A 72,089-nucleotide genomic window follows, 5' to 3' on the forward strand; every position below is an offset into this window, starting at 1 on the left:
CAGAGCCAGTCATGTTTAAAGTAAGACAACACATTAAGAGACATAACATTACAACTTCCTTCAGTTCATCTAGTCCCATGTTGCTAATTCTGGTTTAGTCCGAATGCAGCTTTTACTTCTGGAAATTCTTACCCATTTCAGTTCCAGTATTTTAACATATCCAAGACCTGTATTTGTCCTGAAAGTCTCCCACATGAATTTCCTTTAGGGCAGAATCCATCTTTTTTTTTTTTTTTTAAGATTTTATTTATCGGGGCGCCTGGGTGGCTCAGTGGTTTAAGCCGCTGCCTTCAGCTCAGGTCATGATCTCAGGGTCCTGGGATCGAGTCCCACGTCGGGCTCTCTGCACTGAAGGGAGCCTGCTTCCCTCTCACTCTCTCTGCCTGCCTCTCTGCCTACTTGTGATCTCTCTCTGTCAAAATTAATAAATAAAAATCTTTAAAAAAAAAATAAAAAAAGATTTTATTTATTTAACACAGAGAGATCACTAGTAGATAGAGAGGCAGGCAGAGAGAGAGAGAGGGAAGCAGGCTCCCTGCTGAGCAGAGAGCCCGATGCGGGACTCGATCCCAGGACTCCGAGATTATGACCCGAGCCGAAGGCAGCGGCTTAACCCACTGAGCCACCCAGGCGCCCCATAGGGCAGAATCCATCTTACAAGAGAATTAAAACAATTACAAATGACAAAAACTTAGAATAGATATGGTTAAATATCAAGTGATGACCCTTATTAAAACTTTAGGAAATGTACAGAACCTCTAGAGTAGTTACAGCATTTACCCAAGGTTTAGCATTGGTTTAGCAGTACTCCCTGAGTAACATAGCATCTTAAGGAAAAACCTTATGAGTCAAAGAGATCTTATTTACAACTCTGGGCAGGCAAAGAGAAAACCATTTACATTTTCTTAGAAACACCTCAATCTCTAGTGAAGACTAAATATTAACCAATCATGAGCTGTTACAACAGAATTCAGTTAAGGACAAAAGATGTTTACCAACAGATTTCAAAAGCATAAACCTAGTTCCAGCAACCAGCGCTCTAGCATTTTATCCCATTTAGTTTAAAGTTTCAGGTTACCAAAGACTTTGAAAGCTACTTTAACAATTACCCATTAAAACCCTGAGACAGACAATTAACCATCAGTTTTAGTCATCTCTTTGTTAACAGATTTTAACCCAACAAACTTAACTTAGTTCAAATACTGATTTACGTTCCACCTGGGCCCTCTCCGCTTCGAATGTTTACCTGAGACCCCGGTGGGAAGATCCGGAGTGGGGGGTGTTAGGTCCAGGGGGCATTCTTCTTGTTTCCCAATAGTGAAGAACAGAACAAAGAGCCACCAGAAGGCAGAGAAAGGGTTCCCAGTTCTAGAGCTCATCAGCTCCATGAGAGGAATAGACGCCATGCTTTCCCACCAGCAAGGGGGAGGGGCAAGGCAATCCATGTCAGACCAGAGAAGGCAAGAAATGTCCCTGAAACAAAGGTAGTTTCAGCAGCTGCTTGGGAATATTCCTTAAAGTCTCTGTCTCAAGTTAGACTAACCCCAGTTGGCTCCAGTTATAGTCCTTAACACACGAAATGAGTGAGGGAGAAGCCCCACATGTATTAGGAGGAATGGAGAGATGAAAGTCAGAGTCCCCTTACTCTCTGCTTGCCCCATTCCTTCAAACACAACAAACACCACAACAGACTACAAAAAGACAAGACAAGGACAACTGCAAACCCAGTGGCCCTCACCCAGAGCCTGCTGCTGGCGGGGTTTTCCCGGCTCCCTGACTGCCTAGGGGAACTTGGACCCATAAACAATCTACCAGAAGAGGGATGGGGGCATCCCTGCATCCACTCCAGCCCTGGGGAGCATGGCTGCATCGAGCTTCTCCCCTGTGGGCCATACCTGGAGTTCTGCAAGCAGACAGAACCACACTCAGAAATTCTGATGCTGGCTCAGTTCTTGTTGTTTAATCCCAGATGAACCCCCAATGTTGGGTCCCCCAATAATGGGTCCATGATTAAAGGAGCGAGACTGATACAAAGTGAAAGTCAAGCAAAGCTTTATTTCGTGCCAAGCATCAAGAATCAAACCGACAAAGATCAGTTGGGGCTGCCCCTTACAGAGAGGACAACTCCTCTCTGTTTCACAGACTAACGTTTATAGAGCAAAGGCCATGTGGTTGGACCTGGCCACACACAGGTGGCCAATGAAACTGTAACACAGAGAAAGCTGCACAGTCATGCTAGGTGACCAATTGAATTACAATTTACCCTAGTAGACATTTGAACCAGCCTATAACCTTGGTCAGAATTGGTGCCCAAAGGTGCCCAAAGGGTGGGGCCCATACTCCTTGCTACCTAGGAGACAGTACGTGCCCCCACTGATTGAATACCTCCACCTGGCCTGACCCAACCTTGTATTTGGGCTTTTTTACCTGGGACTGATTTCCAGGACTTGTTTTTAAGTAAGTTCCCCTGGGGGGGGGGGGGGGGCAGGGTCAATTTAAGTTTTACAACAAAATGGCAGTTCAAATGGGGTGGGGCTGCTCTGGCTGAATAGGCCTTATACTTCAAGCATGAGAGACAAGACCATGTTGGTAGAGCTCAAGGAATGTTATGCAGAAATAATGAGGAAGGCCTTGCAGTGCTAAGTGGAACAGGAAAGACGAATTTAAAGACTGTGCTGCTGGGAGGAGTCTGAGGAGAGATAAGGGACAATTGTACAGGGCTCAGAAGATGGTGGAGAACTGGCAAGACCCAGAAGGGAAGGAGGATGCCCAGAAGAAGGGGAAACAGCCTCTAAGAGAGACAACCTGTGGTTATAAAGCATAAACCATCATTAAGGGAAAGCAAAGGGTTTTGCATCTTTGTTTCCTTTGTAGTCTCAGCCTCAGGAGCCCTGTCTTGGACATGATAGCTTTAGCTGAAGTTGGCCCCGAGTGTTCTAGTTAGGGTGTAAGCAGAGCCCCCTTCCAGATTCTTCAGCAGGCATTTGTCTCCTCCTTCCATTTGGCTGGAGCCTTGCTGGGATTGATGTAGACATGTGACATCACTTTCAAATGCTGCCCTAGTTTTTCTTATCCAGGTCAATCTTTAAAGGACCTTCAGTCACAAATCCAGCCAGACAGGGAACTTATTCACCCTCATGATTTATATTCATCTGCTGCGTGCCCATTGGAGAGAAATATCACTTTGCCCCCTCCCCGGTCCTCTGCGTTCTAGTCTGACTAGCCAAAGGGCTGGACTTTTTCCCTTCACTATTCTGTGTTTATTTCTACCTGCACGAGTTGGTGGGGAGAATGAGCTTGCAGATGATGCCAGACAGGAATAGACAAGATTTCTTATCCTCTTAAGACATTACATCAAAACAATTTTGTTGGAACATGACAGGGCAGAAATGCTGAATCCCCGCCCCCATCCTATTTTGTCTGCAAAGAGGTACATTACTATCATATACAGGATCTGTTTCTTGACTTGATTTGTCCTTCCTTCTTTCTAAAAAATCAGTTTTGATGTACAATTTATATACGCCAATTTATATATGTCAATTTTAATTATTTGCCAAGTTGCTGAATTTTGACCAATGTCAGGGAACAATAATAATATTCAATATTTCCATCACCCCAGATGTTGCCTCAAGTTTTCTTGCCATCAACCCCCTCCTTCTAGCCCTGACCCTGGCACACTTTGTCCCTTTCTACATGAGGAGGGATGTGAGCAGCCTAAAAAGAGCATGGTCACACAAACATCCCCTGAGTCATCTTGTTCTTAGTTTATAGAAATTCCATTTTGCTGGTCATTTCCTAATTGGCATCTCGAAGAATCAGGAATTACTAAGAACTATCCATCTTTTGCCACTTGCTAAGAGCTGGACTCATTGTATATGTTGACCTGCTCCATGAATATCATAGATAAATTTGGTCCATGTTTCCAAAGAGATAGCCCTAAAATTGACATCTGTCTGGGGCTGAAAGAGAGCCATCTGAGCTTAAAGACAAAGGCATGCACAGTTGAAATTCAATGTAGTAAACTCTCCCTCCTACTGCTCTTCTTATTGTCTTTTGGTTAGATTTTAGTAAGATTTTGTGTCTGAGAGATTGTTCCTTTATTCTATTGCCCTATGGGAATAGGAAGAGATAAGAAGTAATGAACAAAGCTAAGCAAGGAATACTGGAAGGGATAAATAATGGTGGTGTAAATGTGTTGGGTGGAAAAATGCATTATAAAGCACTTGCTGGGCATGGTTCAAGTATTCCAAGTGCTGGGATACCGACCCAGAAAAAGGTATGGGTCTTGTCCACCAGGAGCTCACAGTTCTGTACAGGAAGCCACCGGAAATTGGGCAGTGAAGAGATGATGGGATCAGGCAATGACAGGCAATGCTGTTGGCTACTGGAGCACACACAAAGAGTATGGCATCCATTCTTCTACCAGGGAAGCCTCCTGGAGAATGTGGTATCCAGGCTTGAAGATCATGAAGAGCACAAAACCTGAGAATTTGTTTTGTTTTTTGTGGTAATAAGCAATTCACAAAGTAGAAACTGGAGACTATTTAAAATTAAGTGGTATCATGCAGAAGCATGCAAGAAGGAGAAAAATTAAAAATGCAATCCGAATCACATTATATGCAAATCTAAAGTGAGTCAACTGAATTTGAAAAGAGAGGGAGGGAGGGACTGAGAGGGAAAGAGAGAGAGAAAAAGACAAAGACAGAATATGCCACTCCATGGAGCAGTCCTTGTGGCAGAGCCTGGAAACAAGGGCTCTGCATTTGAGGGGCCAATGCACTTGCTGTCTTCCAAAGAAGGGATATGTCACCCATATGTGGGCACTGTGTGGAAATCGCATTGAATAGGAAGTGGAAAACCAGGGTTCCCATCCAGATTAGCTTTGGGGAAACTCAGTTTACTCACTTACATAAACAAGAGATGGAGCAAGCTGATCACTCCAGTATTTTAATCTCTAGACTTTCCTGATTCGATGTTTACCTAGCAGGTGTTTGTAACTTTGTAGTGAGGCGTAAGGATGTTAAGATGTTACTTGAGGCACTAAGAGATGGCCAATGATGACTATATCCGCCCATGGCCCTCTGCCAAGGAAAGCAACATTAAGCTATTCTTCAAGTTGCAATGGCTTTTGCTATATGTGTGGATATGCAACGAAAGTAACCCTGCTTATCTTGGTTTTTTTTTTTTAAAGATTTTATTTATTTATTTGACAGACAGAGATCACAAGCAGGCAGAGAGGCAGGCAGAGAGAGTGGAGGAAGCAGGCTCCCCGCTGAGCAGAGAGCCCGATGCGGGGCTCCATCCCAGGACCCTGAGATCATGACCTGAGCCAAAGGCAGAGGCCTAACCCACTGAGCCACCCAGGTGACCCCAACCCTGCTTATCTTGGATGAAATGATTGGTCCAGAGCCAAAGGCATCCAGCAAGATATATGTGGGAAATACCACATGACAAGTAACTTGATGTGGAACACTGCCAGTATGAGTGACCTAATCTGAGATTTTCTTGCTGGTATAAACATGATGCATGGAAGAAACATGGGTTACTAGAGCTGTTTTGTATTCTTCATGACTATGAGTCAACCTTGAAGCACTTCATGATCTGTGGAATATTATGGTTGTAGAAGCAATGAGACACAGAATGAATCTTAAGTTGTTGAGAATGTTCCTGGGGTTCCTTGTTACTACAGATAGTCTTACAGGAATGCTTCTCATCTAGAGCAATCTGGGTGTGTCTCATCTCTGCTAACTATGGAAATCCCAAGGATTAGCAGGAAGCTCTAAGTGAGGCTCCTGGGTGAATAGAGAGGAGTAAGAGATTTCATTCTGCTAAAAGAGGAGGTGCTTCTGGGAGATACTTTGTAGCATAATTCAGTATTAGTAAGTTGATGCTGCATTTTCTATTTTCTTTGGGACTAAGGTGTAGAGATAAATTGGCAAAATTGGCCTTATGGCAAAATTGATAATGTGGGAACATTGTTTGAGACTTTACCCTACCTGCAGCTAACTTGTTAGCATACAAGTTTCATGGATGCTGGAAGAAGACATGAGACTCCTGGCTCAGAGACAAGGCAATTGTGGCATTCAGAGTCAGCACTGGCCCCTATTTCTCAGGCCTCACTTCTCACTGAGTGACACTAAGAGGGTCCAGAGGAGCAGAACTCTGAGCTTAGGAACCTTGAAACAGTAAGCCTGCCTCCCATTATCTTTATTTCAATGTGCAGGAAACAAACTTGTCTTTTTCTCTGGAGGAAGACACTATCACGTTCTTTCAAGGCTGTTTGTACAACAAACAGCCTTGAAAAGATAGCATTCTTCAAAAGGGAGTCAGTGCCTGTGCTGGAAAGACAAAGAGAAATAGAGACTCACAGAAAACTGTCTCCAAACAGTGAGTCATTAATAGAACCATGAAATAAATTCAGAGGGCTTAAACACACAGAAGGATATTTCATGTAGTAGGGCAAACAGTGTAAGTGCAACTTTCCTTTAAAAATATTTTTTTCACCTTTTCTCATTGACAGTACATTTGAGATACATTGGCTAAAGTATTATTAAATACACTGAATTCTTACATTCTGGGTGACATGACTTGGCTTGCATTTTACCCAGGATTGTGCAATAGCAACATGTATTATATTGGGGTTCTTCTGTAATATAAATCATAAACACAATGCCATAAATGACATATTCTGATAGTGATTAATAAACATACTCAATTGCTATTTTTGGAGACTAGGAAATTTTAGATACTATATTGTGGGCTTTTTTTTTTTAACTAAATGGAGTTTTAAGAAGATAAATTTTATCTCTGGTTACAGGTAGATAGCAGAGAAATTATGTCGTATGAGTTTGGACTACTCAGAGAATAAAACATAGTGTGGGAAAGTTTACATTACTAACTAAATTGATGCTTTGCCAGGCATTGGATTTAATAAGGAGCACACACAAAAATTAACAAATATTTGACATCTTAACAGCTCCAAAGCAAATATTTTGTCTGACTTGTATGCCTATGAAATGAAAGTTCTGGACAGACAAAAGGAATGCTGGATCCTTAATGTATTTGTTAAATTCAAGATTTTTAAAAATATTTTACACAATAGACAAAATTTCATTAAAACTAGTTTTTAAAAGTCCACTTTCATAAATATCTACTGAGTTCATATATGCAAAAAGTCAGAGGATAGAAAGATATGTAAAATACCTACCTGACTTCATGGGGATCATCTGGATTAGAGTGATTACAATTTCGAAGGGTAGAAATTATATGCAATTTTCTATTTTACATACCTACCACATTGCCTCTATTTAAAATAAGTATTTGCTGTTATTATTGCTAAGATCAGAGCCATAGTAGAAGGTTACAGTGGTAACACATTATTTTATATCAATTGAAAAAGTTACCCATTTAAGTGGAGTATTTCTAAATCTTTGGGAAAATCCATTTTAAGAATGGATGTAGATCATGTTTTAGAAATAGGCATATGAAATCTTAACAAAGGAAAGCCATTATCCCAAGAATTATATGACCTGCTAAAGAGAGAACTTTAATGGCAGAACCAAGCACCATATCACTGGGTCTATTACAAAATAGAATTATTGCTTTTATAGGCTCAACTCACTTAAAGCAAGAATACGCAAATAATATTCTTCTTGGAATATTTTAAACATGAAGAAATGCCATCAGTTCTTGCTTTCTCAGAAAAGTAGTTAAACCACTTTTCCATAAGGTTCATCTAGTTTGAACACTTAATTAATTTCATTGTCCCCATTAAATGCTCTTTCCAAAGAAAAACCAAGAAGAAAACTAGCTGGCAGAGATTTCACACACACATACCCGTTTCTCCAAGATAAATTCTGGGGTCTGGAGTCATTCGGACAAATCAAAATATCCTCATCATTTAAGATCTCAATAATGTTCTATACATGGGTATTATTTATTTCATACATAATGGAGAGCATAAAGAAAGGTGGTATTTGTAGGAAGGTAGCAATATCCAGACTTTAAGGGGCGGTTCTTCGTCTAATATAGTCAAGATAGAAGTGGGTTGTAGATGTAAATATCTGAATATATAATCATTTGTCTATCTTTTTATACAAGACAAAGGGTTTTCTTTCAGTATAATTGTTAGTTGCTCTTTCAACCTCATGCGTAATGCATTACCTAAGATGACCAGCCTGGTTTCCTTAAAGTCAAGCAATCTGACTTCAGCATTGTTTTGAGCTTTTATGATTCTTTTTCTTTACAATCGGATACAGTTTTTGCTCCAATGCTTAATTTGATAGTAATTTTTGTTTTTAATGACTCACCCATATCAAGTCATTCAAAGCTTTCAGCTTTAGATTTATACTCATATTTTACTGTTTTAATAACATTTAACTTGTATGTATTTGTGATAGTAACCACAATGGAAAAATGAGGTTGAAATAAACAAAATTAACCCTTAAGAAGTATTTAAAGTTCTAATAGTGGGGGTAGGAGGGGGCAGTGCTCCAAAAGGTGGCATTTACTATGTATAGACACGCAGATGGCAGCAAGCAGGGTCTGCCAAGCCAGTGAAGGGGCAAGTTGTTAAGGAAGTTTCTATTGTGTGTCAATTCTTGCTGCTATTGGTATTTATACAGAATATAGGCAGTCCTCGTATTCTTCAACACTTAGAAAAAAAGTTATTTTTGAAAGTCCAGTTTGCCTCAGTTCACAAACCTTTTAGTTTACATTTACTTGCATATAATTTTCATTGGTATGTAGCATTTTGTTTGTTTGTTTGTTTGTTTTTTGAAACAGAGTGAGCAGGAGGGGCAGAGGGAGAGAGAATCTCAAGCTGACTCAGTACTAAGCAGAGAGTGGACACAGGGCTGGGCTTGATATCACGACCCTGAGGGCATGGCCTGAGCCAAAACCAATAGTCAGATGCTTAACCAACTGCACCACCCAGGCTACCCAGTTAAGCATTCTTTAGAGCCTCTGACCACTTGCTACTGAGAAAGCAAGTTTCTTGCAATCAGATTCCTGTGAAGTTTCTAAGACATTACTGTCCCACATGTAATTAATTGCATTTTCTCATCACTCAGTTTCTCTTAATGATCACATGCTATATTTTATCAGTATCTATTACCTATTCCTTCTGGTCACCTGGGTACTAGAGCCCCTTTTGGAACCACGATATTTATTTATTTATCAGAACTATGATCTTTAAACTCACTCTTTGTTTCAGGGCATTTTCTCCTTTGATTCTTTAATCCCTTCCCTGCAGCATAAATTGCCAGAGCTTTCAGTATCCCTCTGGGTGTCTCACTGGTGCTTTGTATAATGCCACAGTGAATGGGGCCAACAATTCTTTTTAATATCCTTGGAAATATTATTCAGTTTATTTTTACAAATCTCATCCAAAAAAGCATCATCTAATGATACTTTGAATATTTTCACAACTACTCCCCAACACATATCTTTTGCTGATCTCATAGTATAGTTTGAGGTGGTTCTGTTGAACTTTTAAGTCTACTTCAACCCTGATCTTTATCTCTGGATTTGGTGGCCATAATTACCCTGTGACCTTCCCTTTCAAATTTCTTTTGAGAGCAGCTTTGCTTAATTGTGAATTTGTTCCCAAAAGCTGACAAAAACACTGCCAGTTCCTTAAGATCTGGTGCTGTCAACACTCCAGAGACTGTTCTTTCATTGATTTGTATTTGTGCTTGATTCTGTGCTGTGATTATTTTTAAGCTAGTTACAGATTGCTGCCAGGGAAACCAAGCAATCAAAAGTCTTTGTTTATTTTATCTATATAGCCATATGCAAATTCTACAGATGTTCTGAACTCTGAGAAGTGGTGAAGGTCAGCCTGTCTCTAAGGACTTGCTTAACAAAGGATGTTCAGAATCCATTTCGTATATTTCCAGTTTTTAAGGTCATTAATGTTTATTAAAGCCCACTTAAAACCAATGACTTTTGCCTATGCACTGTAAAATAGGCTGCATTTTAGGTTGATTTTATATAAGTGTTCCAATACCCGAGAGTGATACTGCACATCCTAATATTATGAGATGGAAGAGGAATTTATTAATGCTTATTATAATACTTATTAAAATTTAGTAAGTATTAACTATGACTGCTAAGGTAAGTGGCATACAAGGCAGTTACATCTGTTAAAGGGTTCTCCAAATACATTTGGAGGGCCTATATTGACTCAAAGATTACATATTCTAGATTGACTGACCATCCTTAATAATCTTTATATCAAGTGGGCTTTCTCAGACCTTTCCTCTTCCATCTGGACCTCTGGAAAAAAGGTACGTATAAAGTATCCTTGGAAAGGAGAGAAGCCCCAGGCATTTTCTTTCATACGTAAGTCCAGAATCAAGCCATGTTTTTCAGCCGCATAAAGGATGGTTTATTCTGGCAGATGGAGGTATAGGGAAAAATCTATATAAACATACAGTTGTAAATGCACACACGTTTAGATAACCACAGAGAGACCAATACACTAAAAAGCCAAGTAAAATCCTCCAGTACTGGTCACTGCCCACCTCACCCAGGGCAGAGAAGCGATTTAAAAAGTTACAGGCTCTGTCTCCATGAGCACCAGAGAAAAAAGTATACCGATCTCTCTGAAAATGGCTTGTCATTTCCTCCGTTTGCCAATAATCTGAGAGCGATGGGAACTCTAAAACTAAAAACTAGACCTCATGTCACCCATACATCTTCGTTCGAAGAGAGATTTAATTTAAATTTGCGCAAGGCACTCAGCACCTTCCCTCCACGGAAAATTGTCCCGTCACAAGCAAGAGTGATTCGAAAACCCAAACATTGCTCCCTCCGGACTTAAGAACGAGGAGCAATCTGGCGGCTCGCTGAGCTGGTAGACCGCTGTCCCGCCCCCAGGGTCACCCCCGCCCCGAGGGCGGAGCCTATATTGCTCCGCCCCTCCCCGCCCCCTCGCGTAACCCGGATACACACCCACGCTCCCCTTTCACCTCGCAGCCGTTGGCTAACGTGGAAGTAGGACCCGCTGCCCGGCTGAGGACTGGGGACCGCGCTGCCCGGGACAGTTGGGCGCGCGGCACGTCAAGGGTGGGCTTCTCGGCGCGACTCGGCCTTTCCCGGAAGGGAGCGATGGGGCGCGCGGGCGCCGGCGAGCGGACGCCGGTGTAGTTCGCGCGGCGCCCGGCCCGGGAGCGCGGCGGCGGCGGCGGCGGGCGCGGGGAGGCCTGTGAGGGCCGCCGCCCCGAGCGCCGGCCTCCCGCGCCATGGCCCCTATGGGCATCCGCCTGTCCCCGCTGGGGGTGGCCGTGTTCTGCCTGCTGGGGCTTGGCGTACTCTACCATCTGTACTCGGGTTTTCTGGCCGGCCGCTTCAGCCTCTTCGGCCTGGGCGGCGAGCCGGGCGGCGGCGGGGCGGCGGGGCCCGCGGCCGCGGCCGATGGGGGCACGGTGGACCTCCGCGAGATGCTGGCCGTGTCGGTGTTGGCCGCTGTTCGCGGCGGCGACGAGGTGAGGCGCGTCCGCGAGAGCAACGTCCTCCACGAGAAATCCAAGGGGAAGACGCGCGAGGGAGCCGAGGACAAGATGACCAGCGGGGACGTGCTGTCCAACCGCAAGATGTTCTACCTACTTAAGACTGCTTTCCCTAATGTGCAGGTGGGTGCCACGAGTGCCTGGCGCGCTGGGAGCGGATGGGCGGCGGCGCCCGCCCAGGTCAGGGAGCCAGGGAGCCTAGAAGCCTTGGAGCGCGTCCTGACGCCTTGACTCCTCCGATGGCCCCAGGGCGTGGGGTCCTGACTCTCATTTTGCAGTCGTGGAAATTGAGACGCGAAGTATAGGTGCTCAATGTCGTACAAACAGTTGGCAGGTGAGATGGGTGAAGTTGCAGGTAGTCTGACTCAGAGGCCTTACCTTTCTTGGCCCCTCCCGGGGTATGTGTACGTGCTTTGTACTTGGAAGCTGGAGCTCTCAGTTCTGGGTGGGCCTTGATATCAAAAGGCTGTGAAAGTTAACTTCATTCCTCACTGCAGGCCCTTTTCTAAAATGAAGGAGGTTGGACTAGAACCCCCATGGCCGTGTAGCCTGCCTTGGTAATTGTTGAAAGGGTTGTAACTATAGAATACATGTATTTGCCGGACCTACGAGGAGCTAATTGAGGGCTAAAAACCGTAGAAGTCTTGTTGCAGAGCTGTTAATGTGCAGGGCATTTGTTGGGGGTATGCTCATGATATACTTTAGCCGTGGAGTGATCTCTTAATGGCATGTACTCTGGGGGCTCTTTAAAGGAGTGTTTGGAAGTATGTTTCCCAGAAACTTCATTTCAGCTGTCTACCCGGTTATTACCTCCAGATAAAGAGAATTGAACAACCTTTGCCTTTTATTTGGATAGATTTCTGGGGGAAGGAATTGACATTTTTTTAGGTAAATTCAGAATTTTGAATTTTGTTACTAATACTTCTAAAATTCATTTTAGTGGATCTGCTGTTGAATGAATAAAATTTTCAAAAACATAGTTCTGGAGGAAGAACTTAGCATAGCATAGCAATGTTTCGTAAGTGTATGTCTTAATTCACCTAATAGTAGATTTTGGCTATTGGGAAGAAAAATTGTTTCCAGTGGTATTCTATTAATTAGAGAAACAGTGAAATCTAAACCCCAGCTTCTTTGGAAGGCACCTGACCTTTTACTGTTGTTCTTGGAAGAGTTAGGAGAATATTGTCATTGTAGAATTTACTTATCTTGTGTAACTCTTCCTCTGGTCTGTCATATTATTGCTTTGTTTCTCCTTTGTCCTCTTTCTGTCATTTTTTTTTCTTTTTTTTTTTTTTTCCTTAAAAAATTTTTTGCAGGGGAAGGAACATTGGCTTCATATCATGAGTTGCTGGCAGTCAGGTGTATTTGACCGGAGAATTCTCAACAAAACACCAAACATTTATTTTTCTTTGCCCTAGCCTACTTTATCATCACAAATCTTTATCAACCCAAATACTTACTTTGTGTTTTCATAGATGTAAGATGTATCATGAGATGTAAGAAAGAAATATATTCTTTCTCCAAAAAACTTTCCCCTCAGAGTTTGTGGAAGAAACAGGAGTTTCCGAGAAGTTGATGTAGAATAGTTACAACAGTAGAAATGGTAACCATTTCTTGAGTGTATTTTAGGCCCCCAGATAGTGGCCACATAGGACTTCATTTGATTGCCACAGCAACTTTTTAATTTTGTTTTATTATTTAAGATTTTACTTATTTATTTGACACAGGGAGAACAAGGGAGAGAGAGAGTAAGCACAAGCATGGGGAACGGCAGGCCTCCCACATAGCAGGAAGCCCCATGTGGAACTCTATCTCAGGATCCTGGGATCATGACCTGGGCTGAAGGCAGCTGCTTAACAGCCACCAAGGTGCCCTTGCCACAGAAACTTTTAAGAAGTAAATTTTATTTACGCCAGTTTACAGATGGGAAATCTGAGGCTCATGACACTGTAGTTTATGTGAATTCTCTAATTCTTCATTTTAGCTAGATCTTTAGGAGGCTACTTAAAATTTATGGTAAATTTCCTGGGAAAACATCAAATTGTGGAAAATTAAAAGCAATAATAATAAAATATACGAAGTAGAGTTGAATTTCTTTTTTTACGGATAAAGACAAAATAGTCTTAAATACCAAAAACATGGAAGAATGTGCGTGTGTGTTCACAAGTGAACTCCACCCCACCCCTACCAAACCTTTTGCTTTGGTTAACTTCCACAGGATTCTGCTTTGTTTTCTCACTTATTAGTAAATGCTATGGGAATAGCTGCCAAGGTAGTGAGCAGCATTTTATTAAACATAAAAGCTAGGCTTTCAGAATTGCAGATGTTGAAGGCTCTCCCTTTATGTAAAATAACTTTGTTCTCTTGTGACTGAATATTCACATGTATATTTTTAGTGTTGGCCTTTTGCTGGGGTAAAGGAGGTTATGTTCATTTACACAGTATCAGAGTAGGGTAGTGTCATGTTGAGCTGCTTCCTTTTATCACTATGTTGTTAAACTAGAGACCAAATACTGTCATCTAAGTAGAAACTCAGCCCTGGATTCTTTTCTTTCCTCTCCTGCAGCACCCAGAATACAGTCTTAAATGTCTCGTTTTTGAAGCCTCACCTGGATTTTTTTGATAAGGAATTTAAGTCAAATCCCACTCAGTTTACTTCCTTATGACAAATTAGCATTGAGAAGCCACAAATACTTTCTTCTTTTATCCTGGTGTCCTGTGCAAATAGGGAGAGGTCTCTTATTTTCTCTCAAGATTTTCCTGTCTAGAATCAAGAATCAGAGTCTTGAATTCTCCTGATGTTTACTTCTCAGAACAAGGTTATACCAGGTGTATATCTGAGTACACTCAAGAGGCATTGGACAGTCTAGAGATTTTTGTTTGTCACAAATTGGGGTGGAATACTATTGGCATCTAGTAGGTAGACGGCAACTGGCCCACAATGCACGTGACAGCTCTCCATAGCAAAGAATGATCTGGCCTAAGTTTTCAGTTGGTGCCCTGGTTGAGAAGCCCTACTCTGCAGAAGTGTGTTATCCTAAGAAAACTCAGGTTTGGCCTAGGATCCCTGGATTTCTTTTTGTCTTCAGCCTTTCTTACATTAGGGATCTTGGGAGAGTCCTCAGGGCAGTCTTTCTCCTCTTCCTAAACACTCTGGCCATACTTGATTTTATTTTAAGAAAGTATTAGTAACTGCAGCCATTTGTATCATACTGTCTTTAATTACATTCTTCTGAATAGTGATGAAAATGAAGGCTGACGATAGGTTTGTGGAGTGAATTTACAGCCACAGAACAGACAAACTTGGATTTGTAATTTCAGTTTAACACACAGGGAGCTCTAACTGTGAGAGCCTCTATATCCTCAACTTATTTAAAGTTTTTGACTTAGAAAATAATTCATTTTGCTTTTTAGAGTCTTGGGTGTAGGCCTTCCTTGACCTCTAGGATGGGAGTCAAACTCTTCTCTCAGCAAGAGTGCTCATTGGAAAAGTCTGAGAAGTGCTAATATCATGCTGTAACACTTGCCTTGAGGGGTACCCAGGTGGCTCAGTCAGTTAAATGGCTTCCTTCAGCTCAGGTCATCATCCCAGGGTCCTGAGATGGAGCACCACCCTGAGCTCTGTATAGGGCTCCCTGCTCAGTGGGGAGTCTGCTGCTCTCTCTCCCTCTGCCTGCCACTCCCCCTGCTTGTGTGCGTTGGTGCTCTCTCTCTCTCTGTCTCTCAAATGAATAAATAAATTTCTAAAAAAAAAGGGAACCACTTGCCTTGATGTCTTGTCTAGTCACCCACCTATGTGATCCTGGCCAGTCATCTCACTTCTTTGAGCTGCAGTTTTCCTCTTCTGTAAATTCCAGATAACTAGTAATTTGATAATTAGTGCAGACATAAGCATTGTGGACAGGAAAAAAACCTAAGTTGAAAGGAGCTGGCCCAGTAGAGGTGGTAGTATAGTAAATTCAAGTATGCTGATATGTCTGAATCTGATGCATTGAATCCGATGAATCCGAAATGACTGGAAGAAATTAGGAAGGTAAACGGGCTGGATCATATGCCAAACTCAAAGAAGTTTGAACATGATCTTTAGTTTAATCCTAAAGTACTAAAGAAGACCAGATTTACCTGACTTTTCTTAAAGCCTACAATATGCTTTGGGCTGTGGGTATTTGGAGGTGGTTGAGACCAGTTGGGGTATGTTAAAATAGGCTGTGCAAGAGATAAGGACCAGAACTCAGGCAGTGGGAACATTACACTCAGCTTGTTTTACTAGCTAACATTTATTTAGTTCTCAGTAGCAAGTACTGAATTAAGCTTTTAAGCTTTTTATTCCCATTATTAAGGTACTCTTGACAACAGTATAGGAAGTCAAGTACTATTGCTTCCATTCTGCAGCTATAGAAATTGAGGCTTGGAAAGGCTAAATAATTTACCAAACTTTAGATAGCTAGAAAATAATTTTAGGCCTGTAGAGAGATTCATTTAATGGTCTGAGAATCATCTCAGGTGTGTTTAATTCTATATATAAGTCAGTATAGGAGGTATAACTACAGTGTACTTTTAACTAACCCACAGTATTTTGAATGACTAGAAGGCCTCAAGAGTTGATGCTTGGAGAATCCTTTGGAGGGAGTAAACCAGTTAGGAGGTTTTTCAGGAGAGACATTCTATATTTTAAATTGGGGCTATGTTTGTAGAGAAGATAGAATTGGAAAGAGATGAGAGAATTTCTAAGGATGTTACAGAGTGTATCCTATATCTGGCTTTCACAATTGGTGTTTTGCTGGAGATGAAGACTGAGGGATGACACGTCCAAGGGGGCAGATTATGAGTGCCATCTTAGACTTAAGAAGTTAAGAGTTGTCTTTGATATGGCCAAGGGGACATGTTAAGGAGGTATTTGAATATGTGGCTCTGAAGTACTGAAGAGACATCTGAATTTGAAATACAAATTTGTGAGTCATCGTTGTGATATTAATTGGAAAAGGATTGCTTATGGAAAGAATATTGTGTGAAAGGGGAAGATCAAGGGCCTAAGGCCAAAGGTAACAAAGATGGAAAATAATCATTTAATGCAGCCAGCATTTACTAAATGCTTACTTCTTGTTAAGCACAATGTTAAGCTTGTTTGTTTTACCTATTCTGTTTCATTAATTCAGCCATAGAACCCAGTAGGAAGATAGATTTATCATCCACTTTAGCAGCTCAGGAAGATTAGTCACATTCCCAATAAATTGAAGAGCTGGCAATGACAGAACATACTCTTAGTGATAGTTCTGCATGGTGAATGGTCATTGGTGAACTTTTTAAGAGCTTGCTTGGTGGCTTGATGGAAAGGGAGCAAAATTGAAAAAAAATGGGATGAGGAAAAATGGAGATAGTAAAAGACAAGGCTTTTAAGAAATTGGACTTCTACAGAGCTTGGCTGGGGTCTTATATGAAACTAAGAGAAGTTTCTATGAAATTTTTTGGTGGTGTTTTTAAGATGTGAGAAACTAGAACATGTTTATTTAGAGGTATGTGTGTGAAAGATGGTGTTGATAGTAAAAAGCTTCTAAAAAGGTGGAAGAAGATATCCATTTAGAAAATAGTTATTGAGGGCGCCTGGGTGGCTTAGTGGGTTAAAGCCTCTGCCTTCAGCTCAGGTCATGATCCCAGAGTCCTGCGATGGAGTCCCACATCCCGCTCTCTGCTCAGCGGGGAGCCTGCTTTCCTTCCTCTCTCTCTGCCTGCCTCTCTGTCTACTTGTGATCTCTGTCTGTCAAATAAATAAATAAAATCTTTAAAAAAAAAAAAGAAAACAGTTATTGAATGCCTGCTGTGTGATAGGCACAGTGCGAGGTACCATATCTGAGAACTTTTTGAGAGTTTGGATTTTATTTCTGTGTAATGAAAAACCATTGGCAAGTTTTAAGCAGGGAGTGACAATACTCTTATTTAGGAAGATGACAGGTTGCTGGGTTGCAAAGGGAAGCTCCGTTAAGGCAATGATTTTGTCCATTTTGTTCATTATTTTATCCTAGTGCCCAAAACAGTTTAGAATATATGGTCATTGGGACACCTGGGTGGCTCAGTGGGTTAAGCCGCTGCCTTCAGCTCAGGTCATGGTCCCAGGGTCCTGGGATCGAACCCCACATCGGGATTTCTGCTCAGCAGAGAGCCTGCTTTCCTTCCTCTCTCTGCCTGCCTCTCTGCCTATTTGTGATCTCTGTCTGTCAAATAAATAAAATCTTTTAAAAAAAAAAAAAGAATATATGGTCATTAATAGTTGTTGAAGGAATGAACACATCAGTGAATGCATTGTAGGAGACCAGAGCAATCGGAGGCTATTTGAGAAATCCAAGTGAGAGCTAGATAGTGGTTTAAATTGAGATTTGTTTGGAATACATAATTTCATTTATTTGAAATTGGGAGGTAGAATTTCCAGGACTTGTTGGCTAGTGAAATGTGGAAAGGAATTAGGATAGATTTACTGCTTGTGATCTTACCAGCTGTGTGTAAGGCTCTTTACAGTGGCGGAAAGTGGATTTATTCAATTTGTAGGTGTGTGATGGTAGTGGCAGGTTACCAGTAGCAGTTATTCAAAAGCAGATGAGGACATTGTGCTGATGTTTTTGTTCTCTTGCTTCATTCGTTTCTCAGGAAAGATGTTTTCAAATACACTTCTATAATTTGTCAGGTCAAGCTACATTGAAAGGATATGGAGAGGCTGACTTGAACTTTAGGCAAAAATCTTAAATCATAAGGCACAGTAGTTGCTTCCTAGACTTGGCATTGCCGTTTTTGTAAACTACAGGGGTTTGTAGTTGGTGAACTACTTTGTTGTTTCTGTGAGTCACATTTGTTGTTTAAGTTTATTCTGTGGTGTTTGCATGGTGTTACTCTTAGATTCATTCATCTGACATGGCCTAGCATTGTAGTATTATTAAGTGTATGGGCTCTAAATCCAAAATACTTTAACTTGATGTCTGCAAGATGGTACAAAAGGAGTTCTCTACTGTCATTCCCTCACAGGACATTGATTTTGGTGGTCATTCACAGACAAGAGTTCCGTTGTAGGAGTCTGGAGGTCCAGCAGAGAAGTTCCAGCACATCATTGGGGCCAAAAAAAAAAAAAAAAAAAAAAAAAAAAAAAACAAAACTTAAGAATAGATGCATTGATGCAAATAAGAGGAACATTTTCACTTAGCTCCCATCACCTCTCCATCAAGGTCAGTGCCAGGAGAGACCCCTACAGCCTGCAGTTGTACCACAGTAGTCTGAGTGAGTACCTGGCTTTTCCAGCCAAGCAGGACACTGCCCAAGAAGCCCACTTCTGTCTCTTGTCACCTACATTGCTAGAGTGATCTGTAAGGCTGTGGGGTTGGGAGAGGCTGTGGGAGCACATAAACCAGGGCTCAAACTCCAAAGTGTTGTTACGAATCTCTTCATAGATACCCAACAGGAAGGCTGCCCATAAGCCACTATGGACTCCTCACCCTCAGATCCTCACAGCTGGCTCACAGTCAGCCTCAACACTTTATATACCTTGTGCAGACCTACCCCACTCACCCACATTGGCCTGATTTTAGCGTGTGCTCCTATAGATGGTGAGATTGAGCCTTTGCAAATGGCTAGCAAACAAGTACAAAAAACTGGCATAACTGGGTAAACTGGTAAACTGGGTAAAGGCTTACAAACTTGAGTATTGCAGGGTACCACCCTAGAGAAAACAAATGGGTGACTCTCAGCACCTGGTCTGGCTTTGTGGAATTGAGACAAAAAGCATATAATCTTAAGAATGCCCTCCAGGAGGGAACAGAAAGTGTGGAGAAGGCACATCTACAGAAGAGGTCAGAGAAAGCCTCCGAATTCCACATCAGATTCAAGGTGAGATAGCTGTCTCCCAAAGCCAGTCAGGAAAGAGTGGAGAAGATAACTCCTTCAGAAGTGAAGACAGCAATGCAAAACAAAAAAATTAAGGAAATAAAACATTGCCAAAGGAACATAATTTCTTAATAACTGCTCCCCCCAAAATAGAGATCTACAAATTGTCTGTCAAAGAATTCAAAATAATTGTTTTAGGGAAGTTCAGTGAGCTTAAGAAAACACAGACAACTCAAAGAAATCAGGAAAACAATACATGAATGAAAAGAGATAAAACAGAGAAGTTTAAAAAGCTGCTAGAAATTTAGAGCTGAAGAATACAAGAAATGAAAATTCAGGAATAAGCAGAAGACTTGATCAAGCAGAAGAAAGAATCCATGAACTCAGAAACAGATCATTTGAAATCATGCCGTCAACAGAGAAAAAAGAAAATAAAACAAGTAAAGAAAGCCTGTGTGCATTATGGGGCACCATCAAGTGTAATTATTTACATTTCAGCAGCCCCAGAGAAGGAGAGAGAAAAGGCAGAAGGTTTATTTAAAAGAATAGTGGCTGAAAACTTCCCAAATCAGGGGCGATATAGGCACATCTAGCTGCGTGAAACTCAAAAGTCCACAAATTCAACTCAGAGAGGACTTACTGTACATAGTAACAAAACTGTCAAAAACCAAAGAATTTTGAAAGCAGTAGAAAAGAAACTCATCTGATAGAAGGGAACTGCCCCATAAAACTATCAGCAAATATTTCATCAGAAACCCTATAGGCCAAAAGAGAGTAGGATATATTTGGAGTGGTGATAGAAAAACAAAAACAAAAAACCTGCCAACTGAGAATACTTTACCTTGTAGCACTCTGTCTTTAGAAATGCAGAAAAGATAAAGACTTTCCCAGATAAATAAATGCATCACCACTAGATCTGCCTTACAAGAAATGTTAAAGGGAGTCCTTCAAGTTGAAATGAAAGGATGCTAAATAGTAATAAAAAAATGAGTATATAATGAAATTCAAAATTTTCTAATGTAATAGTGGTATGTAAATCATTTAACTTTAATGTAAAAGTTAAAAGATGAGTATTTTTTTAAAACTATAGCTATAAAAATTTGTTAACAGATATAGAATATAAAAAGATGTAACCTTAAAAACATGTTGTAGAAGGAGTGAAAGAGGGAAGAGTTCATATGCAATCAAAGTTGTTATCAACTTAAAATAGACTGTTATAACTATAAGATATTTTTTGTAAGTCTCATGATAACCACAAGACAAAAATCTCTGATAGACAAACAAAGGATACGACCATGGAAAATAATCATATCAGAAAGGAAGACATGTAGAGAGTAAGAAAGGAACAAAGAAGCCACAAAAAACCAGGAAGCAATTAACAGGATGGCATTAGTAAGTCCACACTTACTAATTATTTGAAATATAGATGAACTAAATTCTCCAGTCAAAAAACAGACCAGATGAATGGATTAAAAAAAAAGAGAAAAGACCCAAATGTATGCCACCAATAAGAGAAACACTTCAGCTTTAAAGGCACACATAGGATCAGAGTGAAGGGATAGAAAAAAAATATTCCATGCAAATGGAAACCCAAAGAGAATGGGATAGCTATACTGGTATCAGACAGAATAGACTTCAAGTAAAAAAACTCTAACAAGGGACAAAGAAAAATTTATGTAATGATAAAAGGGTCAGTTTATCAAGAAGATATAATAATTGTAAATACATATGCACCCAACATCAGGGCACTGAATATATCGAGCACATATTATAGATCTGGGTACAGAAACAGATAGCAGTACAATAATAATAGAGATGTCAGTACCTCACTTTCACCAATGGATAGATCATCTGGACAGGTCATCAATAAGGAAATAATAAACTTGCACTACTTTTCACACTGGTACAGACACTGTCAGAAATGTATAGCCCATTTCATCCAACAGTAGCAGAATACACATTCTTCTCAAGCTCATATGGACTACTCTCTGGGGTAGATAGCATGTAAGGCAGAAAATGAGTCCTAACAAATTGAAGATTAAAATTATAATCATAGGTCTTTTTTGACCACGGTGGTGTCATTGACAGGACAAAAGCTGGAAGATGCACAGACCTATGAAAATTAAAGAGTGTACTCTTGAACAATCAGTAGGTTCAAGAAGAAATCAAAAGGGTAATAAAAAAAAAATAAATCTTGAAATTAACAAAAAAGGGGGGGCACCTGGGTGGCTCAGTTGGTTAAGTGTCCAGCTCTTGATTTTGGCTCACATCATGATCTCAGGGTCGTGAGATTGAGTTCTGCACTCAGCTCAGAGCCTGCTTATGATTCTCTTCCTTTACTACCCTCCTTCTCTTTCTCTCTCTCTAAAAATAAAATTCATAAATGAAAGCATAAACATTTATACCTGATATGCAAATACAAATGATCATGAGAGACTACTATTAACAATGATAGGCCAACAGATTTGATAATCTAGAAGAAATGGATCAATTCTTAGAAACATGTAACCTACTAAGACTGATTCATGAAGAAATAGAATACCTGAACTGACCTGTAAGGAGATTGAATCATTAATGAAACTTCCGGGTAAAGAAAATCCCAGAATGAGATGTCTTCACTGGTCTACCAAATATTTAAAGGAAAATTAATACCTATCCTTTTCAAATTCTTCCCCCAGATTGAAGAGGATGGAACACTTCTAAACTCACTTTTGAAGCCAACATTACCCTGATACAAAAGCCATGCAGGATACTATAAGAAAAGAAAATCACAGGCTATTATTCCTCATGCACATATCATGCAAAAATCCTCAACAAAGTGCTAGCAAAATAATTCAACGGACATTAAAAGAATCAAACACCTTGATCAAGTGGGATTTATCCCTGGGATGAAGGATGGTTTCCATATATGCAAATCAGTCAATGTGATATACCACCTTAGCAGAATGAAAGATAAAGATCACATGATTATCTCACTATAAAAATAAAAAGATAAATATAAAAAGCACTTGACAATATTCAACATTTTTTTCATGATAAAAACTCAACAAATTAGGTATAGAAGAAATATACCTCAATAAAGGCAATATATGACAAGCTTACAGCTAACATGAGACCCATTCATGAAAATCTGAAAGCTTTTCTTCTAACATTAGGAAGACAAGGATGCCCACTCTTAGTACTTTTTAATTCAACATAATATTGGAAGTCCTAGCCGGAGCTAGGTAAGTAAAAGAAATAAAATTCATCCAAATCAGAAAAGAAGAAATAAAATTATCTGTGTGCATATGACATGATTTTACATATAGAAAACTAAAATTTTTAGCAAAATACTATTAGAACTAATAATAATAACTGTAAAGTTATAGGATACAAAATCAACAAACAAAAACCATTTTTTTTTTTTTTTTTAAGATTTTACTGATTTAGAGAGAGAGCACAAGAGGGTGAAGGTCAGAGGGAGAAGCAGGGACTCGATCCCGGGACTCCAGGATCATGACCTGAACTGAACGCAGTTGCCCAACCAACTGAGCCACCTAGGCACCCAAACAAAAAACATTTTATTTCTGTAAATTAACAACAATGAACTATTTGAGAGAGGAATTAAGAAAACAATTTTAGGGGCGCCTGGATGGCTCAGTGGTTTAAGCCTCTGCCTTCGGCTCAGGTCATGATCTCAGGGTCCTGGGATCAAGTCCCGCATCGGGCTCTCTGCTCAGCAGGGAGCCTGCTTCCCTCTCACTCTGCCTGACTGCCTCTCTGCCTACTTGTGATCTCTCTCTGTCAAAAAAATAAATAAAAAATCTTTAAAAAAAAGAAAAAGAAAAGAAAACAATTCCATTTACAATAAGATCAAAAACAATAAAATTCTTAAGAATAAATTTAACCAGGGAGGTGAAAGATCTGAAAACTCTGTCATTGGTAAAAATAGTTGAAGAAGACACACAAAAAATGGGAAGGTATTGCATGTCTTGGATTAGAAAAATTAGTATTGTTAAATTGTCCATGTTGCTCAAAGCAATTGACACATTTAGTGCAATCCCTATCAAAATTCCAATGTCAGTTTTCAGTGAAATAGAGTAAATAATACAAAATTCACATGGAACCAGAAAAGACCCAAGTAGCTGAAGCAATTTTAGGCAGGAAAGACAAAGCTGGAAGCATCACATTTCCTGATTTAAAATTATATTACAAAGCTACTTTAATCAAAACAGTATGATAGTGGGGCGCCTGGGTGGCTCAGTGGGTTAAGCCACTGCCTTCGGCTCAGGTCATGATCTCAGGGTCCTGGGATCGAGTCCCGCATCGGGCTCTCTGCTCAGCAGGGAGCCTGCTTCCCTCTCTCTCTCTCTCTGCCTGCCTCTCTGTCTACTTGTGATCTCTCTCTGTCAAATAAATAAATAAAATAAAATAAAATAAAATAAAATAAACAAAACAAAAAAAAAAGTATGATAGTGGCATAAAACAAAGACTTAGACCAAAGGAATATAGACATAAATCCACACATACACATTTAACTAATATTTGACAAGGCATCAAGAACATACCACAGGGAAAAGATAGTTTTCTCAATAAAGGTGCTGGGAAAACTGGTTATATCCAAAAGAATAAAACTAGATCCCTGTCTTACACCACTCAACAGAAACTAACTCAGAATGCACAAGAGGAGTGCCTGAGTGGCTCAAGTCCTTAAGCTTCTGCCTTTGGCTCAGGTCGCTTAGGTTCCCTGCTTAGCAGGCAGTGTGCTTCTCCCGCTCCCACTCCCCCTGCTTGTATTCTCTCTCTCGTTCTGTCAAATAAATAAAATCTTTAAAAAAAAAATGCGTACAAGATTTAAATATACCACCTGAAACCGTAAGCCACACAGAGAAAGTATTGCGTGGTATCACTAGTATGTGGAATCCAAAAAAAAATGTTGAGCTCATAGAAACAGTGATTAGAGTGGTGATTACCAGAGTTTAGGGAATGGAGGGGTTGTTGGTCTAAGGGTATAACTTTCAGTTATAAATAAGGTAAGTTCTGAGCATCGGATAGTCAGATTGCTATGGTTAATGCTGTATCATGTACTTGAAATTTGCTTCAAGAGTAGATCTTAACCATTCTCATCACAAAAGAAAAAAGTAAATGATAGATGCATTAATTAACTTGATTGTGGTAATCATTTTATAGTATATACATACATCAAATCATCACGCTGTATACTTAACGTGTGTGTGAATATATCAAATCATCACACTTTACACTTAATGTGCGTGTGTTTGTGAATATATATACACACATATATATGCACACACGGTAGGTGTACAGTGTGATGATTTGATATATATATGATATATGATGTGTTTTATATATGTGTGTGTGTGTGTGTGTGTGTGTGTGCGCGCGCGCGTGTAGCTTTCTCAGTGAAGCTTTGGGGAAAAGCCAAATATATCACCAGTGCCACAGTCTTAATTATTCTAACATTAAAGTAAGTCTTGATATTTGGTCAGGAAAGTCATCCCACCATATTAATTCTTTGTTTTTTTTCTTCCTTCCTTTCACCAAAATGGCTTGCTCTTTTTCCAAGAAGGGGTTTACCAAAAAAAAAAAAAAAAAAAAAAAAAGACAACTTATGGGGATTTTGATTGGAGTTTTCATTAAATTTATAGATTTACTGATGGGAGAATTGACATCCTTACCATTTGTAACTCCTCAGCTTAATTTTCTCCATAGTGCTTTTGCACATCTTAGTAGTTGTTTTAAGTCTGGATAATTTACTTTTTTTGTTAGTTTTAAAAGCTTCCATTTTTATGTTAAGTACTTTTAATATTTGTCGCTGGTATATAAAAAATGCAATTGATTGTTAAGTATTGATCTTGTATGTAGAGGCTTTGCTACATTCTCTTATTCTGTAGTTTATCTACAGATTCTTTTGGGTTTTCTCAGTTATCAGTTACATGTTATGATTTCACTTCTTTCTATCTCTGTACCTCCCTACACAGGCCACCCTCCTTTAACTTTCTGCAGTGGCTAGGATGCTCTGTGCATTTTTAACAGAGGTTACAATGGGGGGCAGCTTACTCTGTGTCATGCCTGCATGGTCTTACACCATCCAGTTTCCATTATTGTCAAATCTCATCTCCATCCAGTTCCTTTCTTCTTGGCTTACTCTGCTTTAGGCATATCTTTTTTTTTTTTTTTTTAAAGATATTATTTATTTGAGAGAGAAAGCACAAGCAGGAAGAGAGGCAGAGGGAAAAGCAGATTCCCTGCTGAGCTGGGAGCCCAGCTTGGGGCTGGATCCCAGGACCTGGAGATTATCTGAGCTGAAGGCAGACACTTACCTGTCTGAGCCACCCAAGTGCCCCTGCTCTAGCCATACTTTATTCCTTGCTTGCTCCTGAATATACCAGGCACACTCCCACCTCAGGGCCTTTGCGTTTTTACTCCATGGGCTGGAAGGTGAGATGCCTGCTAGACTCACTTCCTTTAAATTGTCATTCTAATACCACCTTTTCCTTAGTAATACCACCTTTTCCTTAGCTACCCTATCTTTGAAAACAAACAGCAGCTTTATTGCTGCATATTTTGCATATGTAATTTGCCCCTGGCAGTTGTCCATTTCAGTAGTTTTTTGATTTGCCAAAGTGTACAACTTTTGTCATTAATAAGTTTTAGAACATTTTTATCACCGTAATAATTAACCTGTGCTCATTTAGTGTTAATCTCTGTTCCTACCCTTACCCCAGGCAACCGCTGATCTCTTGACTCTGTAGATACGTCTTTTACAGACATTTCATGTAAATGGAATCATCCAGTATGTGATCTCTTGTTTCTTGCTTATTTCACTTAGCATAATGTTTTGGGGGTTCCTCAGCCCTATAGTTTGAATAGTACTTCATTTCTTTTTTTGGCTGAATAACATTTCATTGTATGGATGTACCACATTTTGTCTATCCATTCATCAGCTGATGGGCATTAGGTAGTTTCTAATTTTTGACTAGTTAGTGTGAATAATACCAGGCACCCTATCTTAAAGAATAGCCATTCTTCTACTGTCCTACCACATACTTCTTCCCTGCTACATTTTATGTCTTCTTGTTGTCACTATTCAGCATATCACATTTTATTTATGTATCTTGTTTATTGTTTATCTCCCTCTCTAGAATTTCTACGAGGCTCCACAGGGGCAGAGATTTTTGTCTCAAACCGATCACTTTTATACATCAGGCCCTACTACAGCATGTAGTAGGCAATCAGTAAACATTTGCAGAATCAGTGAAGAAATAAGTAAATGGATGGATTGGATGCTTATTGTACACCGTATTAAAAATATTTTTTTATTTAAGTGGCTTGATGTTTCTGGGATTTACTGTTTTTGTCCTTTTGGATTACCCAGCTTAGCTTTGTTTACATTTTATAATATACTAACTTATGATCTATTTTATTATTTCCATGTTTCTTTTTTTCTTTTGATCAAAGGTATATTTTAGATGATTACTTTTCTAGGACATTGTGTCTCTTAGTATTCATCATTTCTCTGTTTTAAGGCATATTTCTTTTAAGTCCATTGTCACTTTTCTCTTCCTCTTATAGTTGATCGTGTTCAGTGTTCCATAATATTGTCAGTCTATTTTTACACTTTAGATCTACTGTTTTTTTTGTAAATATCATTAAGCTTTAAATAGTTTGTTTCTTAGTTTCTTTATATTTCTCTGTATTTGGATTCTCTATCTTAGGCAATAAACAGCTTAAATATTAGATTAGAAAGTATCTGAAGACAGGATGTTGCTGGAATTTCTTTTATATAATATATTTCCATTTTACAGTGAAATGCTTCAAAGTAAAAATACTGTTTTACCTACTTTCAGTTTGTGTGATTTGGTCTGAAATGTTTTTCTGTCTTATATTTTCTCAGGTGGCGTTTTTTTGTTTCTAAATTTTTCATCTGTCTTCTGTTTTTGGTGTAGATAAATACTGAGGAACATGTGGATGCAGCTGATCAGGAGGTTATCTTATGGGATCGTAAGATTCCTGAGGACATCCTGAAGGAAATAGCCACCCCTAAAGAGGTACCAGCAGAGAGTGTTACTGTCTGGATCGATCCACTTGATGCTACACAGGAATATACAGGTGACTCTACATTAAGATTGATCTCAGACTTTAGATTGCCATTATATATTGGAAAACCAGAACAAAGGCAGGTAATATATACTTGGTGGTAAATACTTTACTGATTTTACACAACTTTTCCAGTTAGATTTTAAGGATTAATGCAGTGTAATATGAAACCTTTGGACTGGATCAGTTATTCTCAATGTTTCCCCCCGACCCCAAAACCAATATATTGTGGCATACTCCTGTTGGTGGTAGTGATTCACTGTATCACTGATCCTTCAGTGAAGGGACATTTTTAGCAGTCACAAAAAAAATGGTTCCTATTGGACACCTGTTTATTAAAGTGTTTGTTTATTAAAGTATATATTGAGGTGTGAGTTCAGATATTTACTTATATAGCCAGAATACAATATTTACTTGTGATTTGGGGAATTTAGGTTTTATTGCATATGCATCTATCTTTGGAATTCAGAATACTAGGCACCCAGGGTAATTAAGTAGCAAAAGAGAGAATTACTCACCTCATTTCCATTTTCTTTTCTTTTCTTTCTTTTTTTTTTTAACCTAGTCATAGCTTAGATTTCATTTCCATAGGTCCTCTCATGCCTTGTTTCTCACCTGGAGATACCCAATTCCTATTTTTTCTCTGTTCTGTTGGTGTATATGGTAAAATTAATTGCTTATCTATGTGCCCTCCTTCTAGATGGTAAGTTCAGAGTGTGGGGCCTTCTTTTTCATCTTTGTATTCTAATCATTAGGTACTGAACTTGACCATAATAGACACTCAGTAGGTAGCTTTTTGGAGAACAGGAGGAAGATATACAAGGTGTAACTGATACTAGAAAATATTTTGTAGAAATAGGTAATGGAAATGGGGAATGTTGAGGGGATTTTTTAATAAAAATGTTTCCTAAACCAAAATTGGCCTGATCATATAATAGTGATGATATTTAGTGAGTTCATTCCTTGTACAGAGACTAATTAAGTATTTGAGTTGATTTTCAAATTTAAAACTAAAATTTTGAATTATTTTAATAATTTTTGTTACTTTTTTTTTTTTGTTTTCTTTTTCTTCACAGAGGATCTTCGAAAGTATGTCACCACTATGGTATGTGTGGCTGTGAATGGTAAACCTGTACTAGGAGTGATACATAAACCATTTTCTGAATATACAGGTAAGAAATGCACTAGAGCTTTCCAGAGTTAATCTTATTAAGTCATACATCTGTAATACTTAACCACCCTATCAGAATCTCAGCGGTAGCTCAGCAATTATTAAAGTCAGTCCCCTACTGTACCTCACCCTTTTGTTGGATACAGTGAGGATTTTGTCATTGGTAATGATAATACACGATGAAGCAGAGCTTTCTAAACTTCTTTAGAGGATAGAAACTGACAATGAGAGATAGTCAGTGTTAAGGAGTATAGCTGGGCACAGACTTCCCAGCAGCTGAATTCTTTCTCTTGTGCTGTTGTAGAGGATGGTCCAGGGCTCTTAACACATTCATTCCATGTGGGTTCTGAGATCCACCATCAGGGACCTTAGCCAAATCTGTTGTCACATTAGAAAATGAGCTTGATATTGTGGTGGTTAAGGGGAATGGCAACTTGGCAGCCTCAGCATCAAAATTAGATGGTGTTAACAGTGGAAGTCTTACTGATCAGGCTAATCCTACTATAGCCCTGGACACTTTTTCTTAGTTCAGAGTTTCAGAGTTCATTTGACCCTTGCCTACCCCACCTTCTTGATGTAATCATGTTTGTTAGCTTTGTACAGATGGCAGGTGAGATCTTTGATCGTCATGTTGGGAGTTGGGAGTATAGAATACCATGTCAAAGAGCTTCCCCTGCAGCTCAGGATGACCTTACCCAAAGCCTTTCCAGTGCTAGTGAATACTGGCATGACATTTTGGTATCAGCTCAACCATTATGCTGTAGTTTGCTGGAGAGGCTAGCCATGGTCTTCTGAATAGCAGTGATAGTGTGCGGCTTGTGGTTGCAAGTCCAGAATGATGCCATGAGTTGTCTGTGTAGAGAAGTCAAGGGAAAGAATTAGTGGTGTTAAGCAATATCACTGACAGCCTGAAGGGACTCATCATAGTTTTAATTGTCATTCCCATCAAGAACACAGGGCAAGCATTATTGCCTTTTAGCTCCACTGTTCTTTAAAGCAATGAAGTTCTTGATGGTGACAGTATCCATTTTGCCATTGCCTGTGTTGAAAAAGACCCTAATGGCAAGGTGTTTTGGGTTGAATAATTCCCCCCTCAAATTCATGTTCACCCCTGTATTAGTTTCCTAGGGTTGCCACAAAAACAAAAAGAAAAAAAAACCTACAAACTGCGTGTCTTTAAACAATAGATATGTAGTCTAACAGAATTTGGGAGGCTTGAAGACCTTAAGGTGTTGGCAGAGACATGCTCTCTTTGAAACCTATAAGGGAGAATTCTTCCATGTTTCTCTCTTAGTTTCTAATAGTTTCACAGCAGTCTGTTGTGTTCCTTGGCTTGTGAACACATCACTCTATTCTTTGCCTTCAACACCTCATGGCATTCTGCCTATGTCTCTGGGTTACTTCTTATGAAGACGCCAGTCACACTGGATGAAAAGCCCACCCTACTCTGCCATGGCCTCATTTAGCTGATTACATCTGCAATAACCCTGTTTGCAAATAAGGTCTGATTCTGCTATGCTGGCTCTTAGGACTTCAGTATATCTTTTGGGGGACGATAAACCGTAACAGTCAAAACTTCAGAATGTAACCTTATTTGAAAGTCAGGTCTTTACAGATGTGATTAAGGTAAGTTATCAGGATAAGATCATCCTGGATTAGGGTAGGTCCTTAAATCAATGAGAGTGTCGTTACAAGAAGCCAGGATTACTGAGACATGGGGGATAGAATAGGATGGTAGAGGCACAGATTAGAGTGATGCATGTAAGCCAAGGAACACCAAAGATTGCTGGCAGCTGCTGGAAGCTAGAAGAGAGGCATGAAATAAATTCTCCCTCAGAGTGTCCAGAAGTAATAAACCCTACCAGTCCCAATATCTGGGTTTTGGATTGCCAGTACATTTCATGAACTGTGAAATGTGTGAGCTTCCAAGACTGAGAAAGTAAATTTCTCTTCTTCTAAGCCACCGTGTTTATGGTAGTTTGTCATGACAGCCCTAGGAAAAAAATACACCCAGCATCCATACAGCTAGCTCTGTTGTTTACTCCACCCTTCTCACTGTGCCTCAGTGTGTGGCTGACACTGCATAAAAAGGCTGGCTGTCAAGTGGACAGAAATGGAGACAAGGTTAATTTTTGACTGCTCTTAAAACTTACTTGCTTTGGGGAATACTTTGTATGGCAGATTCCAGCTCCTCTGAGATTGGCTGAACATAGACCAAATCTGTTTTGTGTTAATCTGACTTTATATCTTCTTTTCATAATTCATATAGGTTTTACAGTTAACAATTTGATGAGCTGTAAAGAATTTATGTCCTTATTGCAACAGTGTGCCTTAAAATTAATTATGTAATTGTTTTATGGTTTGTGGGTTGCTTTCACATGTTTCCTTTAATCCTTACTGCATAAGTGAGGCTACAGGTTAGGCTACTAATTTAGGCTGTTGTAATACACTGCACCAGAATAACAGAGTTTGAACAAAATAGTTGATTTCTCTCTTCTCTAACACTCCATGTGCAAACAGATCAGGCATTCAGGCTATTCTCTTTTGTTGCTTTGCCTTGCTAAATTTTGGTGCCCCCTTCTGCTTGACTGAGGATGGCTCTCTGGTTTATCCACATTTCACCAGTGAAGAGGATCAAAGGGGAGACGTGGACATTTTCTGCTAAGGGTTTGTCCTATAAGTTGCATGCATCACTTCAGCTCATATCCCATCGACCAAAATGTAGCTTGAACCCAGCCGTAGGGGAGGTTAAGAAATAATGGTCTGTTTTTTTCAGTGGCCATCCAAGCATCCAGTTTAAGGGTTCTGTCACTTAGGGAGAACAGAGCAAGTGAATCTTGGAGCATAACTTAATTTAGCAGTATTGCTACACTTAGTATAACACATGAGAGAGGGGTACACTTACTAATACTACCGCTCACAGATGAGAAAATGAGACTTAGAAGTTTGATACATTCCTCAAGGTCATCCAGCTAAATTAGAGGAGGAAGCAACCTTAGGAATTTTGTACAATTCAATATATCACACCACTTTCATAATAACTCAACAATTCCTAACATTTGTATAGCGGTTAACTGTTTGCAATAAACTAAATTATCTCATTTGAACCTTGTGATAACTCTGTGAGACAAAGATAAGTGTTGTTATTTTTGGTTTTTTATAGGTGGGAAAAGGGGCTCAGCAAAGTTCTTATGAAAGCCACATAGTTCCTAATGTTATAGCAAGAGCTAACTACTCCTTATTAATATCTCACATTTGTTTAGTATTTTCACAGTTTATGAAGTGTATTGACATAAATTCATTTCAGCCTCAAAATCACTCTGGAAAGCATATAAAAGAGGAATTATAGTGACTTTCATTTAAAGAAAGAAAAACAGGCATGTAAAGGTTAAGTCTTTGAAGTCCTCTTTTTTTTCTTTCCTTTTCTTTCCTTCCTTCCTTCCTTTCTTTCTTTCTAAATTGAAGTATAGTTGACTCATTTTTTGATAGTGTTCCTCATTGCCTATCTATATCAGTTTCGGTTGCATTTATCTGTATACAGATAAGTAGGTTTTATTTTTCTCATGTAGTAAGATGGGCAAATGGCAGTAAGGTTCAGTTTAGGATACTGTTAAGCACCTGAATCCTCTTTTTGCTTTTTCTCTTAGAAGGTAGCTTTTTGTTCACTTGCTTACAAAGATGGGTGCTTCCAGTTTCCATGGTTTTCTTCCAGGCTGGAAGAAAGGGGAAAGAAGAGGGACAAAAGATCTATCCCAGATATTCTTTGTATTAGGAAAGAGTAACTTTAAGCCCTCTGCTCCATCTCATTAGCCAAATATCACATGGCCCCATTAGCTGCAAACAGCCTGCTATACCAGAGAGAATTAGAATCGTAGTAAAGGGAATGAAGAGGAAGTTGATACTGGATAGGCGAAGAGATTCACATTCTTTGGGTCCTAATGTCCACATCTGTTCATTTTAGGGGTGGGAGAATAAGGATCATAAAAAATGCCCATTTAAAAAAAAATTTTATTCCATAAGATGATGTATCCTCTCCCCCTAGAGTCTTACCCCTCTAAAATAAAAAAAGGCCAAAGTTTCTAACTTAGGAACAGCTTGTGTTTCAAAATGGTTTTTGTAAGTTATAAGAAAATGCCCTGTTCTTCTGTGATGCTGCTAAGTTGTCCAGTATGCTGGAACAAAGGCACTTGCTAGTCAGCAAACAATCCAGAAGAATCAATAAGTCCTTAATTAGGTGTGGGGTGACCTTCTGTTCCTGGATCGAAGGTGTGTTTGGCTTGTGTTCTCTTTTTGGACTGTTATTTTCAGATCCAGACTGTATATTGATGTTGGCAGAATACCAACTATCCAGTATTATATGCTAACCAGAATTTAGCTACACTTGACTAAAATGGGAGCTAGACAGTATTGTTGGCAGCAGGTAGAGCAAAACTGATCAAAATACTTACCAGACTTAATTAGGAGTAGTTCACTGAGTTCGAAATCCTAAGAAGCAACAGGTACTTAATATACTATATTATTAAAATAGTATTTTAGCAAAGTAATATATAAATATGTGAATGTAATAGTATATCCATGCAGTGGAAATTTGTAGCTAAGTTAAATGTCTAAAATATGTAGCAAAGTACCAGTCACTTTTTATTTCACACTCAACTTTTTTTTTAGCATATCCTCAGATAGAGTAAAAGCATTGTTAGCTGCTATTTTACTTTTTCATGATTACCTTGTCATCATCATCAATCATTTATTTAAGCACCTACTGAATTTTTTTAAAAGTTCTTAAAATAATTTGTCCATGTATGTGTTAGGACAGAATTTACTGAAATTCTGTAACATGGAATACATTTTTAAAATATTAAATTACTAATTCTTATCTAAGATTATTCTGGTACTAAGATAGGCTGTCTTTATTCTCTTACACAATACTGACCTCTAGAGATGCAGCACTGTAAATTCATTTCTTAATAAAACCATGTTTTTACTGATCATTTCTAAAAAGAATTGAGAGTTTTTTTTGTTTTGCTTTCTCCTCTTTTTCATTTTTTAACTTCTTTGTGGATAATTTCAAACAAACATAAAATTGTACAGAATTTTCGTATGCTCTTTATATTTGCTTTTTTTTAATGTGCTTAAAAGAAAATTACAAGGATTGTGACATTTTATGCCTATATATGTCACTATGCATCTCTTAATATACTATTAATGTAATACTATTTTTGTACTATTATGAATATAATAATATAATTAACGTGCATTCCCTAATTGATCCCATATTCCCATTACCTCCAGTTGTTTCTAAAGTGGATTTTACAACTGGTTATTTCAAACCAAGATCTAGTCAAGTAACGTGCATTTTTTTGGTGGTTTTGTTAAGTTCTCTTAATCTAGAACAACCTCCAGTCCTGTTCTTCCCCATGACATTGACACGTTGAGATCAAGTTAGTTGTTACATAATGTCCTGCTTTTTGGACTCTTCTGATTATTTCCTCAGAGTGTCATTTAACTTACTTACTTTTCATCTTCTTTTTCTTATAAAATGCAAATTAGATCTGAAGTCTTGATTGGATTAAGGTTGATTTTTGTCAAGAATACATTGTAGATCTTCATGTATTTCCTGCTGCATCATTTTGTATGACATAAATATCTAGTCTCATTATTAGTGATGCTGTAAGATGGTTCAAGTGGTCTTGACCAGGTTTCTGTTTTATTTTTATTTTTATTTATTTATTTTTAAAGATTTTATTTATTTATTAGACAGAGATCACAAGTAGGCAGAGAGAGAGAGAGGAGGAAGGAGGCTCCCCTGCTGCACAGAAAGCCCGATGCGGGGCTCGATCCCAAGACCCTGAGATCATGACCTGAGCCGAAGGCAGAGGCTTAACCCACCGAGCCACCCAGGCGCCCCCATATTTCTGTTTTAAATTATTGTGATTCCCTTGCTACCAGCAGGTAGTCTGGAGAAATATTTTGGCACCATTTGAAATCAAGATTCTATTCATCATTTCACAGAATAATTTTAAGATCTATTAAAGACGTGAAATGGGATTTTCTAATTCTGTTGTATTTTCTACATACATGAGCTGGAATTCTACTGAGAAATTTCTTCCATCAACTGGAGTTACTTTTGTATCCTGAAAGGTAGTTCCTGTTAGAAAGACAAAATACATGTTTAACTTTTTTTCTTCACCAATTTCAAAGTAAGGACTTAGGGTAAAAACTACCTCCATGGGGAACAAATGTTATTTTTTCAATGAAGAGCAGACTTTGCCTTTGTTTTTTTTGTGTGTGTTTTTTGTTTTTTGGGTTTTTTTTGATATCCTTAAAGTCTCATGGATTTTTGTATATTCACTGCTATTCAAACTACAGATACTGTTTTTTAAGTTAAATCTGTTCTTTTCCTTGCCCACTTTTACTAACTACTTATGTATGCCTTTTTGTTTAAATGCCATTATATGGTCCTTTGCCTTAGGTGTCTCCTCTGTTGGTTCTCCCCTATGAGCAACAATGAAATCAATTTATTTTAGGCTCTTTGACTACCATCCCATTTTAGTAAGTCATATCTTTTTTGATATGTGTATTTCTGCTGTTCAGCTCTTCTGATTTAAATGGTATCCTTCGACTCTCATGAGTCAACTGTGAGATAACATTGACACACTTTTATTCTTCCACCTGTATTCCTATCTTTGGGGTCCTCTTAAATCCACAGTTAAATTTATTCAGTGTTGACCAACAGTACTTTTGCTAAGAGATCTTCAGTCATCTTTTGGTTGGATAAAACTTGTCCTCTAGTAGATTACTTCAGGAGAGCTAGCTCATCCAGGTCATATTAATGTGAGTTCTCACATGTTAAAGGCTTTTTCTGTAGCCTTCATTCTTGAAAGACTCTCAGCTACTTATAGACTCTTTGGTTTAGCCCTCTGTCCTTGGGCTATTCTAATAAATTACCATAAACTAGAGGGCTTAAAACAGCAGAAATTTATTTTCTCACAGTTCTGAGGGCCAGAAGTCTGATAGCATGTTGTTGGCAGTGTTGTGCGCCCTCTGAAAGCTCAAGGAAAGAATCTTCCCTTGCCTCTTCCAACTTCCGGTATCTTCAGGTGTTTATTGATATGCCTTGGTTTGTAGACATACCACTCCAGTTCGTACCTCCAGTTCACATTCTCCTGGTATATATTTCTCTGTCATCTGTTTTTATAAGGACACCAATCATTAGGGCCCACTCTAATCCAATATGACCTCAACTTGAATTACATCTGCAAAGACCCTGTATCCAAATGAGGTCATATTCTGAAGGTTTCCATTGACTGGAATTTTAGTAGGACACTGTATCACTCACTATACACTCTTTTTTTCTTGGGTAGAAACTGTTGGACTGATACAGTATCTGTGTGGGTGCATGTTGAAGCTTATTGGCAGAAAAGCTGATAATCTGATTTTCTTTCCTTTGTAAGTAGCTCAGTATTTTTGCCTGGAACCCCAAAGAGCTTTGTCTTGAAAGTCTAATAATAGACTGTGATACATCTCAGATTCAGAGTTGGGATTCGGGGCAGATATCTACACACTATGTCTCCCGGTGTGGCTATTCAAGTCCTCTTTTATTTCAGGAACATTTTTGAATCAAAGTTTTAAAGATTAGTTCTGTTTCATTATTTTTGTTTTTATTTTTTAGAGAGTCCTGATACATGTATATTGATTCTTCTCTTACTGACTTCTGTATCTATTAACCTTCTCTCTGGTCCCCTTTATCTGTTTGCTTGTTTCACTTATTTTTTGCTTTTCTCATTGCTTGCTGTGCTTTTCAACCAATCTTTTGCTTTTCTGTGTATCCCGTTGATCTAGTGCTAAGTCTTAAGTGATTTTGTCTTTTTGTTGTTGTTTGCAGTTTCTTTCCTGTATTATGTGAGTTCCCATTTCATATCTTCTATCTTTCCTGAGTTTTTTTTTTGTTCCATAGTGTTTTTTTTGTTGTTGTTGCTTATTTATTTTTAATTGTCTTCGAATGTTGCGGTAGTTTTACTGTGCTTTAGAGAAATTTTCAAGTAGCCTGAAATGTTTTAACCTTCATTCATTGTGTTTTCTTCTTAGACTTCTCAGTGGACATTGCAGTTGTACATATTTCTTACTCACATTTGGGCCGGCCACCGGCAGTAGATGGGAAGGTGGCAGAAAAGGAGTTTGGGTGGTTCTCAGTTCAGGAAATTTCTTTTCTGTTAGAGCGAGGAAGGCATTATCTTTATTTTCAGGCATCTTTTTTTGTTTTCACTTTTCTTCTGTCTTTTTGGATCTTGTCTTGTTTTAGTAAAGTCCTTATCTTCAACCCGTTCTTTTTCTTCTGCTTGCTGTCTTCCAATTGTCTCTCATGGGGACACTTTCTGAAAGATGTTGTATGTCATCTGGTTTGTTGTGAGAACTTCACTTTGGCTCCGTGTCTTCTCCAGGCCTCCTCTTATAACTGCTCTGTTGCCATATCTCGGGCCTACTTTCAGTAGTTCTCATTTTAGATGGGACCTTTTTCTTCTGGGGAGAAATCCTGGCTGTTCTCTGAGTCCTACCACCACTGAGAGGCCTCCACCCTCTTGGCACTTCTGTGAAGCTCCTGCTGTATTCCCCACACTGGGCTCAGCTCTGGCACTCATGCTACTGATCTTCAGTATTTACTTCCCTCTTTTTCATAAATTTGTGTTCATGACTATTCTTCATCTCTTTCTTATTCTTTAGCTATTGATTTAAGGGTGTTATTATTTGCTCTTCTTGTTGCAGTGTATGGTTTTCAGAAAGAAGTGTGAGAGGAGTCCAAAAGACTGCCATCATCCTTGGGCAGCTCAGAAACCCAGACACTCTATTCATTTTCCTTATTTTTTCCTGCAGCCAGGAGTAAGTGGTAATGCAGCTGCTTTCATTGCTAGCCATGGTGGACTGTGTTTTACCCCATAGTGAGTGACTGCTAGAACAACAGTCTAATTGGGATAATTCTGAGTAAGTTTATTTTCTTGTATAGCTTGGTGTAGTTAGTGAAGAAAAATATTTCAGGCCATTTCTAGAGTCTCCTCACCTTCTTAGAAATTTCTATTTTATTTTGAGATCTAGAGCATTTTCTTTTTATATTCTCGTGATAAAGCAGATGTGTAAATCTAACTCACCTCTGTTTTATGTTTATCATTGAAATCATAAATACATCAGAAGTAGATAGGAGGAGAAAACAGTAGGAGGAGAAATAGTAAGGAGGAGAAAATAGGAGGAGGAAAAAACCGTTTTAAATTTTGAATTATTCAGGGTAACTAGTTGTGTTTATGTCCTAGGTTGTCATAGTTGAGTTCCCCAGGAACCGGACTTTTGGGATGGAGATTAGCATGCAGGATATTCAGGGAAGAGTACCTTGGGATCGAAGTTGTGTAAGGTAGGGAAAGGAAGCCAGATTAGGTACAGAGATAATTGATGCAGTGTTATCTCTGTGAGAATTTAGCACCTCACTGGAAGGTGGAGCCTGGGAGTTCTTAAGCCAAGTTTTTAGTAATGATTATCTCTGGTTGGGCAGGATTACGTGGCCTTTTTAGCTTTGTCTTAATGTTTGCCTATCTTAATGTATAAAAATGTTAAATATTGCTCATTCTCAGAAAAAAGTATTTCTGTTTTTGGGGAGAACATACAAGTAATTCTGGGGAAAAGGGTATTTTGTTGGTCAATTCTTGGTACTTTGAGTTCCCATTTCAAAAAGTTTCAGTGCTATTAATGGATATTATATTTCCTTTTCAGCTTGGGCAATGGTAGACGGTGGGTCCAATGTGAAAGCCCGCACTTCCTACAATGAGAAGACCCCAAGGATCGTAGTGTCACGCTCACATTCAGGAATGGTCAAGCAGGTTGCTCTTCAGACTTTTGGAAACCAGACTACCATTATCCCAGCTGGTGGTGCTGGTATGTTCAGCTCCCCTGTAGTGCCTGGGGACAGTGTCCCAGCATGGTTAAGGCTTATGTCGGGAGAGAGATTTCATTTTCCTGCGCTTGGGAAAAAAGTGAGAATGGAGAGTGTACTTTGCAGACAAGCATGGTGTCCTACTTGGTTATCTCTGGGGTGAGATTTCAGTCACACATGCCTTCTTGTTAGAAAGGACCTCACAGTTGTGCGTGGGTGGCTCATTTGGGTGAGCGTCCATGTTGGTTTCCCTGCTTGGCAGGGGGGCCTGCTGCTCCCTCTCCCTCTGTCTGCTGCTCCCCCTGCTTGTGCACATGTGCTCTCTCTCTCTCTCTCACACTGTGAAATAGATAAATAAAATCTTTAAAAAAAAAAAAAAGGAAAGGAAAGAATGAAACCACCTCACAGTAGGGCCAATAGTCTCACTACAGTGACTGCTGTTTCTCAAATACTACAAAAGCACCTTCATGTCAGTGATGTACCAGCAAGAGTGGTTTTATATATGATGTAATTTCTTTTTTTTTTTTTTTTTAAGATTTTTTATTTATTTATTTGACAGAGATCACAAGTAAGCAGAGAGGCAGAGAGAGAGAGGAAGAGAAGCAGGCTCCCCGCTGAGCAGAGAGCCCGATGCGGGGCTCAATCCCAGGACTCTGGGATCATGACCTGAGCCGAAGGCAGAGCCTTTAACCCACTGAGCCACCCAGGTGCCCCATATATGATGTAATTTCAAAGTAATTGTGCTGTTAGGATAACTGTAGGACTATCAGGGAGAGAAGGGAAGATGAAGCACAGTCCAATACTCTCTATGGCCCCAAGATGCCAGGGATCCTCATAAGTATTACTAAGATGACTAAACCCTGGGCACTTATAACAAACATCTTTGAACTCCTCAGCTTGTATGTCGGGGATGAGCCACTCTGCTTACTGTATGTTCTGCTCTGTTTTATTACCTGTTGCTGATCAGGGGTCAGCTTACTTTTTCTGAAAGGCCGGAGAGTAAATATTTCAGGCTTTATGAGCCACGTGTAGACTCTCTTGCCTACTATTCTTGGATTTTTGTTTTGTCACCACCCTTTAAAAATATGAAAACCATTCACAGCTTGAGGGTTGTACAGAAATAGTGCATGGCCTGGATTTGGCTCATGGGCCATTTGCCTGCCCTTGTTTTGAGTGCTGTTTAATATGACAGAAGTGTTTTAATTCAAATAAATAACAAATTATAGTCGGAAATGTGTGTTTGAAAACCTTTTCACCACAGTAATACAGGGAAGAGTAATGCTTATTAACTTTGAAGCCTAATAGTTTTAATTTAGTGATTACATATATGTACCTTACTTAGTATGACTTTATTATTTTCCTGTAAGCCCTCTGTTAATGTTGGTTAGGAGGGGTAATGTTCAGAATACCCAGTATGAATGGGATAAACCAAATTCAAGACCTGGTTTCTTCTCTTTGTTTAATTATTTTTAAAAAATTCTGTCTCATCAAAAAAAAAAATTCTGCTTCATTACATAAAAGTCTTAAGATTGTGTTACTTTGTCTTCCTTCAAATCCAGTGTTCCTAGAAATTCAGATGAAATCCCTGGGTATTTAGCTTCAGTATAGTATTCCATAGGAAATGATACACAATGAATGTAAAAATATTCACAAAGTAGATGTAAATTTAAAAGATTATAGATGTGTATTTGGTTACACTTGAGAATAGCTTTGTAAAGTCCTTTGCATTATATATTTTTTGCTCATTTGGATTTAATGTCCATACTGTTAACTTTCTTGAAAAAAGAACAAAACTATTTTTAAATAATTTTAGATTTCACAGTTGTAAAGATAGTATAGAGAACTCCTGCCTGTTGTGTGCTGTTATTTTTCACAATTACTCTTTTTTTTTTTTTTTAAGATTTTATTTATTTATTTGACAGACAGAGATTACAAGTAGGCAGAGAGGCAGGCAGAGAGAGAGAGGAGGAAGCAGGTTCCCTGCTGAGCAGAGAGCCCGATGCGGGGCTCGATCCCAGGACTCTGGGATCATGACCTGAGCCGAAGGCAGAGGCTTTAACCCACTGAGCCACCCAGGTGCCCCCACAATTACTCTTAAAAAGTAAGCTACTTTTTAAATCTTTTGTGTTGTAATCTAAATTTCTTTGTTTACCTTTTAGGTTATAAAGTTTTAGCACTCTTGGATGTGCCTGATAAAAGTCAAGAAAAAGCTGATCTATATATCCATGTGACATATATCAAAAAATGGGATATTTGTGCTGGCAATGCCATCTTAAAAGCCCTTGGGGGGCATATGACTACCCTGAGTGGTGAAGAAATCAGTTACACTGGTTCCGACGGCATTGAAGGAGGTCTTCTTGCTAGCATCAGAATGAACCACCAAGCTCTGGTCAGAAAACTCCCGGATCTAGAGAAGACAGGACATAAATAAGCAAAGGCAATCACAGATCACAACTCTTCCTCAGTTGAACAGTCAACCTGAAATGTCTGGGGGCTTCAAACGCATCGGTGGAGACTCTGCATGGTTAAGGCCATCCTGAACTTTTTAAGTATTTATGAAGCATCAGAGACTTACTTTCCCTGTAATAGGATACAAGATCAGGGAAAGTGGGTTGCTTCGTGTCTCAAGTATTGTCTTTATTTTTGAGACTATTTTCGTATGGTTGTCCTACACAAGGCGCGCGCGCACACACACACACACACATTTGTGAATTAAAATCTATAGCTGAGTCTACATTGTTATGAGTCACCATTTTCACACAACATCATGAATCTTCACTATTTGTTAGTACTTTCATACAGAATTGGGCTGAAGAAAGGATTGATTTTGTATAGATTTAATACTACTTTACAGTTGTATCTCATTGAAAATAAAGTAATTGGGGGTTTTTACCCCTAATTCAGATAGAAAGCACAAGAAGCCACACATTCATTAATATGCAACAAATGCTCTATTTATCTGTTGTTACTGAATATTTCTTATGGATTAAAGAAAAAACTTAAATTGTTTTTTTTCTTTGAAATTTTAATAATAGGTTCACCAGCTAGTCGAGAATATAGCTACATGATGATTGCGTTGTAATTGTTGTTTCTGTGTGTGTATTTTTGTTTTGTTTTTTTTGTTTTGGTACAGGAAAGTGTATTTGTACCCATGGGTCCAACATTCCTGCCATCTTACTCTTGATTTTTGTTTACTCTGTGGACTTTGCATGGTCCCATCCTTTCCCTCCTAACCAACATTTCGTCTTTAACATGTAAGGTTTGGATTAAGGTTTCAGGGTTAGCACTAGGATTTTGGTACATTTTCTTCTTAGGGATAAATTATGCATTATAAGAATATAAATTATTCTGTTAGTTGAGTCATTTGATATTACACAAATTGAGCTAGCTTTTCGTTATTTTCAAAAGTTTTAGTACTTTTTAAAAACTTTGCCAGGTTTGTATGTAGAGGTTCTATCCTTACCAAGAATGATTTATGGTTGCTTTCACCATTAATAAATGGATCTGATCTAATCTCAAAGCAGTAATTTTTAAGATATTTTAACGTTTTTGTTCAGATTAAAATAACAAAGGTTAATGTTACTTTTTGATTTTTCTTTTAATTCAGTAGGCAGAATCTGACTGGAAGAAAGGTGGCATATTCACTGTGTCACTGTAATTAGATCCTTGTTTTGTGAACTTTCATTGGGATGTTGGATTTCTGTTAGTATGTTATCTAGAAACTTCGTGTAAACAGTACCGTTATTTCATGTGACTTTGATGTCTTTGTATTTTTATAATATACTGATTAGAGGGGGAGGGGATTGCGCATTGTTTTTTCTTTCCTTTCTTTAAAACAACTTTCCATTTCTTTTCCTATCTTGGAGGTAAAATTGACCAAAGAATGGACATCCTCTTCTGGTGGAATGTGCATACAACTTTAGGCCTGAGTTGTTTTTTTTGTTTGTTTGTTTGTTTTTAGGCCTGAGTTTTATACACACTCCAGAGTCCTTCCATTCCTCCTTAGGGAACTGAATTTAGTGCAAAGCACATGTTTCCACCCAGTCTCTAGCAACTGGTCACAGACCTGAAAGTGTAGTGGGCCTCGATAGGTAGGATTTGGTTCCGTGAAAATTCATACAAATTTTGGTAGTTGGAACACTTGATATTTAAATAGGACTTAGGGGAGTCAGAATAGAATATTGGAGACCTCATCTTTTTACTTCTCAATGAAACAAAATTTTTTTCTCAGGAGAGATGGCAGAGGCATATACTACTTCCAGAGTCCATGGTATAAGCATTTAATTGTAATGTGTCAGACATGGGGCAGAAGACTGGCATGTTAAGGAATGGCATTTAATTGGAGATTCTTTTTTTTAATATTACATGGAAACTTTGTAATTTAATAGAAATGAAACTAGATCATATTAGCAAGCATGATTGCTTTCATTTTAATTCCATTAATCTGCATGTAGATAATGACTTTGTGAAGGGCTTGTGTTGTGTACAAAAATTAAGATATTGGCTGACAGATTAATCCATTATTTTTATAATTTGTTGGGTATAGTCTAGTTGCTAATGGTTTTTACGTGGTTTTATAGAAAATTCATTTTTAATTTTTTTGTTTCTAAAAGACAGTGTACATTACAGAACTAATATAAGTACAAAGAACAGTTTTTATATTTATTGATGTGAGACATTATCATGCCAGAATATACCGGTAAAAATGAATAAGTGAGGCATGTACTATTTCCCAGAATTACATAAATACAATTACTTCTGAAATGTAGCAAAATAACTAGAGTTGAACTTTTAGCGAGCCTCCCCTCCCCAACTCCTGGTCTTCCCTTTCCTTTATCTTTGCCCTCATTTAGAGCACAATGTTCCCTTAAACTTGAGTTTTACACATCACATTTAGTAAAAGTAGTGGCATCAGTAACTTCAGTATTTATTAGCTGTCCCTTTGCTCTACCCTTCGTCTCTACCTCATTCCCTGGCTCCGCAGCCTGTTGATGTTCTTCTATATCTGCCCCTCTTTCTGGACCAGTACTCTCCCCCAAAACTTAACCCCTGAATTCTCTCTTAGACCTGCTTCTTTCAAGATTGACTGCTGAAATATTATGGTAGAACTGAGTTAAGTTCTTAGGGAGATGAAGGTGGGCAAGAGTTCTGGTTGACCATCACTTCTCAAAGATATTCTCAAAAGGTAAAGGAAAATCATCTTCAAAACCACAAAGATTTACACAATTGAGTCTAATCTAGTGTTTGTCTTTACAAAGCACTTCTTCAGATCCTTTCTTCACAGAATGAAAATGTAGAAGATACAAGAATTAGGTATATAAGCCTGCTAATGAAAACCTCCTTTTTCTGTTAGCTTTCATACTTGTGTCCCTATTTCAGTTGAGATTACAGAGGGCCTACAAGATGGGTCATATTTGGTATTCAATTAAACTCTTTCCTCTAATTGTATTTTTTCTGGATTTTATTATTTTTCTGGATTTTAAATCAGCATTCAGATGAATTGTTTATGGCTATATGATGAAGCTAATAAGTGTTTTAGTTCGTGTGTTTTAAGTAACAATTGTGCAGATTCTGTTTGCTGGGTGCTCCCCTTGAATATTGGGCAAATTGGGTCAGAGGAAGTAGGGTAAGTGGCTAAGGAGGGTGGGAAGGAAGAACGCTCCAGGGAAGGGTAGCAGAGGGAGAATGCGGAGCAAACCTCTGCCTTGAGCCCTGGAATCAGGAACTCTGCCCTTGTCTCAGATGTTCAAAAATTGGATCTCACTCGGGCTTTGAAGGTGACAACTATCTCTGATAACAAAGCAAAAGTAAAGAAAGCTGGGGTGTCACCACTCCCTGTTCCTCAAGAAAATATCCAGCTTGCCTCTCCTTTGATAAAAATGGCCTTACGGAGACAACCTTTGGCAGGTTAAAAATATAATCTACTTGGGTTATTCTAGCTTCAGCTATTTATCTTGGCTATGTGTTGACTGGTCCTAGACAGAAACTGATTTTTCATTTTTGATCTTGGTTGAATTTGAGCTATATTATTTGCAGTATATGCCTATAAAAAGTCTGTCTTGTAACTGTTGTATAAAATAAACCTAGTCTATGGTTTCATTTTTATTCTAAAAAAAGTTGTGCCTTAACAATAGGGCATTGTATGTTAATAAGGGAAAATAAAATCTTTTTTTAATAGATGGGGAAAATAACTTTTTGCCATTAAAATTTAAGTTCTTGTAACATTTTTAATATTAGAGTTGGGGGAATTCATTAAAGTTAAATACAATTGATATAAACTTATTTTTGCATAACCTAGCATTTACAACTAAAGTACATTTTTATAAGAACTGGCATCTTGATGTATATAGGTCCGAAATGATACTTCATCCTTCTTTGGTTTTTAATTTGAATTAATACAAGACCAGGATAAGGTATATTTAAAATTTTTTTTTCTTTTAAATCATTTTAGTGTGCTGTTGTATTTGTTCTACTAGTCCTCTGAGTTGCTTTGGTTTTTAAAAAAATAGCTATTCATGATACCATATCAATAATTTATTAATGCTAAAAAATACTGTGTGTTATGTGACTTAACAAACCAGAACAGTTCCTGGATAGAAGGGGGGGGGGGAAATGGGGGTTCTGATTAGCAGTTACTAAGAGGGAAAGAAGAATTGAACTTTGTATTTCAAAAGAAGGTTTTGGTTTTATGAGGTGCTGTTTATGTAAGATTTTTTTGTTTTGTTTTTGTTTTTTTTTAATCAAAGCCTGGCAGATATTAGCATTCCAGTTTACTATTGGTTTCTGTTTTTAAAAGTTATTTTTAAGTTGGATAGTGAATTCTGTGGGAAAATGAGATTTATAAAAGTAGTAGTTTTTTGTTTTTTGGTTTTTGTTTAGGTAAAATAATATAAGCCAAACTTGTAGAAGTTAAGGCTGATGCATAATATTAAAGCAACATTACATATTGTGTTTGTAAGTGTTCCCTAAAGTATTATAATTAAGGTTATTTGTATAAATTACAAAAGCAGAAACTGTGATGTTTGATTAGTAGTATGTTCTGTTAAAATTCCTCTTGAGGTATGTTCTACACATAGTTATTATTCAGGAAAGACTTGGTCATCCTGTATTTTTTTAAAACAGGAAATACAGCATGCCAAGCCATCATTAGATCAGTTAGCCTAGAAAGACTTAATCTCTTTCCGCAAATTATCTCTTCTAAACTGTCTTCATCATTTATGTTGAGTTGAAGACGTAATGTTTAAGGACTTTAATTCATGTTTAAAAATATGGACTTCCAATTTCCGTGTACCATACATCCTCCACTGGCAGAAGCCAAAGCTAGTCTTATAGTCTTAACTAGAGAGAGCTTGTTCTGCCATGATGAATTGTGGTGCTCCCAATGGATTTTCCTCCCATTTAATGATGTTACTTAAGCTACTGGATGTATATATATGCATGGGGTTGAGTTTACACATAATGGTGTTTCCTGCTCATGTCCCTGCCTCTTCAAACTTTGTGTTTTTTTTAATAGACTTCACTTCCTGTCGATCTTTTTCTTATAATGGGCTAACATTGATAAGAGGAATTAAAAATAAATACCTTTGAATACTCCTGCCCTAGTCACACATTTAAAGCTATGGAGGAGCTAGTCCATGTCATGGTGCCAAGCCATGCTTGGGCACCAGACTTCTCTTGGCATGCTGTATCCTGCCTCACCCACAGCACCAAATTAAGGGGGTCCTGACTTTAATCTCTACTGAGAAGTTAACTCTCCTCCGTGTTTTTAGAGCAGTTATTTTGTACCTCACCTGTAGCACTCATTTTTATATGTGCTGTTGTAAATTTCTTAAGGACAGGGATTGTGTCTTGGTGATTTTTGTATTTCCACATCAACCCCAGCAGCTAGCCCAGCGTCTTGAATAAATTAGGTGCTTAATGTATGTTGAACTAAATTGAATAAAGGAGTACTACTAGCATAAGCATTTTTCATGCTTTGGGTAAATTGTTGACTCTGCCAATATTTATAATTATCACCTCATGCACACTAAATTATTTTTAAAATTTTGCTTTCTTTAGATGCTACCCCATGGACATTTAGCTCTAGAAAATGTGATTGCTTCCAATGAAATGAATGTCCCAAACTCTCTGCTCCTGGATATACTTTGCCAAACTGAAATTTGAATTTTCTGAATAAATTGGTCATGTCTGAAAGAGATGGTGTGCTGCATCTGCCTTTCCCACCTCTTCTTTTTTTTAAAACTAGAGTAACATATACATATGTGCATATGTATGTTTACCATTTTAACCATTTGTAAGTGCACAATTCAGTGGCATTAAATACATTCACAATGTTGGACAACTGTCACCACCATGCTTTTGAAGAACCTGTTCATCATCCCAAACACAGACTCATTGAGTCCCTCCCCATTCCCCCTTCACCTCCCCTGGAGCTACTCTTTCTATGAATGCATCTGCTTTTGAACTCCTAATTTTCTGAGATTATCTCACCATGTATAGGAAAGGCATCTGTTTGAGAAGGGGTGTACAAGGCAAACGTCGTCGTAGCAAAATTACATCTTGCATTCTTAGATTTGTTTAAGATAGAGGGAGTTTAGAAAAAGAGCAAAAGAAGCTAAGATAAGGACAAATATATAGAAAGGTAGTAATAGAAACAGTGTGATTAGAATGATCTCCAAGGTGCTTGTTTTCAAGTCTTACAGATAATAAGATGTCATCAGCCCCACGTTATAAATTTGATTATTTCATATATTTGACTTCTGCATGAGGAGATGTATATTATTTGTTAATATAAATAAGAATTCTATTCTACATCCTAATAAAAAATTAGGATATAGACCATTATTTTAAAATTTTTTTACAAAATCTGAGTATTTTGAAAGCACAAAAACTTTAATCTGAAGTATAGTTGACACAATGTTATGTTAGTTTCAGGTGCACAATGCTGATTTACAACCCTATACATTGTGTTATGCTCTCCAGAGGGTAGGTACTGTCTACTGTCACCGTGTGCTAGTATCACCAGTGACTACATTGTCTATGCTGTATCTTTTATCCTAGTGACTTATTCATCCCATAACTGGAAGCCTGTGCCTTCAACTCATCTTCCTTATTTTGCCCATTCTCCCACGCCCTTCCCTCTGGTAATTACCAATCTGTCTTCTATATTTATGGGATGGGTCTGTTTCTGCTTTTTTTTATTTGTTTTTTAGATTCCACATATAAGTAAAATCATATGGTATTTGTCTTTTGCTGTCTGACTTACTTCTGTTAGCATAATATACTCTAGGTCCATTCATGTTGTCACAAATGGCAAGATCTCAATCCTTTTTTTTAAGGCTGAGTAATATTCCATGGTATACATACCACATCTTCTTTATCCCTTCATCTATCAATGGACACTGGTTTGCTTCCATATCTTGGCTATTGTAAATAATCCTGTAATAAACAAAGGGCTTCATATGTCTTTTTGAATTAGTGTGCTCTTTTTGGCGGTGGGTGGGGGGGTAAGTACAAAGTAGTGGACTTACTGGCTTACGTATATTTATAATTAAAAAAATTTTTTTTTAAGATTTTTATTTATTAGAGAGTGCACATGAGAGCACAAAAGGAGAGTGAGAGGGAAAAGCAGACTCCCCACTAAGCAGAGAGCCCTATGCAGGACATGATCCCAGAACCCTGAGATCATGACCTGAGCCGAAGGCAGACACTTAACCCACTGAGCCATCCAGGTACCCTTGCAGTATTTCAATTTTTAAATATCTGAGGAATTTTCACACCTTTTCCCACAATTGTTGAACCAATTTTCATTTCCACCAACAGTGCATAAGGGTTCCTTTTTCTCCATATTCTTATTAACAGCTGTTGCTTCTTGTCCTTTTGATATTAACCATTCTGACAGGTATAAAGTGATATCTCATTGTTTTGATATGCATTTCCTTGATCATTAGTGATGTTGAGCAGCTTTTCATGTGTCTGTTGGCCACCTGTATGTCTTCTTTGTAATGTTTTTTCAGTTCCTCTGCCCATTTTTTTTTTTTAAAGAAAGACTGAGCATTAGAGCTGGAAGGATCCTTTTTTTAAATTTTAAATTCTGGCATAGTTAACACACAGTGTTATATTAGTTTCAGGTGTACAATATAGGAATTCAGCACTTCCATACATCACCCAGTGCTCATCACGTGTGCTCTCCTTAATCCCCATCACCTATTTCACCCATCCACCACCCACCTCCCCTCTGGTAACCATCTATCTCTGTAGTTAAGTGTCTGTTTTGGGGTTGGTGTCTTTTCTTTGTTCATTTTTCTTTTCTTAAATTCCACATATGAGTGAAATTACATGGTATTTGTCTTTCTCTGACTGACTTATTTCGCTTAGCATTATACTGTCCAGCTCCATGTCATGGCAAGATTTCATACTTTTTTATAGCTGAATAATATTCCATTTAAAGTATATACCACTTCTTTATTCATTCATCTATTGATGGACACTTGGGCTGCTTCCATAATTTGGGTATTATAAATAATGCTGCTATAAACATAGTGGTGCATGTATCCCTCTGAATTAGTGTTTTTTGTGTTTTGGGGGTAAAAACCCAATCGTGCAATTATTGGATCTTACGGTAGTTCCATTTTTAACTTTTTGAGGAAGTTCCATACCGTTTTCCACAATGGCTACCCCAGTTTTCATTCCAGTAACAGTGCTAAAAGAGTTCCTTTTTCTCCACATCTTTGCCAATACTTGTTTCTTGGGTCTTTTAATTTTGCTGTTCTGACAGGTGTGAGGTGATATCTCATTGTCATTTTGATTTGCATTTCCCTGATGAGAAGTGATGCTGAGCATCTTTTCATGCGTCTGTTGGCCAACTGGATGTCTTCTTCAGAGAAATGTCTGTTCATGTCTTCTGCCCATTTTTAATCAGATTATTTGGGGGTTTTTTTGGTATTGAGTTATATAATGTCATTATATATTTTGGATATTAACCTCTTACTGGATATGCCATTTGCAAATATCTTCCTCCATTCAGCAGGTTGCCTTTTGTTTGTTGGTTTCTTTCTTTGTGCAAAACTTTTTAGTTCATGCAGTCTGAATAGTTTATTTGGCTTTTGTTTCCCTTGCCTGAGGAGACATATGTAGAAAAATGTTATTAAAGCCAGTCTGAGAGATTACTATGTATGTTTTCTTCTAGGAATTGTATGGTTTCAGGTCTCACATTTAGGTCTTTTGTCCATTCTGAGTTTGTTTTTGTGTATGGTGTAAGAAAGTAGTCCATTTTCATTCTTTTGCATGCGGCTGTCTAGTTTACCCAGCACCTTTCATTGAAGAGACTGTTTTTTCCCATTGTGTATATATTCTTGTCTCCTTTGTTGTAGATTAATTGACCATATGGTGTGGATTTCTTTCTGGGCTCTCTATTCTGTTCCATTGACCTATGGGTCTGTTTTTGTGCCAGCACCATACTCTTTTGATTACTATAGCTTTGTAGTATATCTTGAAATCTGAGAGTAGCACAGAAACATTTTTAAATGTCTCAGCTCTTTAACAATTTCAAGGATTATTTTCTTCTACTCTTTTAACCCTTGAGTGGCTTTTTTTTTTTTTTAAGATTTTATTTATTTGAGAGACAGGGCATAAAAATGGGGGGAGGGGTAGAGGAAGAGGGAGAAGCAGACTCCCTGCTGAGCAGGGCTCTATCACCAGACCCCAGGATCATGACCTAAGCCAAAGGCAGACACTTAGCCAACCGAGCCACTCAGGTGCCCCTTTGGGTGGCTCTTACCAGGAATATCATTTTAGAGTTTCCAAAGTACTTCAAGTCGGGTTCAAGTTTTCCCAGAAGAGGGATGACCCTGAGAATGCCAAGTACCACCTGATATGTCAGAGATTATATATCTTTTTTTTTTTTTTTCAATTTCTGAGAATTTTAACTTGTCTCGTTCAGTTTGAAACTCAGAGCATGGAGGGAAAAAAAAAAAAAAGAAACAAACAAAAAAAGATTCACAGTGAATTCACTGATGGAGTTCAGCACCTCACATGGTCTCCATTTACTCTCTAGAACTTCTATCCCTTCCTCCCAGCCGGTGCTGTTTACAGCCAATCGTGCTTTGGGGATTAACATGAGAACATGAGGAAACAAAGGAGTCCATATTGTTGGACAGAGAGCAGAGTAGTTTCTTTCCCAAACAAGATTTCTGATCATGAAACAAGATTTCCACAGCTCTGGTGGGAGTTCTTCCCAGATAAGTACTGGGTCAGATCTTATTTCATAGTAGGAATGCAAACAGCCATTTGTGAAAGTTTTTCTTTGTTTTCAGTGAATTTAGTTCTCTAGCTGGATTAAGATCTTTGGTTACATCAAATCTCCAGTTGGCAGAAGACCAGGCCTAATTTTTCAAAGAGAACATTGTCATGGAAAATATTTTTAAAAGTGGATGTAATTTTTGCCTAAAGCAGCTGTTATTAGGTAAGCAGCGGAGTGTCATGGGGCGGGAGGAAAACGATCTTGCTCGAATACACTTTTTTTATTCTCTGGAGAAGGGATAAAACATTCCTCGGTGTGTCAAACGGTTGTTTTGGACTGCAAGCCAAAGGTCCTGGAAACCTCAGTGGATTAAATATCTCAACAAAAGGAAACATTTAAAATTGTAAAGTATGTCAGACAACAAAATGATACTGCACTAACAGTAAGAGCTGAATTTCCAGTAGTGATAGGTCACCTGCAGCCCTGGACCCCTAGAAAGTGACAGGGTGGATCTGTAGATCTGTGAAAATTGTGGTCCATGGACAGTTGGGTTATCAAGCAGTGTGAGAGACAGGCGTTGGGAACCTCCAGCAAGGAGAGCATTGAGTAGGCAAGTCACTGCCAGGACTCTGGTGCAGCAGCACCTGCATTTGAACACCCCTTTGTGTCTCTTTAGCTGTAAGCGTCCTGAGCAAGGTGCTCAGACATGAAGGGGCATAGCAGCAGTACCACCCACAGGGTGCTGTGAGATGCAATGAGGTAAAATGCGGAACAATCAACGAACAGTTATGCAAGCCCTGAAGGATGCACACTACCCTCTTCCCCACATCAGGCAACACCCCCCACCCCCCCCACCCCCCAGGCTTTTTTTGATTGTCTGATCTGATCTGAAGCCTTCTGTTCCAGGCTGTATTCATTTGGCAGGACTCTCTTGTTCTCTAGAAACAAAATTTAACTCAAATTAACCTAAGCAGAAAATGATTTACTGAGGTGCCTGAGTGGCTCAGTTGGTTGAGTGTCTGCTTTTAGCTCAGGTCATACCAGGGTCCTGGGGTCCCACTCCACGTTAGGCTCCCTGCTCAGAAGGGAGCCTGCTTCTCCCTCTCCCTCTGCCTGCTGTTCCCCGGCTTGTGCTCTCTCTGTAAATAAATAAATCTGTCCTATAGACTGTCTTGCTCCACAAAATGGGGAACATGGCTGTCAGTGAGCCCAGATCCACATTATTCCAGCAGTCCCCACATGCACGCAATAGTCTTCTATACTAACTTCACAGGGAAGTCTTGGAAAGGATGGTAGTGGGTTTGGTTGGGACACATACCCTTGCCCGTCCTAAACTCTCTGTCCAAGGCACAAGCCAAGGTCTGTTAAAAAAAAAAAAAAAGAAAAAAAAAAAAAGGAAGAAAGCGTAACAGAGGAAACAGTAGCAACCAAAATCTAATCAAGGATTTATCTGTGAGGATGAGACGAAGGAACTCTACTCATCTTCAGCCAGTGCCCATCTGTGAAGAGCAGCTGCAATTGTTGTCCCCTCAGATTTCTCACTTTTTCCTTCCTGATTGGAGGCCCAGGTCTCAATGATAGCCCAGCTCTGCAGCAGCAGGCTGTGTCCTCCAATGCCTAAAGCCTTAAAGGCCAATTTCTTGGCCCCTCTTCTGTGTCGTCTTGGGCTGGGGAGAGGCAGAAGATACACAGATTGGCCTGCACCCTTGTGTTTATGGTCAGAATTTATTTCCCTCTCAGGATCTCTGATCCTTCTTCTGTAAATTTCCAGGAGTCAAGGCAAAAAGTCATCACTACTATCTTGGTCTGAGTGATTGTGCCCTCTGCTGGCATGTAGAAACCCATGTGGAGATCAGCGGACAAGGCAGAAGGCAAATGGGAAACAGCGAACATGGCAGGTTTGAGTGTGTTGAATGCTGGGTGCCTGGAGACCAGAGTCCCCATCTTTCTTGCTTATCCCTAGTGTTGGCATGAAGGGTTGGACTAATTCTGGAAAGACGAGAATGTTAAGTCCTAAGTCCTTTGTGGTTTTCAATATGGTGGATGAACTCAGATGAAGTATTCAGAAAGATAGAGGTTGTAAAAAAATGAAATATTCCAGATTTGTCTGATCTAATAATTCTTAATCCAACAGGCCAAGAGTAAGCATGAAAGAGCCTTGTGAAATGGCTAACAGATGAGGACAGGAATGCCCTGGAGTCAACATCAGCCCTCCTTTGGGAGGACTTGAGTCCATGGTGAAGCACTGTGGGAACAGAGATGATATTTCTGATAAGAGACAATCATAGTGGGTAAGAGGGAACCAGAAAACAGTCTTTCAAAGCACTAACATTTAGAGTGATTTTTAAAGAATGGCCTACATCCTAAGAATTCATATTATAATGGAAAATAAAAAGGCATTTAAAAAAACTTGGTTATAAATTTATTTAATATTCTTGACTTCTGTGTTAGCAATTTCTAAGATTGTAAAAATTCCAGGGAGGTACTCCTTATCCTTAGAAATAAATATTTTGTTCAGTTCCATGAACTCAGTTGTTTTATGCCAGCCTGAACCCACAGCCCTGATTAGTTGGAGTCTTTGCCCTGACTCTTCTGGTTATAGGGAAAAAAAATTACACTTGCCTTAGTTTGCTTTGGGTTGCCATGACGAAGTTCCATAGACTGGGTGTCTTCAACAATAAAAATGTATTGTCTCATGGTTTTAGCGGCCAGAAGTCCAAAATCAATGTGTCAGCGGGGTTGGTCCCTCCTAAGAGATGTGAAGGGAGGTCTGTTCCTCAGCTCTTCCCTAGTGTCTGGTGTTTGCTGGCAATCTTTGGCATTCCTTGGCTTGTAGAGCATCACTCTAATCTCCACCTTCATCTTCACATGGCATTCTCCTTGTGTGTGCCCGAATTTCTCCCTTTTATAAGGACACCAGCCATATTGGATTATGGGCCCACCCTGCCACTTCATCATAATAATTACTCTGTAAAGACCTTATTTCCAAATAAGGTCAACATTATGAGATATCAGGAATTTTGGTGGGGAGCCAATACACCTTGTAATAATATACCTAGGAAGAACTAGGATAAGGGTAAAAATGAGACAAAGATTATATATAAGAACTCCAAAACTATGGTAGTAACATTTCTAGTGGCAGAAAACTTTCTAGAGTTTTCCATGATCTTAGTCCTTTATGAGCTTTTTGCTTGCTTTTTAAGGAATTAAAAGTATTTCAAAGCATCTGGCATATTTGGCTTTTGAAAACTTTAGGCTTCAATTAGCATTTAAACGCTTTGAGATACTCAATTTATTAAATTCATAGCCCTTGTTGTATTTTTTTATGTAAGTAATCTGAGCATATTTAGATGAATATTTAATTTAAGACAAGAAACTGAGTATTAGAAAATAGTAGTGAGCATCCCTCTTTAGGAAAGAGAGTCTAGCAGATGTTCATGAATCTGTTGGTAGGAAGCTGCAGCAAAGAATCTGATACGGAGTCTCCTGAAACTCACAAATGCCTCTGCTCATTTCCCAGCCTCTCAGGAAAGACAAGTGCCACTCTGAGGAATGCTGTGTCCTAGGCTGAGCATGGCAGGAGCTGGGTCTGGGAGGTGGGTTGTGTGAAGGACTTTGAATGCTTGGCTAAGGCCGATTTTCAAATATCTTTTAATTGCACAATCTTTGTATGAAAATAATATCTTACATGGAAAGTTAGTCTGTAAAAGGGATTGCAGCCAGTATTTCCCATTGTCATCAGAGTAGGTTTTCGTTAAGTGTTGTCTTTGTGTCACTCACCTCAGCATCACCTGGAGATACTTGAAGTGGTAGATTCGTGGGCCTGGGGTAGACTCCCTGATTCTGTGGTTTAGCTTTGGGGCCCAGGAATCTGCATTAGAACACATTCCAGGGATTTCTTACATTCGCACTAAAGTTTGAAAGTTGCTTCTTTCTTCAGCTTAATAGATGTTCTGGCACAAATTTGGCTTAATCCGTGTTAAACTAAGAATCTGGGTTCAAATCCTACTTGGTCTACTTCATAGTTCCTTGATCTGGACACAGTACCAATGTGTGTACCTCAGTTTTGCTACCTCAGATGTTGTTGCGAGGGTCCAGCTCGTTAAGCCCTCAGTCCAGAGCTCAACAATGCAACTAGGTATTTATCACGGCTAATTCTACCCTCATCCTTATCAATACCAAGCCTGTTCTTACAATGACTTACACTGCGTTGAGTTGGGTGGGATAGCTCTGGGGAATTCATCCCCACCACTAAATAAACAAATTTCTGCTTCTAGTCCCCCTGGCAGTCTCCACACCAGCCCTGGGAGACAAATTGCAAACCACCCCCTGCAGTTTGATGCCTGCCCTCAGAGGTGGGGCTCACATTCTAACTACGGATTTTTTTCTCCCACCATTCTCTTTCCCAGTGGGTGGGTCTTGGTTGTTCCAGGTGTTCTCGTCCAGTGGTCCTCACCCATTAAAGTCCATGTGAATCATCTGGGAATCTCGCTGAAGTGCAGACTCTGGATTGGTAGGGTCTGGGGTGGGTGGAGAGGCCACATTCCAAAATGCTCCCAGAGGACCGCTGTGCTGCCCATATAGACAGGACATCCAAGAGACTAGAGGCTCGAGATAATGGTATATCTCTGTGGTTCTCTGTGGATCCACCAAGGTAGGTGCTGTTCCCGCCACAGAGCCCGTATCTATGTCACCTGAGAGACCTTATGGCCAGCCGTCTGCTTCAGGGGCTCCAGAGAGAGATTCCCACAGTGGGTGGTACTTTCCCAATTCCCAGGACATCTTAAACTTCCGTTTTCTGCGTGTTGTATATGTCATTTTTAGATGAATAGGAAAATGACTTTACTTATATAGATATTATTATGGTTGTTATTTTACAAAGTAGAGGAGCTGGAGAGATGTATGAACTTACCATTGGCTTCTCCCTGAGTGTGGCAGGAGCTTAAAGAACACCCTCCATCTTTAGAGTTAGGGAGGGCTACTGGTTAACTTTCAAAATTGAGAAGAAGAATAAGAAGGAAATTCCTCTAAAGATATTATGAAATCGCTATTGGTTTCTTTTGTTCAAAAAAGGAACTTGTGATATGGGTCATTTAAAATAAAAATAAATAAACCTGACAGCGCCCACTTCCTCCTTTTGTCTTGGCTGTAAATCTGGCTTCTAGAGAGTGAAGTATCAAACTTTGCCACACAGGGGAAGCAGAGCATCGCTCTTTCCACACCGAGGAGGAGAAAAAGCCCCGTTTGGAGTTTGGATCTGAATTTCAAAATCCTGAAGTCAGAACTGAAAACAACAGAAATTGTCTCACTAGTCATAACCCTCTTTGACCGGCTGAACTTCCCAGGTATAACTTTCTAACTTAAGAGTTTACTTAAGAATCATGTTTGAGGTAAACTCTGTTTTTAGGGGGAGCAGCTGGTGTCTCTTTGTGACTGTGTCTGGCCCCACCTGTCTTGTGATGGGGCAGTTCAGAGGGGGCAGATGGTGCAGCAGGACTGGGGCACTGATTAATTTCAGGAGATCAAGATGCCCACGGCTTCTGCAAAATTCATCAGGCTATCTCAGTTGGGGTGGGGGCGAAGACAAGATGCCTTTGGGGACACAAAAGGGATTTGGAAGACTGCTGTGTCTAAGGAACAAAAGCAGAAGGTAATCTTAAAGAATCACTTTAAACAGAAAAGGCACTTCACCTGGAAGAATCATTTTGGGAACATTTGGATCACTCAACCTGCTGTCGACAATGCCAGCTGTTTCAGAAGGGCATAGGGTTTATTTATTTATTTTTTTTACCGGGTATTATGACGCGGGCCTTTGAAGGTAGACAGTTTCAGACGTACTTCTATTTTGTCTCTTGGAAATGTAAATCATAGCCTATGGACCTACTTAAAACGCCTTAAATTCAGCCCATTGCCCTTGTACTGAAGATGTCTTACAATGACCCCTGGTCAAAGCCCTAGGCCCTGTGCTGGTTTGCCTGGGGCTGTCTTAGTTTTAGGGAAGTCCTGTGCCCCAGGACACCTCTTATCCTTATGGACCTGGACGGTGGGTCACCCCAAACTCTGACGACCTCGTTTCCTCCCTCTCCAGGAGCCTCCCACTTCGCTTTGCCACGTACTCTCTGGGTTCAAGCCACGATGACCTCCTTGTCGCCCCTTCAGTAGGCTGAGCACTTCTTGACCTCAGGCTGCTGTCTCTGTGCTTCCTTGGGTGACTCTTCTCTCCCATGCTGGCTTTGTCATCTCCAGGGTCCTTCACGGAACCCCTTCCCCATATGCTGATCTTACTCTCTATGTGCCTGCTTTAAGCAATAACCCCTTGGAAGGGACACTTCTTGAGATTAGAGCCTTTTTGTTCTTTATTCACCTGGCATAGTGCCCAAGACATAATCCTTGCTCAGTAAATATTTGCTGAAGGAATTTTTACAAACATGAGCACCTCAGGTATCTTTCCGTTAGGCCTAATTAAACCTCCTTCTTGTTTCACTCTGCATTCTCAACCTCATCTTCTCAGCTTAGTTCAAGGACTGTAGAACTGAAATGTGCTGAAGCATAGTGAACAGGCCCATTCAGGAGCCCCGTGCGCAGAGATCTGATCTATAGGTGGGCAGCTGAGCTCACTGTCCAGTGTTTCAGGCGGCCCTCCCCATGCCAACTGCCCCCCTCCCCACCATGCCCAGTCTGCCCTCGGAGTCTTCCAACTCTTTCCATTCAACATTCAATTTGACAAATAACTTCTAGTTCTTGGGGCTACAAAGGGGAGAGACATATCCTTTTACTTCAATTATGTCTAGTATTTCTTTTTCTTTTCTTTTCTTTTTTTAACCTAAGAACCAGATTAAATAGCACCATTCATGAAACCTTCCTTAAGTATTCTCACAGAACTACTTGCTCTGTATTCTGTGCTGCCAATAATTTATTTCCCTATTTTAAGACAGGAACCAGGAATTTTGTCTGATCACTTGTCAACCTCCTGCAAGAGACTATATTCTCGCCGAAGGCCAGGATCCACTGTATCCAAAGCATTTGTTCCTAAGTTTAGCAAATGGTGTGTGCCCAACAAGCATGTAGGGTAGACGGATAAATGGGTGAACATTGCATTCACGGTCAGGCTTAGAGAGAAACACACAAACCCAACAGCCACAGTACTATGGACTATGTATGATACAGAGAAGCAGTTACTTGTGCTGGGCTTGGTAAAGGTTTTGGGGAATCCACAAAGAGAAGGTAACAGTTGAGTGAGTCTGGGGATGAACGGGTTTGAGAACCAGGTGGGAAAGAGGACAGGATAAGCCAGAAGTGGGCACAACATGAGAGAAGTTCCATCAACGACAGGCCTGAGCAACAGGCAAATACACCTGTGGGGAAAGAGGGGCTTTGGGAGCAGGGCCTGTGGAAGGAACTGGGGAAGGCTGGGCAGGGTCACTATAAGCCATGGGAGGTAAGCAGAGATGAAGGACAGTGGTTTCATGAAATCTGTGCTCCACAGAGATAACTGGATCTCTGTGGATAGAGAATTGAGGATAAGGAGCCTGAAGGCAGGGAAGCCAGTTAAAAAGCCTTTAGTAGAAGACAACAAATGAGGGGTGAAGTTCGGGCGGGGCAGTGAACAGGAAGATGAGGGGTGTGGTAGGCAGAATCATGACCCTCCAAAACATCTGTGTCCAGAATCCCAGAACTTGTGAGTTACCTCCCATGCCAAAGGGGAACTGAGGTTGCAGATGGAATTAAGTTTGCTCACCTGCTGGTTTTGAGATGGGAGTTTCTCCTGGGCTATCGGGGAGGGGCACCCAATGCAATCCCAAGCATACTTAAAAACAGAAAGTGGAGGACAGAAGAGAGAGACCCAGAGAAATGGTAGTAGGAGAAGGATTCATCCTAATGTTCCTGCTGGCTTTGGAGATGAAGGAAAGGGGCCAGGAACCCAGGAGTGCGGGTGGCCTCCAGAAGCCTGACAAACCAAAGAAGCAGATGCTCCCCTGAAGACTTCAGAAAGGAGCACAGCCCTAATGTCACTCTAATTTTAGCCTAGTGAGGCTTGTCAGACTTCTGCACCTGCAACTGTGAGGTAACACATATGGGTTGTTTAAATCATCAAGTTTGTGGTAATTTGTTAGAGCAGCGATATGTTAATTCATATAAGGAGTTTATGTGGGAGACATACAAAGGCAGAATTGAAGACGAAACTCGTTTGTCGTTGTTCTCTAGCTACTCTTTCGTCTTTGGTTGTGGGAATCAGTTAGTGAGTTCTTCTGTTAGAGCAGCGCTTAGCGGAAAGATGCAAACGGCGGGAAGAGATGTAGACTGCGCCTGCCGATGCCCAGGGAGACAGAGGCGTGTGAATGGCTGCAAGATGGCCGGGCTGGTGCAGGTAACTGAGTAAAGAAGGGAGGAGGAAGAGCAGTGTGTGGGGCGGGAACAGGTTCCAGTTTGGACAGTGCAGTCAAGATGCCGGGGCCATCGGACTAGAGCCAGCCATGCGCTAACTAGTTGCAAACATGGGTTAAGTGCTTACTTAGCGCAGTCAAGGCTGTAGCCACACGACAGTGTTACAGGAGGCTCCTGCCACCTTGGCATGGAGTCAGGGTGCTCCTGGAGGTGCTTAACATGAGAGGAAGAGGGCGCAATCTTTGGGGCAAGCCAAATAGACTGATAATGTTGGAAACTCTACTATTATTTAGCACAAGTTCAAAATAATTGACAGACTAAAGGAGAATGTATTTCAACAGGAATAGCTTATATACGGGTTGTATTAATTTTTCTCTGGACGTCACAAGCTTACGGTGGCTGGTGTGTCTGTGACCTGCACACACTGGGGAGCCCTTTGGGGGGCTGTACAATTTTTCACTTACTCAACAGATTTCGCTTATCTTTCTACTGCCTAGTCTGCAAATTCTTTGCAGAGCAACGTTTGGTAACCATCAATATGATAGGTAAAAATTTTGACTTTAAAACACCAGGACGTTTTATTTAATTTCTTTGAAATACTGAAATACTGAAATACTGCAAATGCTGATAGTAGGAAAGAGAACCCCCTATGTAAGTAAATACTTTAAAAACGGATAATTTATGAGTATGTTCAGTGTTTTGGAACAAAATTTACATACAAAGTGGTTTTCTAAATTGCCCCAAAATATTTTTGAGCTTTTAGCATTTCCTTTGCTTACAATTTTAGATTGCTTTGTAAGCTCTTATTCCACAGAAAGTACAAAGGTACATGTTAGGCCTGTTAACCAGAGTTCTTTCAAATTCTGATTTAGAGGAGTCTCAAAAACCAATGACGTTTTCTGCCTGCTGCACTTAGGAGAAACCCTGTTGCACTTTTATCTGGATTGGTACCTCACCAGACAACAGTCTTTGTCACTCTCAACCACTCCCTCCCTCCTTTGGGAGCACTGAGAACATCTGTTTTTCTATTTAACCTTCATCTGCTCTAGCCTGCTTTCCCTTTAGCTAAGATTATGTATTTCTCAAGGAAACAAGATGTGAAGAAGAAAACTCCAAATTTTCTGAGGGTCTCCAAGCACCTTATTGCCCGCATACGGCAGTTAGTAAATGTTTGTTTGAGATATGAGAACTGGACAAATTTTCCACTAGCATTTTTAAAAATTTTTTAACCTTTCTATCCACCATGTTCTTAATTTGGGGGATCTTTTTCCTACTCTGTAGAAAACAGGAAGCCAAATCTTTGGAGTCTCAAAACCACTCAAAGGCTAAGAAGTAGGTTGAAATGTCTTAAAGCTAGAAAACACACACACACACATACACACAATAAAACCCTTACAAAAACCCCTGCATAATTGTTCAGTATAAATTGTAATTACCTAAATATGCCTTAAAAAGGTCATTTTCAGAAAAAAGCAAGGTCTACCTGCAAAAGACTCATGCCGCAATCTGTGAAGGGCCAAGTAAACTGTGAAACCACCCAATAACAAGAATACCATATGGAGGGGCGCCTGGGGGGCTCAGTCATTAAGTGTCTACCTTCATCTCAGGTCATGATCCCAGGGTCCTGGAATCAAGCCCCGCATGGGGTTCCCTGCTCAGTAGGGAGCCTGCTTCTAACTCTGCCCCTCCACCCACTTGTGCTTGCTCTCTCTCTCTCTTTCAAATAAATGAATAAAATCTTCAGAATAAGAATAAAAGAACCCCAGATGGAGCGTGGAGTACCTGCCATGACCCACTTGCTTTGTGGTGCCTGATATTTGTTCTTGTTCTCATCATTCCCCAGTTGAAGTCTGGGTCTTCCAAGTCTGGCTTATACATATGGTCTGGGCTGTTTATGGGTCTACCTTCTTACAGCTTTCCCCCTCGCCACCTCAGAGTCCACAGCCATGTCTTCTCTGTGGGCACCACACTTAGCCTTTGATTTCTGGGCTCTGTCCTTGGTCTCCCTCACCCACCTCCCACCCCCAGCCCAGCCTCTGCTTCTCCTTTGTCTGCCTCTCATTTCTTGTATGTGCCATTTCCTCTTTTTGGAATGAGTCCCCATTGCTCTTCAGTTTGGATGGCTAACCACTAATCCTTTCCTCCCCCTCCTCTCCTTCTTCTTTCCTCTCTTCCCCTGCCTTCTTTCTTCTTCTTCCTCTTCTTCTCCTTTTCCTTCTCCTCTTCCTCCCTCTCCTCCTCCTCCTCCTCCTCCTCCTTCTTCTTCCCAGCTTAAGTGATGTCACATGTTTTCGGATGGCTTCCCTAAATAACACCTCTTCCCTTAGGATTTAACTGTAATTTCCTTTGTGCTCAAATAGCACCGTGTTCTGGAGGACTTATCACAATACACTATTTATTCCTCTGCCAATCTTATTTCACTACTCTTGAGGACACAAACTATCATCCGTATTAGCTGTTCAATAAACATTTTTTGAAAAAAGAAATGGAAGAAATATTTGAGGCTTGCCATGTGGTTTTGATGAGCTAGAAAGCTATAAAACGTGTTTTGACTAAAGAAAGATCTCTCTTATCTGGTATGTTCTGTATGATTTCATAGACTTGTCAGGGCTAATACCTAACATTTGTTATTTCTTTGTCACTGAAGTTAATTTACCTCAGAAGCTTCCATTTTCTTTCAAGGCGAAATTCTTCATCTTGCCACCTTGAGATAACTCAATCTATTTCCCATTTAAAGGTCTCTCTGGGGTAAATTCTCAGTTAAATCCACAGGCTCTCTCTCACCTCTCTCCCCCAGACTTTGTGTTGTGGCCCCAGGGACACAAGGGGCCACAACTAGGACACTAACCCTGGCTTCCGGGTTAGTCTAGCTCCTGAAGGGAAAATAAATCCTTGCCAATTCTCTCCATGTAGGCAACTGTGGGGGGGTGGGGGGTGGGGAAGGGGGTACCTCTCCAGGGAGCTTGCTGGTCTCTCTCTGGACTCGGCCCTCTCTCAACATACAGTGTGTATTGATTTTCTAAGGCTCAGCCTTGTCCTCTCTTTGGAGACTGACTGGAGCTCCCAACTCTGTAGCTTCTGTTCCAGGGATCTTGGGCTTCTATTTAAATATGCTTTTGGTGAGTTCTCTAGTTTTCAGTTCTTAGCCATCTTCCCTGCTGACCTAGGCTGTGGCTGTCACTTAAAGCATCCCTTCATCCCAGGAGAGCCTGGTTCTCTCTACCTCCCCTCCCCACCCTTCCCCTTTCAACTTAGCTCCTTTCAAAAAGACTCCTTCGAAGTGATTAGAGAATGACCTGTTAGGAGGAACCCAAGCCTTGGGAGTCTCTGGCCTTGGGTGAGCATATGAGTCCCCACACTTCATCTTTAGGCTTTCTGTGGGGCAGATTCTTAAGCTCCTGATGTTAGCTCAGCCTGTCCCTAACTTAAATGTCAGAATTTATCTTTCAGGGCTTGGTTTCTCTGTGTCACTTCCAATGTATCTGGGGTTCGAACAAAAGACTTATACAGCTCCAAAAGGGTCTGGGAGAGGGTCTTGTCTCCTGGACAGAGAGTAAAAATTCTCCCCATGTACTGTACAATCTTCTATTTGAGACTGATTTGTTGTCAAGACCAGAGAGGAAGGAATCCCTTCCTCTCTCCTTCTCTGCTCCTAAGAGCAGAATATGTGAGGCTTGGATCCTGAAGTTTTGGTGAGGATATCTATGTTGAAAGCATCTGGTACACAGAGATGTTCAGTTACGTTATTTTATTTCATCATAGTGACAGAAACGACAGGTATTAACAGTTGAGTAGTAACATTTTCTTTTTAAAACTGAAAAGCTATCTCCATCCCACTGAAAATAAATCATATAGACTGACCCTATTCTTCTGTTTTTAAAAAGAGTTTCAATTTTCATTGATAACATCTTTAGATGAGAATATTGCTAAAGAAAAAAAAAAAGAAAAAGAAAAAAACCCAAACTGACCCTTACTCAATTTCTTCTGTTATATACTTATGCATTTATGTCATTTTAAACTTTCTATTTCTAAACTAATGATTACTTCTTCAAGCCCTTAAAGATCAGACCCTGGCAATTCTCATTAAAATATGATACACATAAAACAGAGTTCTTTAAAAAAAATCGTATTCAAATCACATTCACTCAGCAATTAACTCTGGAGGAAAAAAGAGAATATGCAAGTATAATTCACCACTTAGGAAAATAAGAATGGTTCTTAATTGAAGATCAACAGATTTTAGTGCTTATTTATTCAATAAGCAAATAGCATAATTGGGAACAAAGTTTCAGTTGTACAGAATGGACTAAGAGACCTACTCATATGGACTGAGGCAACATTCCATGTTTTGGGTCAATATTTATGCTGCATATTTTCTGTGAGCACACATGCTAAGATTAATACCTAATCTAATACCTAAATTTCTTGTTGGAGTAAATTAGCTATATAAAGCTAGCCTTAACCCCATGAAAGAACACCAAATATCCTTTTTATTTCCTCCTGATTGACTGAAGCAACAGATGAAGTTGCCAAAACATCTTATGTGACAAGAAGATCAGCCTGATCCTGATATAACACGGTAACCCACAAATTGGTCTCCTCAGAGAGATAAAAATGTTTCTAGCCTCACAGTGAATAAGGAAAGGGTTAAGGTATAAGCAGGGAGAGATAGGGGACTCTGACTAAGCTCTGAGACTATTTCTGGAAGGCTGAAGCATTAGCTGGAGTGAACCAGAGATGAGAGTCTAGACCAGACCACCTGGTAGGGGATGTTGGGGAATACTTTTCTTTGACAGCTACAATGTAATCACAGAAAATGATCAAACCTCAAAGAAATAAGTCATGAGGGTGTTATCAATCATTCTTGCTCAAACCAAAAATGACACAAGACTCTCAAGGCCACAAGCTCTGGGGTCAAGTTTTCAAATGAAAGACCTGTCCTAAAAACCGGCAGTGGCACTTCATTTGGGAGCCCTCTCACTCTAGCTTTCTGCTCCTACCTTCAGTTAAACTTTTACTCCATTTCACACTTTTGTGTCTGGGAGATTCATTCCTTCACTCCGTGAGACTAGAATCCTGTGGTCCTGCAACAACAGGATTATTGTTGGGAGAAGGTGAGATAAGGCAAGTGAAATCATTTGGCACAGTCCTGGGAACAGAGAAAAACTGAATATGGAACTGTTTGAAATGAGTGGCTGGAAAAGGATGGGAACCTCTCCAAGGCAAGGGACAAGCTCATCAGGTGCCCCCAGACCTGGTTGGGTGAGATTTTTAGTAACAACACAAACCACCTGAAAATGAAAAATTTGCCATGGCTGAATTTCAACAACCAGTGCTAACCGGTGGATTTCAAGTAATTTAGTCAGGCAGGAGAATATACCTCAATAGTTCTTTGCAACTGGTTTAAAATTTTCTGGAAAGAAAGCAAGTATCTATCTGCAACACATATGAAAATTGGTGAACACAAACAAAGAAACAAAGAAACAAATAAATGAAACAATTCCATTCTCAATAGCTGGAAAAATATCAAATATATATGGATGAATTTAACAAAGAACTTAAATGATATTTATGAAAAAACAACAAAGCTTTACTAATGGACATGAAGGAGGAAATTAGAATGAATAAAAAAGACATACTGCTTTCTTTAGTGTGAAAACTTAATGCTACAAAAATGTAATTGGAATCCATCTTGTCAATGTACTTAATGCAGACTGGATTACATTCTAAAACAAAATTTGGTTAAAATATAAATGATTTTAAGGTGAGTCTGAAAGAAAAGACCATGTAATTCTAAAGAAAGAAGAAAATGGGGCAGGAAACCATTTTCTTTCATTTAAAAACATTTTATAAAGTATAAAATAATAAAGCAATGGGACAGATCTATGAATTCAAACAGATATAGAGTCAAACATAAATAAAATTTAGAAAAAATAAACTGGCTTTTCAGATTAGTGAAAAATTTAATAATTAATGTTGGAAGACTGGCAGCATATTTAGAAAAAAGATTTGTTTGAGAGCTTCAGTTTCTAATATAAACTAAAAATTAAAAAATCTCTAAGTATGCTAAGTGCTTAAATTTTAAAAATAAACAGTACAAGGGGATATATAAGTATTTTTAAGTGAATGAATATAAACAAAGAGATCAATTTAAAAATTCTTACATGAATATGTACCATAAATAAAATTGATCCTTGAGAGACAATTTGGAAAAAAATATTTGTAACATACAGGAGAGATAAAAAGGTAATATCCCAAATAAACTGCAAGAACTTCTAGCAAATATTATCAAGGAAAGGAGAGAAAAGAGATAAATAAATAATATTTCAAATGTTATCATATCAAATATATTATGAATATAGCTACAGATGAAACAGAGACTTAATATTATAGGTAAATTTTTGTCAAAACTTCAAAGAACAAATAATCCATTTCTTTTTTTTTCTTTTTTTTTTTAAAGATTTTATTTATTTATTTGACAGACAGAGAACACAAGTAGGCAGAGAGGCAGACAGAGAGAGGGGGAAGCAGGCTCTCTGCTCGGCAGAGCAAATAATCCATTTCTTAAACAAAATATTTTATAGAAAAAAGGAGAGGAAACAGCCAACTTAATTATGAGGTTAATATAAGCTTAATACCAAAACCAGAAAATGAAACATAAGAAAAAGTTGATATAAACCAATTTCATTTACAAATACGGATGTGGGGTGCCTGGGTGGCTCAGTGGGTTAAGCCTTTGCCTTCGGTTCAGGTCATGATTTCAGGGTCCTGGGATCGAGCCCCCACATCGGGCTCTTTGTTCGGTAGGGAGCTGCTTCCCCCTCCCTCTCTGTCTGCCTCCCTGTCTGCTTGTGATCTCAGTCTGTCAAATAAATAAATAAAATCTTTAAAAAAAACAAAAAACCAAAAACCCCCCAAAAAACAAATACGGATGCAAAATCTTAAACTCCACAACAGTAAGTCAAAATCACTAGTGATTATATATATTAACAGTCTAACTTTGTAATTTATAAGTCTACAAATACTTACAACTACAATAATATCAAAAGTGCACACACGGAAACAAAGAAAGTAATGGGACTCCCTTCAGATGGAAAGAAGGTGATTGTCTCAGAGGGGAGGGTAACAAGGGCTGGCACTTTGGGAAGTTTTTCTTTGTTTTTTTTTTTTGTTGTTTGTTTGTTTGTTTGTTTTAAAGATCTTATTTATTTGACAGAGAGATTGCAAGTAGGCAGAGAGGCAGGCAGAGAGAGAGGAGAAAGCAGGCTCCCTGCTGAGCAGAGAGCTGGATGCTGGCCTGGATCCCAGGACCCTGAGATCATGACCTGAGCTGAAGGCAGAGGCTTTTTAATCCACTGAGCCACCCAGGTGCCCGGCCTGGCACTTTATACGTAATTTATTACAGCTTAAAAAAAATAACTGAAATAAGTATGGAAAATTCTTGAGACTTAATAAAGCTAGAGGTAGGTTTAAATGTGTTTTATATTAGTCTTTATACTTTATTTGAAATATTTCATAATAAAAAGAATATGAAGAGCCCTTCAAAAGAAAAATGTTTCCAGTTGACAAATGTTCAAATGATAGGTAAATAAGCTCAGGAAAGAAGAAATGCAAATGATGAATAAGCATATTAAATAACCCAGTCTTATCTGTAAAACATGTTACCATGATACTATCATTATGGATAAGATTTTGAGAAAAGGGCACCTGAGTGGTCAAATCGTGATCCCGGGGTCCTGTCTGGCTCCCTGCTCAGTGGTGAGCCTGCTTCTCTCTTGCTCTCTGTCCCTCCCCCAACTGTGCTCTCTTTCTCAAACAAATAAATAAAATCCTTGAAAAAAAAAAGGCTGTGAGAATGCTGATGTTAGTATAATTTAATATATCAGATCTGTGAAGAGTGATTTTATTTAAAAGACTTAATATTTTGTATCTCCTGTCCTGCTATACCACACATAGGAATTTATCTTAAAGTGACATAATAATAGTGTATACACAGAATAAAGTAGAAGATTCTTCTCAAAGCACATTGTAAAAGACTGAAAAATTCTGAGAATAGTACAGTAATGAAATGGATTATTATTCAGTTGTTAAAAATAATGTTACAGAAGAATATTTATTGGCATGGCATCTTGTCAAAAAATAAGGAAGTTAAAAAGATTATGTACATTATGTTCTAAATTCCATTATACACACAGAAAACTATATGACCTTACACATGCATACACACACAGCACATAAACAACACACACAAGCACAAATATACTCTGCACACACACACACGTACACACATGTACACACAAAGGGCAAAACAAAACAATGACTAGAAATTTCTACGACAAAATATGAACAATGATTTTCTCTGGGGAGTGGGATTATTATTATTATTCCCATTTTCTTAGTTGTACCTGCCTGTGTTATCCAAATTTTTCACAAAAAAACCTCATTTTTGTTTTCTTTATAAAATAAGAAAGCTTCAGGTTTAACAAGAAGAGGAATGTGTCCTAACTTTTATTATCAAGTTCATCACCAAATCCCTAGATAGTCGAATTATTTCACATTATCTGTGTTTCTTACACGAAAGCCCATTATTCCTCCTGTACCCTAACCTTTCCTTGTCTTTTATTAGAGGTATAATATAATTAGTTTCTTGTCTTATTAAGGTTGGTTTAGTGATTGAGGCATTTCTTGAGACAAGGCAGAGGTTTCTGATTAATTTACTCAGGTTGATTAGATTAAAACTCTGAAATGGAAATATTCATCCATGTTGAAATTAGCTTTGCCTGAGTTTGTCATGCTAAATGGTTGTACAGTTTGGATTATACTGATACAGAATGATAGTGGTGTAAGTAGATTTACCTGCATTGACTTCTGCTGTTTGGTTGTTTCTTTACTATTTTTTAAAAAGTTAAAATTGTCATCTTTTGACATAAAATATGATACCGTGGTAGGAACTAATGCTCTTTTATGTTTATTTTCTTTTTTTTCATTTTAACTGAATAAACATCTATTAATTTCCTCCTCTGGACAAAGCCCTCTGTTAGTACTAGGGAGGGGCACAGAATTAAGATCTAACTGCTACCTTCTAGTGTTCTGTGCTTTCGTGGAGCGTTCAGATAGATGCACATACATTGGGGGAGCGGGGTACCATTTTGGGCGGGAAGAATAGTTTGAAAAAAGAATGCAGAAAATGATAGTATCCATTTTTAGGAACTATGAAGTAGCATGGTATAACAGGACCATAGGGTCTGTTTGGTGGAAATAAGTTGGAGACAAGACACTAAATATTGAATTATGGGGTTTAGAATTCACTTTGTATGCAATGGGCATCAACCAAATATTTTAACCAAGTTGATTTTCTAGGAAGAAGTGTGACTATTAGAGCAGGGAAGGGAAAGACAAGAGACCCAGAGACTGGTTGGGAGGCCAGTGTGCTTGTACCAATAAGCTTTACTGCAAGTCTAGAGCAAAGACAGTGTCAACGTGAAGGTGAAGCAGATGTGCTTGAAATGGTAAAGGACAGGATTAGCAAAATCTGGGCACAAACTGGACCTTCTATAAAGTAGAAGGGAATCTGAAGATGACTTCCATCAACCAGGCATGAGAAACTCAAAAGACAATGATGGCATTACTATTATGGAGATGTCAGGAATAGGAATAATGATAACAATGATGATAACAGTAATAATAACACTAAGGAGAGCCAGAGAAGCTGGTGGGTTTGTTTTATGTATTTAGAGGATGGTACTGTGGAGTGAATCATATGAAAATAGCTAGCAAAAATATAAGTCTGGAACTCTCCAGAGAAATCAAGACCTAAAGTTAAAGGAACATTGGAGGAAGAAGAGACAAACAGGAAGAAAAAGAAAAGACTGAATAAGAGTAGTCCCAGAAGTCAACAGAAGAAGCTCAAAAAGAAGGAGAAAGTCACTCAAGGGATGAATGACTTTGATCCATCTAGTAAGAATTTATTAAGACTACAATTTAAAATTTAAAAAAATTCTAAAAATTTTGAAAAAAGCCTAAATCTAAATCAGACATTCTTCTAAGGGTAGTAGCAGATTCCCTGACATCATGGCACTGACCACCTGGTACTTTCATTTATTTTGTAAGTCAGAAGAAAAACACAAACTTTAGGTTAAAGATAATATTTACTATATATTTATCTTTATATCAATGCAGTTGTAAAATACAATTTTTAAATAAGTTTTTATGGAGGAAGGGGCCACAAAGCCCAATATGCCCAAGGTCAATGAAAGCCATGATACAAAGTCCTGGAGACAGAGCCACAGGGCTGCTTAGGAGGGAAGATCAAGGATGACCTCCTGAGGAGCTGAGTTGAGTCTGAGGAGACAGGAAGCTCAGGGATAATGTGTAGAAGAAGTCCAGTGTGAAACCTAATGAGCTTGACTGAGAGAGGTCCTTCTACCGGCTGCTTTGCAAGTTTCCGGCATCCTTCAATAACAGATAACGGGAGTGTGTTCAGAACTAGACTGCAGTGGATTTGGAGGGAATGGGAGGAAAGACTAGAAAAGTCTTTCTTAAAACTGCAGTGTTGGGAAAAGGATGATAGGATCACCAGTGGGGGAGGAAGGCAGATTGAATCAGTCTTTCATTCCTTTAAATTAACTTCTTATGTGCACCTCGATTCCACATCATTACATGCTGTTCGCATTGTCAGGGGAGAAATTTTGGAACTTAATAAATAATTGAATCCTGTCCAAATGGTACTACAATGTTCATTGGGCTCAATAGAGCCAAAGCTAATGCCTGCTAATGTTCAGGAGACAGTAAATGAATATGGTCTAATGCAGTGAATTTGAAAACTGTTCCTTACTCTTCTGGACTTTTCCAGTCCTTAGAATGGTAAATTAATAAAACGCAATGTGATGGTTATTATCTCAAAAGTGACATTTATCTAAATATTTTCCCTCTTCTTCTCTTTCCTCTGATATTATTTAAATATAATGAAGGAGATTATTTAGGCATCTAGCTCCTGACTCATTGTTACCGTAGTCAGCTTCATTAATCCTCAAGAACTTTTCACTTACTGAGAACTCTGTGACTCACCCAAACATACATAACAATCAGAGGTAAATTAAATTGTGAGTCTCTGTCTCCTAGCACTTTGCCCTTCATTTGTTCCAGTTGTATTGTTCAAAAACATTGCTTAAACCAATAGTTTTGTGAACTAATGCGGTAATTTACTTAGCTCAGATGTCATTGTTCTTGCCTGTGGAATACCCACGCCTTATCTTTCAAGAGAAGGCTCCAAGGTTGCTTATCTTGTGAAGGGTTTTCTCACTGCTTCTCAGCCCTTTGTTCAGGCTGGACTTAACTCTTTCCTTTTACATTTTGCCCCGATCTGAACATACTTAAGTCATGATGATTGAAGTGTCTAAATTCTGAAGTGAGACCTGCATGGATTACCCTACTTCCTTTTGTCTCTTCTTTATTTACAAAATGAGTATTATTAACCTAGTGTCATCATTTTTGGATCATTTAAGAATAAAATGACATAGGCAAAGCTCTTAGAACATATTAAATGTCAATAAATGTTGTCTGTTGTTTTTAACAGATGTCATATTTCTTCCTAGACTGTAAGCCACTAACTTCCTGTACTTGTTTGCTTCCTTATATGCAGCCCTGGGCAGGACTGACAGAAAACAAAGCACATAACAAAAGCGTGATTCCCAAGGAGACTTCTCCACATCCCTTGTCCACCTACTATACCTCCATCAATTCCGTCTGCATACTTCATCCTGAAGAATCTGCAACTTTCTCCAATCTCTTTCACAGACCATCACAGAAATAATTGTCATGACCTCCTGACCGATCTTCATCTTCTGACAAATGGCTATGCATGAAGCCGGAGTGATTATTTTTAGCAATCAAAATCAGAACATACTAGTCTAGGCTCAAAACCATTTGGTGGCTTCCATTATCTTTAGGGTAAAGATGGTAAACTTTCCATGGTCTACCTGTTCTGACCCTATATATGTCAGACTCAGCCTGGGCCCCTCTCTTCCTCACTCGCATTCTTATAGCAACATTGGTCTTTGTCCCCAGTGCTCCTCCCTACCCATGGTTCGGGCATGCAGTGGGGAGAAGGCAGCTTTCCTCTGCCCTATCTGTCTCATTTATATCCATATGTGAAGGGCTGAGTCCGTACTATGCCTTGTATGCGATAGGACTCAATGAATGTTAGTTGGATAAAAGTGGTTGACAGCTGCATTTGTGCTATCACTGATGTGGACTGATGACAAAGGACCAGATGAGGGACAAATGGGTCCCAAGAGGCTGATGTAGTCAAAAGACTAGGAGGAAGAGATAGACCACACTGCCATCCAAGCCCAACCTCAGTACTCTTGATGTCCCAGACACTTAGACACAACCCCAAGAAAAGGGTAGAAGTGAGATCAGAATACTTAAAATAACTACAATTCAGTTTTTGTCACACAAGCAGATTAGGAGGTCAAAATAATAATTAGGTTGAATTATATCAAAATAAAATGTGTCTTTCTTGCATGTTTGAACCATGGTCCGAGACTATTCTTGAGGCCAACAGCCTGCAGTTATAGTTCAGGCGAGATCAAACTAGTAAAGAGAGGAATGAATCATTCTCTCCTACCCTCTTGCTGGGGTCATGGAAGAGGATGGGTGAGCTGCCTCCTGCTTTTTTATATTATTCCTCTGTCTGCCATGGCAAAGATAAAGGGTAAAACTATGCATTCTGTTCTTGAAGCCACCATGGTGCCACTGTTGCCAGCCATGGTTTTCCTAAAATAGTATAGTATTTTAAGAGTTACCATACCTTTAATCACAATGGAAATATTCCCTTGCAGAACCAAGAGCTGGAGTTCATTCTAGTTTTGTTCACCTGCATAATCAAGCAAAGCTGGTTAT

At 39.1% G+C, this 72,089-nt stretch overlaps 1 protein-coding gene across 1 annotated transcript; it reads left to right on the top strand.

Moving 5' to 3' along the window:
* The first annotated feature begins 11,115 nt into the window (after nt 1–11,115).
* Nucleotides 11,116–46,753, top strand: BPNT2 (3'(2'), 5'-bisphosphate nucleotidase 2). The gene is made up of 5 exons (XM_046004042.1): nt 11,116–11,636; nt 27,326–27,488; nt 28,553–28,648; nt 38,401–38,562; nt 40,720–46,753. Exons 1-5 carry the CDS (start codon nt 11,247–11,249, stop codon nt 40,989–40,991), a joined length of 1,083 nt encoding a protein of 360 aa, XP_045859998.1. The 5' UTR covers nt 11,116–11,246; the 3' UTR covers nt 40,992–46,753.
* Nucleotides 46,754–72,089: the final 25,336 nt, after the last annotated feature.

The sequence above is a fragment of the Meles meles genome, chromosome 1 (genome assembly GCF_922984935.1).
Source record: "Meles meles chromosome 1, mMelMel3.1 paternal haplotype, whole genome shotgun sequence".
Classification (NCBI taxonomy): Eukaryota; Metazoa; Chordata; class Mammalia; order Carnivora; family Mustelidae; genus Meles; species Meles meles.

What these genes read in the sequence shown, in the direction of transcription:
- BPNT2 (XM_046004042.1), top strand. Translation starts at nt 11,247, where the DNA reads ATGGCCCCTATGGGCATCCGCCTGTCCCCGCTGGGGGTGGCCGTGTTC. An exon ending in TGCTACACAGGAATATACAG is followed by an intron (nt 27,489 to 28,552) that starts GTGACTCTACAT and finishes TTTTCTTCACAG; the next exon opens with AGGATCTTCGAAAGTATGTC. An exon ending in ACCATTTTCTGAATATACAG is followed by an intron (nt 28,649 to 38,400) that starts GTAAGAAATGCA and finishes TTTCCTTTTCAG; the next exon opens with CTTGGGCAATGGTAGACGGT.